General features: G+C 42.9%; 3 protein-coding genes across 3 annotated transcripts; 1 reads left to right on the top strand and 2 right to left on the bottom strand.

The window, feature by feature from the left end:
* Positions 1–8,024: 8,024 nt before the first annotated feature.
* REXO2 (RNA exonuclease 2) lies at positions 8,025–19,458 on the bottom strand. The gene is given in 8 exon segments (XM_049778691.1): positions 8,025–8,468; positions 10,567–10,620; positions 11,958–12,066; positions 13,452–13,563; positions 14,377–14,454; positions 18,127–18,210; positions 19,296–19,361; positions 19,363–19,458. Coding segments are annotated over 8 exon segments (714 nt in total). The 5' UTR covers positions 19,444–19,458; the 3' UTR covers positions 8,025–8,338.
* Positions 19,459–38,707: 19,249 nt separating this feature from the next.
* Positions 38,708–47,368, bottom strand: RBM7 (RNA binding motif protein 7). The gene is made up of 5 exons (XM_049778689.1): positions 47,159–47,368; positions 45,188–45,350; positions 44,605–44,692; positions 41,863–41,953; positions 38,708–39,734 (listed from the first exon to the last, which is right to left on the bottom strand). The coding sequence occupies exons 1-5, from the start codon at positions 47,252–47,254 to the stop codon at positions 39,351–39,353; spliced, it is 822 nt and encodes a 273-aa protein (XP_049634646.1). The 5' UTR covers positions 47,255–47,368; the 3' UTR covers positions 38,708–39,350.
* A 242-nt stretch (positions 47,369–47,610) lies between these two features.
* On the top strand, positions 47,611–48,095 carry C8H11orf71 (chromosome 8 C11orf71 homolog). Its single transcript, XM_049778693.1, has 2 exons — positions 47,611–47,916; positions 47,959–48,095. The coding sequence occupies exons 1-2, from the start codon at positions 47,704–47,706 to the stop codon at positions 48,076–48,078; spliced, it is 333 nt and encodes a 110-aa protein (XP_049634650.1). The 5' UTR covers positions 47,611–47,703; the 3' UTR covers positions 48,079–48,095.
* The last annotated feature ends 23,994 nt before the right edge of the window (positions 48,096–72,089 follow it).

Below are 72,089 nucleotides of genomic sequence, written 5' to 3' on the forward strand. Positions count from 1 at the left end.
AGAGCCGTTTTTCAGACTCTGCAAGACCACGTCGCAAGCTGAAGCAGTGCTCTGGATTATTCCCTCCCCCTAGTCTATTTCAAAAGACTTAAAGGAGATCTACATACATTTCCTTTGTATATATATTTTGTTTGTTTGTTTGTTTGTTTTGCTTTGGGGTCACACCCGGCAGTGCTCAGGGGTTACTCCTGGCTCTACGCTCAGAAATTGCTCCTGGCAGGCTAGGAGGACCATATGGGATGCCAGGATTTGAATCACCATTCTTCTGCATTCAAGACAAACGCCAACTCCATGCTATCTCTCCAGCCCGTGTATATTTCTTTAGATGTATTTCCTTAATAGATATAATTCTTATCGTCTATTTCCTTATGTAGAGGTAGTTTACCCCATTCCTTTTTTGGATCTGTTTAGTAGGAGATTCTAGTAGATAAATTTCTCTTGGGTTTTCAGTTCATGTTAGAACCAGGTTATAGGGATTATTTAACTTGTTATTTGTACCCCCATATACACCAGTAGTTTCATGTAGCATTGTTCCTTTTGCATAGGCACATTAAAATGGGGAAATCTTTTAGGGCCGGAGCGGTGGCACAGCAGTTGGGCATTTAAACACGACTGACCTAGAATGGACTGTGGGTCTATCCTCCAGTATCCCATATGGTCCCCCAAGCCAGGAGCGATTTTTGGGTGCATAGCCAGGAGTAACCCTTGAGCGTTATCGGATATGACCCAAAAAACAAAAAAAAAACAAAAAAACAAAAAACGGGGAGGGATCTTTTGTATGGAAACAAGTTATTTAATACCAATAGGAACTTTTTATATTGCAGTGGGACTTTTCATACTGAACATTTTTGTCATTTGTAGCTAGGAGTGGGACCTCTGAAGGCACTACACAACAACCAAGTGTTTGAGCACTAATCAACAAATGTGAGCATCACAGGAGCGTGCATCAATAACCTAGTCGTTATGACTGTTCTCTCCCCCCAACCCCCCCCCCCAAAAAACAAGAAAGGAAGTGTTTTTTTTCTGAAGGTTTAAAATAAGTTGAAAACCCATACCTGACCCCATGCCCCATCACTTCTCAAAAGCTAACCTCTGAAAATCAAAATTGTCACAGGTGGGCTGGAGCAATTGCACAGCAGGGAGTGTATGTTCCTTGCATGCAACTGACCTGGGTTCGATCCTCAGAATCCAATATGGTTCCTGAGCACAACCAGGGATGAGCCCTGAATGCAGAACCAGGACCCTAAGCACTGTTGGATGTGGCCCAAAAATAAACAAAAATTTGTTACAGTGGGACTTTTCATACTGAACATTTTTGTCATTTGTAGCTAGGAGTGGGACCTCTGAAGGCACTACACAACAACCAAGTGTTTGAGCACTAATCAACAAATGTGAGCATCACAGGAGCGTGCATCAATAACCTAGTCGTTATGACTGTTCTCTCCCCCCAACCCCCCCCCCAAAAAACAAGAAAGGAAGTGTTTTTTTTCTGAAGGTTTAAAATAAGTTGAAAACCCATACCTGACCCCATGCCCCATCACTTCTCAAAAGCTAACCTCTGAAAATCAAAATTGTCACAGGTGGGCTGGAGCAATTGCACAGCAGGGAGTGTATGTTCCTTGCATGCAACTGACCTGGGTTCGATCCTCAGAATCCAATATGGTTCCTGAGCACAACCAGGGATGAGCCCTGAATGCAGAACCAGGACCCTAAGCACTGTTGGATGTGGCCCAAAAATAAACAAAAATTTGTTACAGTGGGACTTTTCATACTGAACATTTTTGTCATTTGTAGCTAGGAGTGGGACCTCTGAAGGCACTACACAACAACCAAGTGTTTGAGCACTAATCAACAAATGTGAGCATCACAGGAGCGTGCATCAATAACCTAGTCGTTATGACTGTTCTCTCCCCCAACCCCCCCCCCAAAAAACAAGAAAGGAAGTTTTTTTTCTGAAGGTTTAAAATAAGTTGAAAACCCATACCTGACCCCATGCCCCATCACTTCTCAAAAGCTAACCTCTGAAAATCAAAATTGTCACAGGTGGGCTGGAGCAATTGCACAGCAGGGAGTGTATGTTCCTTGCATGCAACTGACCTGGGTTCGATCCTCAGAATCCAATATGGTTCCTGAGCACAACCAGGGATGAGCCCTGAATGCAGAACCAGGACCCTAAGCACTGTTGGATGTGGCCCAAAAATAAACAAAAATTTGTTACAGCTAAAGGTTATCGTCACACAGATCAACTTCAGGATGTCAAAACTAGAAGAAAGACCTGACAAGGAACTTTTGGGTAAACAGATATCATGCCCAGCCTCACTGAACTCAGGGCAGTGTCCCAAACTCAGCTGGACTCAGAGACCACCATCAGGTCCACAGTGATGTGACAGGCAGAATAGTGTCCCAGAGTCACTTAGGTCAGAGACCATCACAGGGTCAACAGTGAATGCCAGGCAGGACACTGTCCCGGTCTCACCTGGACTCAGAAACAACCACAGGGTCCACAGAAATGGGATAGAAAGCAATGTGTCCCAGATTCACCTGCACTCAGGAGCCCACTGTAGGGTCCACAGTGAGTGACAGACAGGACATGGCACCCTCCTGTGATGCTCAGGGCATGCCACACAGCTTCAAGCAGCTACAGTATGGCTGGCCACACAGCCTTAGTCACCACATCTCCCTGGAAATACCTCTAAATCAGAATCTCTAACCACTCCTTTAGTTCCTGTGGCTAAACAGAGAAAAACACTCTCTGGCTAAGCAGAGCGCTGGCCCTAAACTCCCCACTTCCTGCTCATCCCTATTGGGAAATTTTTTAAAAGTTCCTTTTTTCCCAAGAGTGTAAATAAAGTTCCCAGAGTTCAGCAACTCCAAGCTGGCTCCCACGAAATATTAGCTGTAAGACAAAACGTCTCCCTAAATAGGCCCTGGCAAATTCGGCATCTTTTATTTGTGGTAAAATATAACAAAATGTATCACATTTGGCAGTTTTAAGCAGTACGACTCAACAGCATTAAGGACATTCAGGTTACTAAGATTCAGCAAGATGGTTGCAGTTTCTTTCCCTTGGTTTTTGGGCTACACCGAGTGACACTCAGGGGCTATCCTGGCTTTGCGCTTAGAAATGGCTCCTGGCTTGGGGGACCATATGGGGCATCAGGAATCAAATCGAGGTCCGTCCTAGGTTAGCACGGGCAAGGCAGATGCCTCATTGCTTGCGCCACCGCTCCGGTCCCTGCAGTACATTTTCATCTGCATGAGGACATATTTATTTATTTATTGGTTTGGATTTTGGACCATACCTGGCAATGCTCAGAACTCACTTCTGGCTTTGCACTCGGGAATTACTCCTGGCCATAATCAGGGACCATATAGGATGCCAGAGATCAAATTCATGTATGCTGCATGCAGGCAAGCACCCTACTGTGTGGTACTGTTGCTCCAGCCCCATAAGGACTTATTTCTGTCCCACATTCTCAACCTTCTCATTTTCTAGAGTTGACTCCTCATGAAAAATTCTTACCTTAGACCCAAGAATACCATTGGCACTTTGGCCAACGTGCCAAAGGAAACTCATGCTAAAGAAAACTATCGTAAAGAACAAATCCTAAAAAAAAAAAGAAAAAGAAAAGAAAAGAAAAAAGAAAAAAAAGGAAAAAAAGGGCCCGGAGAGATAGCACAGTGGTGTTTGCCTTGCAAGCAGCCATTCCAGGACCAAAGGTGGTTGGTTCGAATCCCGGTGTCCCATGCCTGCCAGGAGCTATTTCTGAGCAGACAGCCAGGAGTAACCCCTGAGCACTGCCGGGTGTGGCCCAAAAACAAAAAAAAAAAAAAAAAAAAAAAAAGAACAAATCCTGGGGCCGGAGAGATATCATGGAGGTAAGGCATTTGCCTTTCATGCAGAAGGTCATTGGTTCGAATCCCGGCGTCCCATATGGTCCCCCATGCCTGCCAGGAGCAATTTCTGAGCATGGAGTAACCCCTGAGCACGCCAGGTGTGACCCCCCCTCCAAAAAAAAAGAACAAATCCTATGCATTCTACTGAAAGAGCCAATATGGGAAGCAACCAGAACATTAAATTACATTCTACTGGAATGAACGCTTACAATTCTGTACTTTGTGTTTATATTCACCTATAAACATATATAGGCACACAAACTTTTAGGATTCTTTAATATATAAAAGTAGGCATTTAAAAAAAAAAGTAGGCATTTAAAGGGCTGGAGCGGTGGCACAAGCAGTACAGCGTCTGCCTTGCACGTGCTAACCTAGGAGAGACCGTGGTTTGATCCCTCGGCGTCCCATATGGTCCCCCAAGCCAGGAGCGATTTCTGAGTCCATAGCCAGGAGTAACCCCTGAGCGTCACCGGGTGTGGTTCAAAACCCAAAAATAAATAAATAGGCATTTAATATATCATTTTCATATGATTTGAAACATCACCATTATCAAGTCAAATAAATATAGCTCAACCGTGTGTGTGTGTGTGTGTGTGTGTGTGTGTGTGTGTGTGTGTGTGTGTGTGTGTGTGAGTAAGAAAAAGAAAAAGAGAGCTAAAGAAACAAAGTGCCTTCATACTGAAATTAACTTCATAAGGCAGTTTGGAGAGTGCACAGCAGGTTAAGGCACTTGCCTTGCACTGGGTCAATTCCAATTTAATCCCTGTCACTTTATATGGAACCCCTCAGAGTACAGAGTCAGAAGTAAGCACTGAGCACTGCTGAATATAGTCCAAAAACTAAGAGGGAGAAATAAAGTATCATCTTAGAACATTTATTTTTCTACTCAACAGAAAGTACTCCTTAGGGAAGACGTTTTTATATTACTGCCATGGCTATAGTTTTTGTTTTTTAGGGTTGTTTGTTTGTTTGTTTGTTTGAATAGACCAATTCAGATATTCATTCTGTGCTATAAGAAATGTACAAAAATAATTTTTGTTTTTGTTTTGTTTTGTGCCATACCCAGTCATGATCAGGGCCTATTCCTGGCTCTGCACAATTCAGGGATCACTTCTCGGGGCACTTGTAAAACCATCTGGAATGCTGGGGCTCAAACCCAGGTCAGATGTGTGCAAGGCAAGCACCCTTCCTATTGTATTAACTCTCCAGCCTCAGTAATGGTTATTGTTTTATCAGGAACTACATAAAACCAAAGACCGTGCTCAAATAACTAGAACTCAATTAAGTTTGACAATAGATCCACAGCATAGATTGATAGATACAAAGCATAATAGCTTTAGTCTCATTGGTAGTTATAGAACGTAAAAGCTTTGCCCTCATCAATCTGCTACATATAGCTTATCTAAGCAAGAGCAACAACTCATTTTGCACTGTCCCTGCTGTTTATTAATTTTGCAATATGTTAGGGCACTTAGTTATTCCTACAACTTTCACAACATGATCAATATGTCAGAATTTCTTTAATGATAAAATAGCAGTTGAATATTATGGCTGGCTGTTTTTTTTTATTCTTTTTAAGGCTCACACAAACAAGAACAACAGATCTACCAAAGAAAACCATTTCCCAATCAATGAATCTATAAACTCATTTATTAATAAAGTGGTATATTTTATTCAAGAAAAAACCTGAGTCTCTCAATTCTTATCTCTATGGCTAGGTTGTTTTTGAAGGGGGTGGAGGGATGGTACAGTAGGGAGTGTTTATCTTGCATGCTGCTGATTTGGGTTTGATCTGATACCCCATATGGTTACCTAAGCACTGCCAAGAGTTAACTTCTGAGTGCAGAGCCAGGAGTAAATCCTGAGCACTGCTGAATATCCCCCCTCCCCAAAAAAAACCAGAAAATAAAATAAAATTGGGGCCAGAGTGATAGTACAGCAGGCAGGGCATTTGCCTTGCATGCATCTAACCCAGGTTCAATTCCTGGCATTCTATATGGTGCCCAGAGCACCAGCAGGAGCGATTGCTGAGTACAAAGCCAGGAGTAACTTCTGAGCATAGCCAAAAATAAATAAATTAATTAATTAATTAAACATAATCAATGGGGTGGAGAAGTATCTTTCTTGTCCACACTCTAAAAACATCTACTAGACTATCAAGAATCTTCTGGGATACTCCAATCACAGTGCTGAGTATTGCCCCGCACTTAGCTCAGGCGATATGAACCTTATGATACCAAGAACAGAGGTGGCAGGATTACAGCACAGAAGCAGCCCCAAATAAAAGACCCAAAAACACTAAATGGCAAGCTCCACTAAACAAATAAATTGATGACTTCTAAGGCAGCAGCCTACTGAAACCAAACAGCACTTTCCCAGAAACATTTTTAGTCTTCAGGAAGGCACTGTGGAATTTTTGGCAAGCAGTAGATTCAAACTTCCTTTAAAGCAGGCTTCAGAATCCACGATGAACAGGTCCCTGGGCCATTTGTCCTCCTGTCAGCCTTCAGTTTGCTTATCTAGCAAGCTGCAGTTATCTTAGTTTTTGTTTTTGTGTTTTGTTTTGTTTGTTTGTTTGTTTTGAAGTCACACCTGACCATACTCAGAGCTTATTCTTGGTTCCACACTCAGGGATCATTCCTGGAAGGATCAGGGGACTCTATGGGATGCTGGAGATCAAACCCAGGTCAATCATCTGCAAGGCAAACACCCTATCCACTGTGTTATCACTCTGACCTTGGAGTTGGAATTCTTTTGTTATTGTTGTTTTAGAGTTGGAATTCTTAAGAAAACACAAGGTAGAGTTCAGATGACCTGGCACCCTGGACCAGATGCTGGGATGAAATCCTACTGTTCTCATTTCAGTATCTGCTGCCCAGGGGTTGTCTTCCTTGAGCCCAGGGTTTCCCTGAATGCTGCCACATAGAGGAGAGAGCCAAGGAAGGACCAGGACTGGCTGCCAGCGGCAGCTCCAAAGCACTGAGCCAAGTCAGGGCATCACTGCTCGGGAAGTTTGCAAGTCACTCCATGTGAGAGACAGCCACATGGATTTCACGGGCACTGAAAACCCCTTTAGTGGTCCTTAAGTAACATCAGCTACACCTGGAAAATGGAGCCTGCATTTAGTTGTTTGGAAAAAAGATAAAAACACTGGGATCTCTCTCCACTGATAAGGCTGCACAGGAACAATTTAGGAAACACAATGACAGGATGATTTGCAGCCCAGAATGCTTGGAGAGCCAGAGGAGGGCAGGTGTTGCTCCACACAGAGGCCAGATGGAGGAGGGGTGAGGGCAGAGTTGCCAAGTGGGTCCCTGGCACAGGTTGCTGACAATGGGCCTTTCTTTAATAACATGGTCCTGAGCTCTCAGTTCTGCTTTGTCTTTTGGGGGACAGGCAGCCACACACACATAGGAAGAAGAATGTTCCTCGGATACAGGCTAGGGCTGGAGTTATCTTAACTCTTGGGGCTGCACGACAGAAACTGAACAGTGGAGATAGACACACACTTATGGAGTCACAAACACTTAGGGAGTAGCAGAGTTAAGGCTACCAGCCCTGTACATCCAAGCACCCTAGCACTGCAACTGCCCTGCGCACAACCGACCTACTAACCATCTATTTAATCTCCCTTACCCAAGTTGCGACTTTACTGATGAACACTCACCTAAACTTCTCAAACATGCTTCACTCCAGAGACTCTGTTAGAACTAGACAGACTTCCCCCTGCTATCCCGAAGTACAATGTTCTAATTTCATATGTCTCAATAAGTGATTTTTCAGATCTGAGAATAAGCAACATTTTTCCATAAGAATCACTGATATTCATGCTACCTCAAAAAAAAAAAAAAAAAACCCATACAAAATCATGCCAACTATGACCTTTCCAATGGCAAGGCTGGGGGAAACCAGAAATAATGAGTCCAAATTTGCTTCACTGGCCCTTTCTTTCTCCAGTTATTCTATTTTTGATTCATAAAGCAAAACAAAGCCAATTTCTATGTAATATAAGTAACTCAATCTGTCTGTAATAGTTCAAGAATTTAAACATTAGCCACACTATGGAAAAAAAAACATAAAACATTTCCCAATGATTGAATCACTAAAGAACAGATAGTACAAAAAAATAAGTTTGCATTTCAATAGAACTAGATTTTATTCATATTTATTTTTAAAACGAAAAGAAAGTCTAAAAGCAAAGGTAGGTATGTACCAAGGAGTGAATGCGCCCTGGTACTTACAAAGGAGCGCTGTGTCAGAAACAGAAACAGCATGTTAGGAAGAAAAATATGATTTCGGGTGTTGTCTGCTCGAGTAACCTGGAGAGGTGAGTTAACTGAGAGGAGCTCGGACAAGCAATCAGCATGAACAAAGAGGGAGAACCAATACCACTAGAGGTTTGCTTCCAGAGAACTCTGTGGCAGCAGTATGAGGCCTAGCCTCAACTCACAGTCTTCTCATTTTCCCCATTTTCTATGATTTTCCTCTTCTTTTCATCTGTTTTTTTCTTGAAGATGTTATTTCGGTAAAATTGAAGTTCTTTGATGCTTTCACTAATGTCATCCAGTGCCCTGCGAGCAAACACACTGGACTGAGTCAAAGGTCCAAAGAAGGGAGGGCGGGGGCCGAGCCTGTACCGAAGGGAGAACTTGGTCTGACCTGCTGAGGAACAGTAGATACAACTGCAAACCACAAGCTGGTCTAGCCAAGGAGACGGTTTCCATCAAGCAAAGGGAAGGTTATTTTTCTTTTAAAAAAATTTTTTATTAAAAAAAAAAAAATGAGGGCCAGAGCGATAGTACAGCCTGTAGGTTGCTTGCCTGGTGTGCGCTTGACCTGGGTTCAATCAGCAGCATCCCACAGGGCCATCCAGCATGCCAGTGTGTTTTTGGAGCAAAGCTAAGAGATAACCCTGAATATTGCCAGGTGTGACTAAAAATTAAAAAAAAGACAGGGGCTGGAGAGATGGCACAGAGGTAGGGCATTTGCCTTGCATGCAGAAGGATGGTGGTTTGAATCCTGGCATCCTACATGGCCCCCCGAGCCTTCCAGGACTGATTTCTGAGCACAGAACCAGGAGTAACCCCTGAGTGCTGCCAGGTGTGACCCAAAAACCAAAAACCAAAAAAAAAAAAGACAGAAAGTCTAAAGCATGACAGTCAAACTCTTAAAACCATTCCCCCTAAGGTTATCCACCGTGAAAAAAAAAAAAAAAAGCCAACAACAACTACTCAAGTCTCTTCTCCCAAGTGCTCTGCATTGAAGTGTGGTGTGAATTCCCAGAAGGGAACCTTGTAGGCCCCTAAGCCTTCCATGACCACAGTGCTGGATTCTTCTGGATCCTTCTGACCAGCTCATGAAACAGGGTCTGCCTGAAAGAACTTGAACCTGTGTCAGCCACAGGATGTGTCAGTCACAGCAAAGAGACGCTGTGCTCACTTCCAGCAGACCCAGCGGAGCCTCCTCTGGCCACAGGCTGCTTCCCTCAGCTGGGGTCTGGGTGAGCACTGTACAGAGAGAAGGGGGAGCACAGAGCTCCAAGCAGCAAGGGCCAGGGAGGCCTCTTATGGAGAAAAAGCTGGACACACTTTGCAGCAGCATTTCACCACAATTATTTCTGGGCTGAAGACGAAAGAAATGGAGCTATTTTCGGCCCCACACCTGGGTTGGGGTGGGGTGTGCTGTTGAAATCAAGAACACAGCCTCCAGACAGACAGTGAGGCATACATCCTCTCCTGGATGCTGAGATTCTACAGATCCGAGGGGCCAGAACACTTTTAGAATAAGGTGTGTGGCAAAACATGACCACAAGAGGCTGGGCAGTGCCAACCATGCCACGGTGGGTGCATAAGGCATCAATGTGTATGGGCAGGGGGCTTCTTCAGCTGTTATCTGGGCTGTGACACAATGAACAACACTAACAGGCCAGTACAGCCTTTCTGAAACAGGAAAAGCATATCTAAACACTTCTGACTCCTACTGCTTGGGTCAGGCATTTGAGACTGATGTAACATCCCAGAGCTCTAGGAAAGCCACCAAGAGTGCAAGCTCAGTTGCTGTGGCTTGACTCCGACTGGTTCTGGTATGGCTCCACAGTGGAGGGAACAGGACTGCAGAGAAGCTGCTAGCACTGCTGCCAAGTGTCCCGTGCCTCTTGCCGACTACAAAGGAAAGGACTGGAGACATGTGGTGGGGGGCGTGTCTTTAGATCCCACACACTCACACACATCAGTGCCAAAGAATGTCAAACAATCTGAAAAAGAATCAGAGTATCACAATGTTGACTGCACCTCTATGGCTGCAAGCAAAGTGTTTTCATTCGAAATGGTTCCAAGGGCTTCCTGACTGGGAGGGTGTGGGGGGAGTTACTACTGTTCATTCATTCTAGAACCTTTTCAACATTGGTACAAAGCAAGTTACCTCGATGTTAAAACTGCACTGAAGATCCAGACCCAGACCTATGACCATTCCATCTCCATATAGAACAGCAAAGTCCATGTAGGATCCTCCATAAACTAAGCAACACCAAGTCAGCCTTAGAACAGGGGCCTTCATTAGCCTGCCCACTGCCCCCAAGGAAACCAAGAGTGAGTCCTTATTTCAAGCAACCTAGAACTAAGGGTGGGTCTTGTGTCGCTTTATCAAGCTCTTGGTAGGTCCCAAACTTACCTGTGAGAAGCAGCCTTCTTTGGTGCAAATTCATATTCTTCTGGATACCAGCGTCTACACACAGCAAAAATGGAACTCTCAAAGGAAACTGTCTCAAATACATGGAATAATCACCTCCTTCCAGTCAGTACAGTGAAAAGGGCACCTGAGTTGTGACTGTCGACCTGCCTCCTGTTTCTGGGGCACCTACCTGTCTGCTCCCCTCGCCTCTGTACCCTCCCCTCCACATTTGCCCTGTTCAAACTCATCATCATTTAAGAATTCCGAATGGCTCCACCCACCCAGCTGTCACCTGAGCTTCTGTCCTAGCTAGCCAACCCTTTGCTGGACAGCCCACCTACAACTCAGTCAGACACTTCAAACTCCACACCTCTAAAAGCATATCGACCATCCTTTATGGCCCTTTCTGAGCCACCAAACTGTGTCTTCTAGCTGGGTCTTTATCTTTGAACAGTGCTGTCACCCACTTAAGCTGAGAAAGTCCAAACACCAGAGTCACTTTCAAGCTTCCTTTTCCTTCTTCCACCCAGTCACCCCAACACTTGTCAGTTTGTCCAACTGACTTTTTCAAATCATCTCCACCACCTACCCACCTTCCCCTGCCATTCTTCTTCTTTCTCCCCTTCTATCTCCCTATCTTCCCTTCTCTTGCTGCTCTTATCACACTCTCCTCACGCTACTCATTCCCCTTTGTTTAAAAGAAATTCCAAGTATTTCTTGAGGAATTCTGGCCCTTACAGCCTAAGCTTTGTAATTTGGCCTCAGTGCCTGCCTCTTCTTAACCTCCTGCTTCTCTAAATACCAATACGATGTGTGATTCCAAGCACACATTTTCCAGCTCTCTCCTATCTGCCATCCACTCCCCATTCTCGGAAACACATAAACAATGGAAGCGCTTCCACGCTTTTTAAATTGCAGCATGAAAGCTGCTTCTGATCAGAAACTTTCTCAGATGTGGCCCTCCACTCCTGGCCCTGCCTTACTCTCTGCACACAGCAATCACCACGCTCACACAGGCTCGGCTAGAGTGTGCTTTTTATACCTCAGTCAACCCAGTCACTGGTTGTTCAGCTACCAAAGGAAGGGCTTTTCCCCACCCTCCAAAGTACCAGCACTGCTACGCAAGTCCACAGCAGGCACCGCCTGGGCAGACCCTCGAGTTTCAGGATTCAGCAAAACTACTGAGATTTCCGACACTGTTCTCCCAGCCCCCACCCCATTCTCACCAGTCCGGATTGAATTAATTCTTGCCCAAGCGAGAATGGGATGAGGAAGTCACACACCTCCTTGGCACTCTCAAGGGCAAGAGCGCAGCTCTTGTAACTTTCCACAAATTCTCCACTCAAACATGCTATATGAGGCAATTTAATGGATCCTAATAGAGCCCTTACCTGCACAGTTCTTTAACAGTGCTCACATCAATTATTCTATAGTGAAGATGTTTCATGAACTGGGGCATGTATTTGTCAAGAAACTTCTTATCTGCATGAACTGAATTTCCTAGAAAGACACGAAGCATACCGCATCTGTGTATTTCTAGACATATAGATATATATAACAGGAAATAAAAGCTTAATCATTGTATTCGAGATAAATATTAATGAGTATTAATGTCTTTCCCAATTCAAACAATTCCTAAAAGTACCTGTTTCTAAAATAGGCTTGAGTCTATAGATTGGGTTGCAAGTGAGGATTTATGGCTATTTAGGCAATTCACTCATCATGGATCTGCAAATGCCCTCTAGGGAACAAAAGGATAAATCTAATATTCCAAATACTTAAGATAACACAGATTTGTTACTCTAAAAAATTAAGAGCCACACATGATGTGAAGGTTATTCTCCCAGTATCTCAAAATGCACACCACTAACACTGAAAATGTAAACTGGATCACGTAAGTAGATAAAGCTTTATTTACATTCCAGTTTTAACAAACCACAGCCACATTCATGTGTCCATACAGTAATTATATTCAAAACACTACATTTTAAAGGAAAACTTTAAGATAGACACGGGCCAGCCACACTGGCAGCGGAGGGTGGGCAGGGAGAGATGGGGTGATGGGAATGGAGAATGATACAATATATGCCCTGGAACTTAACATTAAAACTTATTTTATGAGTACTTAAGGAAAATGTTAGTTACTACATCAGTTTCCATATACAATTACAAATATATACCCATAGAACATTAATTTCCCTCTTATAATGATAGGTCTTTCCAAATATAGAAGAAATGACCTCATCTCTTTAAAAAATAAAATAAAAACCCAGTGTCACAGGAAAAACCAGCCAAGTGAACATTTTTCAATGGAGATTAAAGATATACAGTAGCAAATAAAATGCAGTGAGTTTTGATTAAATTTTGGTTTAAAAATGACTGAACATGGACTAGACATTATCAGCTTGATATTACTGTATTATTTTCAATTATCTTAATTTAAATAGGATCACAATATTATGGCTCCATTAGAAAATATCCTCAGTCTTAGGACACTTTTGATGAAGAGTTTCAAGAAATAAGTATCTGTCGCAAGTCTTGCACATTACTTTCAAAAGTCCAACCGAAAAATAGGCAAAGTACACAGGGCACAAGGCGACAATCATTGAATCCAACTGTTTAGTACATTTCAGAATTGTCCCTAATAAAAATACAGGGAAACATCGGTTTGAGGTCGTCTGTGTATCCCAGGTCTTGGGTCAAGTTTCAGGGGACTTCCCCAATAGTCATCTTAAAAAAAACATGAACACAAAAGGTAAGGTGTGGAATCCAAATCAGAGCAAGTGGTAGACAAGACGATCTTTGCTGATCTTTCGGGAACTGTAGTCTCTTGAAAACTATAAGGGAAGACTATTCTAACAAGGGGTTCAGGGATTGGATTTTACCTGCAAGTGGACAGAGCCCCGGAGGAGTCTGCTGTCGTACAAAGGACAGAAATTCATACTCTGCCTGCTGCAATGTCATTGTACTCTCCTTCACTGCCTTGGTTAGACCGGACTGCAAGAGAGAATGCCAGCCCCCCCCCACCAGAAATACATCAAGTCAGTTTTTCATAGGCATCCAGAAATGAAACTTTACTTACAAAACGGACAAATATTAACCTTTGATGGATCACTTATAGCGTTCAAATTGAAATTGAAATTGCCATCTTTGCAACTATTTTTCTTGCTTAAAAGAATCCAAATTAAATTAAGCTATTTTTAATAGCATTTCCATAGGGCCAAAAAAAATTTGAAAGTAAAAAAATAAGATAGTGGGGCCAGAGAGATAGCATGAAGGTAAGGTGTTCACTTTTCATGCAGAAGGTCATCGGTTTGAATCCCGGCGTCCCATATGGTCCCCCGTGCCTGCCAGGAGCAATTTCTGAGCATGGAGCCAGAAATAACCCCTGAGCACTGCCAGGTGTGACCCAAAAACCACACAAAAAATAATAATAATAAGATAGTGATCAAAGACCAAGGATAGAACCTCTGGGAAGAAACAACTATAACCAGGCAAGTAGCATTTCCCCTTCTCTAACAGTGGATGTCTAACCTTATCCAAGATTGACTTGAGTAATAATTGACAATCCACAATGCGTTTGCAATAGAATGCACGTAGGAGAGGAAAAAAGAGGACATTCAGGAGGAATTGATCTCAGAGGTCCCAGAGATGAAAAATAAACAAGCAAGCCGTTTCCCAGGCTTTGCAGCCATCTGCCTGACCCTTCCTTAAATACCACCCAACCACGGCCTAGAATTCAGATATGGGAGCGAGACAAGCCAGTTTATTGCTCCCCAAAACAGCGATCCTGTCATTTGGTAATGTTACCTTCCCATGATGTTCTTTACACCAATCTGACATGCTGTCCAGTAACTCGTCTGGCTGCTTAATAATCAGGTTAGGACCCTGTGACGGGAAAAGGCCATTAGACATCCAGAATCAACAGGGATAACCTGGGTTTCTGAGGTACAGCTTAAGCAGCTTTAAAGGATTAAATATACTACCAGAGAAAGTAAGAAATGAGGGCACTTTGTTAACTGTAAAAGCATTCCTCAGTTCATCCCAGCTCTGTTTATGATGGCAAAAAGACTAACTCACTCTCTCTCTTCTCTCTCTCTCCCCCCCCTCTCTCTCTCACACACACACACACACTCACACAACACACACACACACACACACCCACACACACACCCTACTAATAAAGGAACACATCAAAGACAACAAAAATTCCAGCTCCAACCTGTGACTTTTAAAATTATTTTTTCCATCAAACAGGAATTATTTTTACAGTATACTTGTAAAAAAAAAAAAGTTATTTTAAAAAACTAAAAACATGGGGCCAGAGAGATAGGCATGGAGGTAAGGCGTTGCCTTTCATGCAGAAGGTCATCGGTTCGAATCCCGGCATCCCATATGGTCCCCGCGCCTTGCAGGAGTGATTTCTGAGCATAGAGCCAGGAGTAACCCCCTGAGCGCTGCCGGGTGTGACCCAAAAACCGAAAACAAAAATAAATAAATAAATTAATAAAAACATGACAAGGTAAAGAGATAACTCTAAGCCTAAAATATTGAATATTTGGGTCATTTTAGTAAAAGCTGGGCAACTCCTAATTATTTCGAAAAGTATAATGCAAGAGAAAAAAAGCAAATTGCAGAATAGTAAATACCTGCACAGACTTCCATTTATACAGGTTAAAAAAAAACATGTTTACATATGCATACAAAATGCCAACCCCAAATATAAACTCTGGAGAGGTGGAGGACGGGGGGTGTGGTGGGGGGGCGAGGGGATAAAAAGCATAGTGTTCATCTATTCTAGCTAAAGTTCTAAAACCTCTTTCATTTTTCTTTTTCTTTTTTGGAAGGTGGGGAGGTAACACCCAGAAGCGCTCAGGGGTTTACTATTGCTCTGCACCCAGAAATTACTTCTGGTTGGCTCAGGGATTATATGGGATGCTAGGATAGAACTCGTGGTCGAACCACGTGCAAGGCAAAATGCCCTACCCGCTGTGCTATCTCTTCAGCCCCAACTTCTTTCATTTTAACAGTATATATATACAACATCCTAGATCCATGTAATCCTAAACATTTAATGGATAGTTTTTCCAAAGGAGCCCAGCAGAAACTAGATGTGGCCCTTCAGATCCATTCCCCCAGAGCTTAAGTTTTCTGGTGCTATAGGATGAGATCTAGCCCGTCCTCTTCCCTCACAGGAAAGATAACAAAATCAAAGGAACGACTGACACTGAGTTCTATGGGCTCCCTGGAAGACAAGTAGCCTATAAACCCAAGGTATCATCTCTACCAAGGGCGGTTCAAAATTTGCAAACCACTTGGGGCCAGCATGAAAGCACAGCGGTAAGGCATTTGCCTTGTACATGGCTTGACCCCAGGATGGACCCAGATTCATTCCTGGCATCCCATATGGTCCCCCCACGCCTGGCAGGAGCGATTTCTGAGTATTCAGAGTCAGGAGTAATCCTGAGCACCGCGCCGGTAATGGCTCAAAAACCAAAAATAAAAAATAAATAAATAAATAATAAATAAATAAATAAATAAATAAATAAATAAATAAAAAGTATAACAATCCCTTGAGTTGGTTTGCTGCAGAACCAAGATGGACACCAGCAACTGAAAAATATGAAGCTCATTTCAAAAGGCTGATGGTCACACCTGCCCCACAATCTCTGAATGAATGGTAAAGATTTAACTCCACTGCCTGACATCACACAACAATAAGGATGTTTAGTCAAACGGGAAAACTGGCCATGGCAATCTCCTTGAAGATGCAGAAATTGTGCTCAGCAAACATAACATTTGTAAAATAGTAAATAACTCTTTGGGGACAGTGATAGCAAGCACAGCGGTTAGGGCACTTGCCTTGCATGCAGCCAACCCAGGACAGACTGAGTTCAACTCCCAGCTTCCCATATGGTCCGTCCAAACCAATTCCCTCCCCCACATCCTCGCCCCCACCAACTGTCAAGAGCGATTTTTGAGTGCCAGAACCAGGAGTAACCCAAGCACTGCCAGGTGTGGCCCAAAAACCAAAAGAAAAAAAAAAAAGTAAATAACTCTCATCATAAAAAAAAATCTGCTTAAAACATACACACAAAACACAACAAAAATCCTATTCATCTAGGAATAAGCTAAACAACATTCTAGACCCAAGTTTGGCATACTGCTCTACCTACAGAAAAAAATTCTAAGTAGGTTATTTGCTGTTTTGCCAGCATAAAACATTGGCCCACAGTCCTGTATACAAAAATAAAAACAAGATTTTTCCATGAAATTGACACTAAAGCCCTAAACAATATTTTTAGACTATCCTTATTCTCATCTGACTGAGTCTATTTACAAATGCCACACTCATCTGTAACGGTGGTAGAAACAGACCAGATTTCCACCAGGATCCAGATCAGTTAACGGGTCCATTAAACTGTCAGTACTTCACATTATATCAACAGTCCCAAAGGAAATACTCTTCTGAGGCCAAGCGCAAACTGGCTGGTCAAATAAAGACACTACTTTTGACCATTAACACTAACAAATTCCAAACAACCGAGCTGAAAACTTGGATATTTCTATAAAGCTGTTTTCAGTCTAGGGTTTTGTTTTGTTTTGAAAGGTGCTAGTTGCTATAAGGAAAAACATAAAAGTCCTATGAATCTTCTTTAGGTGATATGTTGGGAGGGGGCTCTGTAACTGCTGTACTCCACAAAACAGCACTTCCTCCCGAAATGCCTTTTCCCCTCTTGTTCAAGTCCCAGCATAGAAAGTAAAGTCTTAATTGTAGATTTAACAAAATGACTAATGCTGGGAGCACACAATTCCTGCTCTCCGGTAGTTCATTCTAAAGTCTCTTTCCCACAAACATCCCTACAGTGTCCCTCTTCCAAATTATCCTGCTGTTGAGATACTGTTGGCAATAAGAAACAAAGTCACACAAGGCAAGGGGCTGAAGCTCTGTGAGCACAACATTGTCACATACTTGGGAAATTGTTGCAGGTCCAAAGAGGCCCAGAATGGTCAAAAGGCAACCAGGTGGTTTTTGTCCTAGAGTTTTGCTAATTGAAAAAGACAGAACTTGGATCCATGGAGCCAAGTGAAAGCCAAGGTTATCATGGGAAGATGTCAACTTTGGCCCGAGTGACTAATACTGGCAGGACAACTCTGGCCCTATTGATGAGGCAGCCTCAGTTAAACTGGTTCCCCCAAATAACCCTGGGCAAATATTGTGTGCCAAAATATCCTCTTCCATAAGATAAACTGACAAGACCTGCCTATTGCTGCTGCTGTGAGACTTATGAGTAAATAAGCGTCAATAAAGCATTTGCAACTGTGACGGACACACTGTAAGTTGTCGGTAAATGACACATCACAGCTCTCCCAACTTTGCCACAACTTCCTGTAAAAACAAAATAACCAGGCTTCTAGATGGATTCTTTGGTTCTAGTGCCAAGGCTCCCGGACTTATAAAATCTGTGGACCCCCGTGAGTTTACTTCTTACATAGATGGGAGGAGGAGATGATTTGGACATTTCCAACGAGTTCTCAATTTCGCAGGACCTCACCTACCTCAGCCAATATGTTGAGATCCGAATCTGTTATCAAACAGGCCATCTCAATAATCTGGTCCTTCTCAATGTCCAATCCTGTCATCTGCAACAAGAACAAACACAAAACCGTTTCTGGCCCGTCTGACCCAAGCTTGCTTGCTCGACAGGAGGCCCCCTCAAACCTATTCTGCTTAGGTCCCAGAGCCAACATCTAAGAGACAGACAACTAATCCTCTTTGGGCATGCCTTGGGCACTAAACCCGAATCAATTATTCAGTATTTTATCAGCCTTGCTCCCTGCCAGGCACCTGGATCAGCTCTGGGACAGATGCAGAGCGGACCCAAAGGGGGTTTGGGAGTGTTTGACAGCAATGATTTTGAGAGAGGCCTGATTCCATCATTGGACCCCTAGAGGGGTTATGAAGTGTCCCTACCAATAACAGCACTATTACTTGGCCTTGCTTCTTGCCAGGCACCTGGGTCAGCTCTGGAACAAATACAGAGCGACCCATGGGGGAGATGGGGGTGTTTGACAGCAATGATTTTGAGAGAGGCCTGATTCCATCATTGGACCCCTACCGAGGTTATGAAGTATCCCTACCAATAATAGCACTATCACTTGGCCCAATTTGGTGTCATGCACTTCCAAGTCCTAGAGAGGAAAAAAGTGTGGTACGTGGGGGGGGGAGGGGGGGGAGGGGGAAGAGAACCTTAGGGAAAGCCTAAAGGGGACTGGAACCGGAGTGAGTTCTAGTCCAGCTCTGGTCCTGGCCTAAGTGAAATAGCTCGACCTTGAAGGGGGAGTAAGAGTTCTCTCTGGGCCTCGGTTTTCTGGAATGAGGGGGAAGGCTGAGTCATGTCCGGAGGAGATGCCCCGTCTCGCTCGAACTCCCCGAATTCTTCCAGGCTGGGAAAGTGCCAGGTGAGGTCCCGATCCCCCCAAAAGTCTGTACCCTAAAAAGCTTGGAGTGGAGCAGGGGGTGTCACAGTGGGAGAGGAGGGGTCCTGTCTGGGGCAGAGTTGGGAAGAGAGGCGGTGGGCCATATGGAAGACTCCTTTCCTCCCAGGGAGGGGAAGAAACCCCGAGTCCCGCAGCGCCCCGCAAGGTGCCCATCTGCCACTGACACCCCAAAACCAGGTGCCCTCTCCCATCCTGCGCGCCATCCAGCCCCGCAGACCCCCACTCACCTCCAGGTCCACCCAGACCATCCGCTGAGCCATGCTCTCCCCTGCTGCCATGGCTGCGCCCCCCCGCGCGGATCCCGCGCGCCCCGAACTGCCCGCGGCCCACACTCACACCCCGCAACAGCCCGGAGCCGAGGGAGCCGCCTAGCATCACCGGCGCGAGAGCCGCCACGGCCCCGAGCGAGCTTTGCTGCCTGCCACGGCGCAGGCGCGACCGGTCGCTAAACGTCGCAAACCCGCAGGGAGGCGCAAGAGCCAAAATACTACAAGTCCCAGCGTGCCCCGCGCCGGCTCGCCCTCCCGTTTGCGCGGCTTAGCTGCCGCGGGGCACGACGGGACTTGGAGTCTCGCTTTCCAGGCGGCTCCCCGCTTTCCCCACCCCACCCACCCCCGCCACGTGTTTTTTTTTTTTTTCGGGTGTTACTGGACAAGGATGTTTTTACTTTTTTTTTTTTTTTCCGAACTAAGTGGATTCATTTTTCAAGACAGTTATTTCCTGAGTTTGGATTTAGTCGACAATCGCCTAGTTGAGTAAGAACCTCCATGACTTTTGGTGGAAAAGTAGATATATAGATATATAGATATATCTATATATATGCATACACTTTACCCTCACCTGCTTTTTCACTCAAAGCATTTGTTTGCTCTTTGGGTTTTTTTCCCCCCCTGAGTTGTGTGTGCTTTCCTCTCCCATTCCCCTTGAAGAAGCCTAGTGCCCCTATCACACTATCATTAAAACCTTTGGAAATTATTCAATTATATCTTGTCCCACATTTCACTTGGCAGGACTCAGAGGCTCACTAAAGTTCCCTTCCTGACCTGACACAGGATTATTCCTTCTCATACATTACGGAGGGACTTGGCCTATGTTCTGGGTCAGCTGCTATGTGTCAATGGTAATGACGACTACACCCACACCAAAGCTGGAGCCAGCCTACACAGGAAACTAAATTACAGTAACTGAAATCACCTCTATCCTCGATCTCTCCCTATTTCATTTTTAATGAAATTTTCCTTCATCTCTCCCAACAAATTAAAATTTTCTACCACTGTGCCAGAGAGATAGTACAGCAGGTAAGGGCACTTGCCTTGCTTGCATGCCTACCCATGTTATATCCCAGGCAAGTGTGTGTTTGTGTGTGTGTGTGTGTGTGTGTGTGTGTGTGTGTGTGTGTGTGTGTGTGTGTGATCACCTCACCTTGAGCACAGAGCCAGGAGTAAGCCAGATGTAGCCCAAAACGCAAATAAATAAAATAAATCACCGCCATATGCAGGCATAGTGATCCCACCAACAGAGGTTTGGGTACTAACTGTCAAAGTGCAGGTATCTAGAGGCCATTATGTAGCCAAGGAGCCAACAAGCAACTTTGTCTCAGCCTCTCATTTTTCTGAAAGCCATATTGGTGCCATTATAGAACACAAGTTCTGTTTCTTAATACTTAGCTAAACAAATTTCTTACTTAGTTTAGAGAGAAAAACCTGTGCAGTATAGTTATCAGGACTGTGGTGCACTGAATCTCACCTTTTACTCTTTTTATTTGGTTTTGTTTTGTTTTGTTTTGGGGCCACACCCGGCTTTGCTCAGGGTTACTCGTGGCTGTCCGCTCAGAAATAGCTCCTGGCGGGCACGGGGGAACCATAGGGGACACCGGGATTCGAACCAACCACCTTTGGTCCTGGATCGGCTGCTTGCAAGGCAAACGCCGTTGTGCTATCTCTCCGGGCCCCCCCCTTTTTTTTGGGGGGGGCCACACCCGGCAGTGCTCAGGGGTTACTCCTGGCTGTCTGCTCAAAAATAGCTCCTGGCAGGCACGGGGGACCATATGGGACACCGGGATTCGAACCAACCACCTTTGGTCCTGGATCGGCTGCTTGCAAGGCAAACACCGAAGTGCTATCTCTCAGGGCCCACCTTTTACTCTTAACTCCTACTCCCAACCCACCACCAGCCAGGACCTCAGATAAACTTTCTTTACACTGTCATCATATCATATACAGTAAGTCTCTATTGCATGTGCTATGATGACATATCTTATATAAAAGAGCTACTGTTCACTGGGTGTATATTCTGTAAAGTCTAATGAGTCACAGTATTATTGGAGCTTTGAATTCATTTGTCCTGCTCAGTCCTACCTAAATTTCAGCAATTCTGAAACAAGAGTGTTTGAAAGAAGTTGTGGGTAACATTGATTGATACTAACACTATCATAAGCCTATATAAGAAATAAGCCTTGGGCCCGGAGAGATAGCACAGTGGCGTTTGCCTTGCAAGCAGCCGATCCAGGACCAAAGGGTGGTTGGTTCGAATCCCGGTGTCCCCATATGGTCCCCCGTGCCTGCCAGGAGCTATTTCTGAGCAGGACAGCCAAGAGTAACCCCTGAGTACCGCCGGTGTGGCCCAAAAACCAAAAAAAAAAAAAAAAAAAAGAAAGAAAGAAATAAGCCTAAATAGAAAAATATTAATAAAAACAAGAGCATTATACCCTAAGAAAAATAAAGACTTGGGGTCAGAGTAATAGCATAGCAGGTAAGGCATAATAAACCTTACAGCTGACCCGGGTTCAATTCCCAGCATCCCATATGGTCCCCCAAGCCTGCCAGGAGCGATTTATGAGCACAGGACCAGGAGTAACCCCTGAGTGCTACCAATTCTATCCCCCACCTCAAAAAAAAAGTTCGTTGGGGACTGGAGCGATAGCACAGTGGGTAGGGTGTTTGCTTTTGCACATGGCTAACCCGGGCTCAATCCCCAGCATCCCATAAGGTCCCCAGAGCCTGCCATGATTGAAGACAAATAACAAACACCAAACAAACAAACAAAACAAAAAAACAAGTGTTTCCCTAATAAATGTATAAATGTTCTATGTTTCCTTCAGCATTTTTTCAAACATTAATATACAAAAATCCTATTTAAATAAGGTCAGAAAGAGGTCTCAAAAGAGTGCTTACTCGTGTGAATCAGCAAAGAACAGGTGTCAACATGCTTTGCATCTTCCAAAAGAAAATTCTAGTTCCTGTACTTTGACCTGTAGAGAGCTCATGAGTTTTCCTTGAGGATTTGATTGGTCCTGGATTAGGGAACTGTGAGAAGGTTTCTCTGTAAAACATTCTCCAATCTGTCCTTTTACTGTTGGTTTGTTTCCAAATTAATCCTATTTGTGGTTAGAAATGAGTGATTTTGTTGGGCTCAACATTTGTTCTTTCATTTGACTTGTTCTTGCAATATTAAGGATGGAAGCAGTACTTCACACACACACACAGGGCCATTGCTTTGCCATATTCCCAGTTTAATATTTCTTAGTTTCTTTCTGTTTTGTTTTAGAACCACACTTGGCAATGCTCAGAGTTTACTCCTGGCTTTGTTCTCGTGGATCATTCCTGGCAATGCTGGAAGACCATATGCAGGGATAAAAACAGGTCAGAAGGTCGGGGAAAGACCTAAGTTGCTCCAAGCAACTTACATGCTGCACTATCTCTGCAGTTCCCAAGTTTTGTTGTTGTTGCTTTTATGAATTTTTACTTAAAGGGGGGGGGGGTACTCACCAGCTGTACTCAGGAATTATGCCTGGTGGGCTCAGGGTATCTTGTAGGACATCAAGGATCGAACCCTGGTTAGCAGCATGAAAGAGTAACACCCCAACCCATTGTATTATCTCTCTATCTCCAGCAACATTCAACATTTCTCCAAGTTGGGTCATAAAGTCAAAATACGGAAACGTTTGTCAATTGGGTTTTTCTTTTATTAAAAGATTGATCCGTCCTTCTAAAGAATCAATTCTTAAACTTTTTTTTAAACTTTTGGTTTTTGGGGCACACCCGGTGACACTCAGGGTTACTCCTGGCTATGCACTCAAAATCCCTCCTGGCTTGGGAACCATATTACCTGGATCAGCTTCGTGCAAGGTAAATGCCCTTCTGCTGCACTACCACTCCAGTCCCATTAAACATTTTCAAAATGGCTTTGTTTCCAATAGTAACCTCTGGATTATTAATCAGTTTTGTTACAAAATACATGTTTTGCTTACCTTTGAAAACTTATCTGCTAAATATATATCATCATAATTTTAAAATATTGAAATTAAAATTGTATGGTTATATGTGAAACTTTACTTAATATGAATATGAAATGTACAAATATAAATTTGAAAGACATAGTAACAATAGAAATTTTGTTTTGTTTTGGTTTGGTTATTTTGGGGGGGGTCACATCCAGGAAATGCTCAGGGTTTTTTTCTGGCTTTACGCTCAGAAATGGCTCCTGGCAGGCTTGTGGGACCATATGGATGCCAGGATTCGAACCATCATCCTTCTGCATGCAAGGTAAACGCATTACCTCCATGCTATCTCTCTGGACCAACAATAGAAAAATTTAAGTATGTGGCATAACGTAAGATTACAGTTATATTGGGTGTGTGCAATATAAATGAATAATCTTAAAGATTATAAAGCCAGAAATATCTACAGTGAATAAGGTGTTGTTTTACATGCAGCTGACCCTGGATTGTTCCCTGGCATCACATTTGGTCCCCTAATCAAGACCAGAAGTGATCCCCAAAGAATAAGCCCTAAATACCAATAGGAGTGGCTCTAAACCAAAACAAAAAGATTAATATCCCAGCTCTAAATGATGTACCAAATTTACAAACACAAGGGCCAGAGCGATACTACAGTGGATAAGGTGCTTGCCTTGCACACAGCAGGCCCAGGTTCAATCCCAAGCACCACATATGGTCCTCAGAGCTCTCCAGGAGTGATTCCTGAGTGCAGAGCCAGGAATAAAGCACCATCAGGTTTGGTCCCAAGCACAAACAAATTAAAATTTATAAAACTTTTTTTTTAGTTTTGTTTTTTTTTTTACAAGCCTAAACCTTAATGTAAGAGGAAACCTGATGAAATAACAGGGGCCTTGGATTCTGAGAGCAGTCTCTTCTCTGCAAGGGCACAATCATTTCTATCCCCTTTTCTTTCCAACAATTTATTGCAAAGTCACACTACACTACTTGGAAATTTCTCTTTGTTTGTTTTTCAGAATGAACCAATAAAAAGTTTTGTTCATGAACATTAAAGCCCAAAGGGCCAAAGTTCTGGACAGTGAACCAAGGAGTGTGGCTCAGTAGCAAGGCATATATATGTCTTACAGCACAAGGCCTGGGTCCTATCTCTGACTCTACCACCAACTGCTAATAAATTAATAAATATAACAAATTAATCTATTAAATTTTAATAATTTTTGTTTTGTTTTGTTTTTTTGTGCCACACTCGGTGACGCTCAGGGGTAACTCCTGGCTATGTGCTCAGAAATTGCTCCTGCTTGGGTACAATATGGTAGGCTGGGATGAGACCCACCTTCCATCTGGAAAGGCTGCATGCAAGGCATAAATGCCCTACAGATGTGCTATTGTTCCAGCCCCAATTTATTAATAATACATTAATAAATAATAAACTAATAGGGGCGGGAGCAATGGTGCAGCAGTAGGGCATTTGCCTTGCATGCAGTTGACCCAGGACAGACCACAGTTCAATACCCCGGCGTCCCATATGATCTCCCAAGCCAGGGGCAATTTCTGAGCTCATAACCAGGAGTAACCCCTGAGCATCAGCGGGTCTGATCCAAAAACTTAATAGTAATAATAATAATAATAATAATAATAAATCAATAATAAAACAAAGATAAGCCTTGTATCTGGTTATTTCCAAGGGAACAGAGCACATGTTCTTTTTCTTTAAAGAGGGCTGCTCTCAGAGCAGTGCTGGGGTGACTCAGGGAACCAGTGGTTTTAAGGATGGAAGCCAGACTCTGAGCACAAAGATTGTGATCAGCCCACTGAGCTCTCTTCCTGGCCCTGGAATGTATCTTCTTTAAGATTCTGAACCATTGGGTCACTCTGACAGAAAGAAGTTGCCTCAATTTTTAACCCAGGAGGCAGAGATACAGATAAAGGGCATTCACATTAAAACAAAAAAAATTCCACATTTATCTTAACTTTGTCATGTCTAAGGACACAGGGCCCTGAGTCAGCTTCCCAACACTGCTGGGAATCTCAGGGACAAGCTTAGAAAAGATCTATGGCCAGATATCTGATAGCACACAGACCCAGCTCACAAAGCCTCCCCTGAAAGGACACTCTCTTATTTTCTGTTTGTTTTATTTTGTTTCTGAGTTACACCCAGCACTGCTCAGGGATCATTCCTGGCTTACTTGCTCAGAGGATTCTATGCAGTGCTAGGAATGGAACCCAAGAGGATTGTGTTGAAAACCAGATTTAAGGAAAGTACTTTAAATCTCTCTAGCACTTTACATGATTTAAACACACACACACACACACACACACACACACACACACACACACACACCCCACTTTTATTTCCTAATTAAAACAAGAAAAAGCCCACTGAAGCCAGTAGAGTTTAGTGTCATCAATGCAATTATCTTATTGTGACCTACAAGCCATCGCCAACATCATTTTTATCTTCCCAAACTGGAAAGTCCCTTTTAGACACTTACTGCCCCTATATGACCCCTTTCCAGCCCTGAAAATCCCCTTTCTGTGTTCTGTCTTTGTGAACTTGACATGGTTAAGGCTTCATACAAGCAGAAGCATGCAATGTTTGTTATTTTGTGTCTGGCTCACTGCACTTTAAAAATGATCTTGGGTCAGGGAGACAGTTCAAAGAGTAAAGTATATGCTTTATGCATATAGCTGGATGGCCGGAACCACACGATCCCATAAGCACTGCCAGGAGTGACGCCCAATCACTGTGCACAGTATCCCCAATGCGTGGCCCCAATTCCCACTCACTCCCCAAAAAAGACTTCTCAAGTGTATTTACAAACTTAGCAAACAGCAAGTTTTTCTGTTTATTGTTGGGGGTACAGTGCTTTGGGGAACCATATGTGGTGCTGGGATTGAACTAGTCTGCTGCATGCAAGGCAAGAGCTTTGGTCCCTGTAATATCTCCCTGGCCTTGTTCTTTTGTTTTGTTTTTGTTTTTGTTTTTTGTTTTTGGGCCACACCCGGCGGTGCTCAAGGGTTACTCCTGGCTATCTGCTCAGAAATTGCTCCTGGCAGGCACAGGGGGACCATATGGGACGCAGGGATTTGAACCAACCACCTTGGGTCCTGGATAGGCCGCTTGCAAGGCAAACACCGCTGTGCTATCTCTCCGGCCCCTGGCCCTGTTCTTTTTTAAAACTGAATACTATTTATGTGAATATTATAATTCCCGTGATATATCTTCTCTCTTCATCACTAGACGGCACTTGGGTTTCCTTTCTCTTATGCATACCGTAAACACTCATGTGGCTTTTCTTTCTTTCACAGTGCCGAGGATGGAACTCAAAATTTCAGACCTGCAAGCCAGTGTTCTGCCTCTAAGCTACGTCCCCCAAAACACCTTTTCCCAGCTGAGTTTTTTTGGAGGGATGGGGGAGCTTGGGCCATACCAGGAGGCACTTAGGGGATGCTGGGGATCTAACCTGGTGGACCATGTACAAGGCAAACAACCTACCCACTACACTATAGCTAGTTCTAGCCCCCCCCCCAACTAACGTGTTTTTGTTTTTGTTTTTTGCATAATTTCGGTCGGGTACTGCAGTTAGCCCTATGAGGTGCTCAAGTCAGGGCTGATATCTCTGATCTCTTTTTCTAGGAGGATTGTATCAGATAACTGACATTTTAAACAAAGTTCCTGACCCCAGCAGTGGCAATGGCAGGGCCACTCCTGGAGAAACCCTGCCTATGTGCATATCCCACCAAGACCATACCCAGCAAAGCTCAGGGGACAAGCACAGTTGGGGTTCAAACCCAAGATCTCAGACATTCTAGACCTACTCTCTATCACTTGATTTTCCTCCCCAGTTTCCCACTTACACTGCAGTACACCAGGACCCAGACCAAACATGATCTACATCATTTAAATGTTAAGTAATCTTGTTTTCTTTCTTTAGAAGTGTGAAATTTAAAAATGAATGTATTCAAAATGTATTTTTTAAGTATAGCAAGTTTATTGGAAATACAGGGAGGTACATAGGAAAATAGGATGTAAGCAGAAAAATAGGAAAGCGCATGTCTTAAGAGGGAAATTGTAAGCAATACATGTGCTCAGGCACCGCATGCAGCTCACTATTTTCTTAACCATAGTGTCATAACCTACAAAGTATATTAAGAAAAGTCCAAGAAATGAATAGAGGGGCTGGGCGGTGGCGCTAAAGGTAAGGTGCCTGCCTTGCCTGCGCTAACCTTGGACGGACCGCGGTTCGATCCCCCGGTGTCCCATATGGTCCCCCAAGCCAGGAGCAACTTCTGAGCACATAGCCAGGAGTAACCCCTGAGCGTTACTGGGTGTGGCCCAAAAACCAAAAAAAAAAAAAAAAAAAAAAAGAAATGAATAGAAATGCTGTCTCAGAAAAAGAGATAACAGAGAGCACACTAACAGCAATCTGAAACTAAATCCTAAATCACTGTGACAAAGCATTGGTCAGAAGCTAGACAGGAGCTTCAAGAGAGCAACCAAGGAGAATGAAAGATGGATGCCACAGGTACTTTCCAGGAGGGGAGTAGGAATTCAGGTGACTCCATTAGCAGCTGATCTTACCTGAGGTGTAACTGTGGTTCAGGACTCCCTTCCTGTTTCCGTCCCCATTCAGACTTGAGTTTCTAGAATAAGGAATTTGACAACTCTTTGTTCTTGGAATTTTCTAACCTATATAAGTGTCTATTATTCATGGTGAGCAACCTAGACTGTTTTTTTTTTGTTTGTTTGTTTTGTTTTTTGGTGGGGGGAGATTGGAGGGGAGTTAGCATCTAGCAATACAATCACCAGACTGTGAGGTGGAACTTGGGACCACATGGTATCAGTGATTCCCAGGAGGAAAGGAAAGAAGTGGTGTATGAGCTTATGCAGAGCTAAGAATTCAACCAACCATGCTGCTGGGAAAAAAAATGCCAAATCTGGCCCCAGGACTCCGTCATACATGACTGTATGGACTGGAAGGAGACTCATCCTGACTTCAAGGGGAGAAAACCCAGGCAGGCACTGGGCAGCTGAAATTCTCCTGGACTTTGCCCTGTGCAGCTTTTCTCTTGTGTGGCTTGAATGTGCCTCCTTCTGTTCTACAACAGAAGTAATGATAGAGCGCTACTTCCTGGCTTCAGTGACTCCTTCTCTCATGAATATCAGCCAGAGGAGGCCAACTGCTGTTGGCCTGACCGTGCACCCAGCTGATCCAAAGTGCAATGGCCTGAGATGAAACTGGTATCTGAGATGAAGATGGTCTCCCAGAGGACAAAGCCCTTACCCTGTGAGGCCTGGCAGAACGCCAGGTAGTTATGTGTCAGAACCATAATGCGGTGACCACAGAAAATACACTCAGAAAAGCAGCGCTGAGGTGAGGTAGGGATGGGAGGGCAGTCATCTCATCTTGGTGGCATGGGGGACAGCGCCCGGTCAGAAGTTCCTCCAGCATCTGCCACATTTCCTCTCACTTTGTCTGCAAGCGGGGTCAACAGCAGTTCTGCAGAGAAGTGCCAACTCCTCCTGCCAGCCTCAAGTCATCTGCACAGTCTATGGTGGAATAAGGAGACAGAAAAACAAGCTCAGTGTGGTTTGGTTTTTCTAGCAGTTTCCTTCCATTTTGTCCCTGCTTTTGTTCTCCCTCACTCAGCTTTCCATCCCAACTGCTAGTCCAAGCAACTGAGAGTGCTATATCAGATACAGCTGCTGGCCCTCTGGTCCCACCAGAAATAAAAATGGAATCCCTCTGTTATCAGTCATACTTTCTCACCCTAAGCTTTGCCACTCTGATCGGACTCCGATGGATCAAACTATTCCATCAGTCCATTGCTAGAGCCCTAGAAATGGAAGTGTAATTGCTGAGCATGGAAGGAAAAGCAATACAGGAACAGAAACAGCGTGTTAATATACCCACAGATTAGAATCTGAAAAATAAGCAAACAACTGGTACCGCCACACTCCTCCAGAGATTCTGGGCTAAAGTTTGAGCAATGTGCAAAGTTCCCAGGTTATGCAATATAACACAAAAGGAAAAGATAACCAAAGAGGATAATAAGTCATATATTCCATACAAAGAAGCATGAAAGGCATAAACCAAAGCACATCAATATGAGGCACACCAAAAAAAAAAAAAATCGAAATTAACCGGGCTGGGGGTATAATTAGGTGACAGAGTACATGCCTTGAGATCAATGGCCGGCACCCAAAACATAAATTATATTAACCAGTATACAAATCTAACAAAAAATAAAGATGTGAAAATAGTAATATTTTTGTTTCCCCCTGAAAATAGTAATTTTAAAAACATCAGGGATTGGTGCAATAGCACAGCTGGTGGGGTGATAACCTTGCACACAAAAGACCCAGGTTCAATCCTCAGCATATGTGACCCCTAAGCAATGTCAGGGGTATCCCAAGACCCAAAAGAAATAAAAACAGATAGAATTCAAGGTTAATATTATAAAATAGATCAAGTATATAAATATACTTGAGCACCGCCAGGTATGATTTGGGGACCAATATGTTTTTATATATATTAATAAAAGGCTGGAGGGGGCCAGAGAGATAGCACAGCAGTAGGGCATTTGCCTTAGACGCAGAAAGATGGTGGTTTAAATCCTGGCATCCCAGTCCCCCAAGCCTGCCAGGAGCGATTTCTGAGCATAAAGCCAGGAGTAACCCCTGAGCGCTGCTAGTGTGACCCAAAAACCAAAAAAAAAAAGTAAGGCTGGAGTGAAAGCACAGCAGTTAAGGCATTTCCCTGGCCTATGGACTACCTAGGTTTGATCCCTGGCATCCCATGTTCCCTGAGCACTGCCAGGAATGGCCCAGTGTAGAACCAGGAGTAACTCCTAAACACTGCCATGTGAGGCCACAAAACCAAAAATAAACAAAAACTCAATAGAAATTTTAAACATGGCAAAATACATCTTTCTCCTACATCTAGAATAGGATATAGAAAGCAAAACCATATATATCCAAAATTAACACATTGCAGGTTAGAAATTAGACTACACGCTGGTTCCAGAGCTTCTGGCAGCCTCTGAAGAAAGTATATTTGGAATACAGGTTCAACTCTGTTCCCATGCAGGAAGGCAATTAGAAAAATCCTATAAATACAGCTGATGCTGTATTTTGTCTGTCTGCAAGGTTTTATCTCAATAGCCCATATTCTCTGTGCCCAACTCATAAAATTAGAAGTGGCATTAGAAGAACAAAGAAGGGGCCCGGAGAGATAGCACAGCGGCGTTTGCCTTGCAAGCAGCCGATCCAGGACCAAAGGTGCTTGGTTCGAATCCCAGTGTCCCATATGCCCCCCACCCACCCATGCCTGCCAGGAGCTATTTCTGAGCAAACAGCCAGGAGTAACCCCTGAGCACCGCCGGGTGTGGCCCAAAAACCAAAAAAAAAAAAAAAAAAATTCTCTGTTAAAAAAAAAAAAAAAAAGAACAAAGAAGTTACTTGGAAAGAAAATAAATAATCTAGAGAAGTTGAAGAGAAAAGTAGGACCTGAAATACTGATCATTTAAAATGAAGAAATCTACAGTAATTCTACAGTAATTAACTGGGTCTCAAATATTACTAAATATTAAAGACATCCTCCTGCTGGAATCAGACTGATACTCAGATACACAAAACCTAATCATGGACATGAGGGACAAAGAAACTGGTCCCTGGGAAATGGGAAACCATAAATTGAAGCCTCTGATCATCTCCACTTGGCACCTTAAGGGAAGTTTCAGGATATAACATGTTTGTCTGGGATGCACAGGGCAAGACATGCAGAGCCCGGCAAATTTCATCTCAAGCTAAAACACCCAATACATAGACCCAAAGAAGATTAAGTTACACAGAGAAAATAAAATCCCCCCAAATTCATGAATCCAGATCAGCATAAACGTTTTTTTTTTGAGACTAAAAGTGGGGAGCATTACCTCCAGACTTAAAAAGAATACTATCCAGCTCTCATATGGGAACAGGAAAAAGAGGTGTTAAATATATGTGACACAGAAGACCTAGAGGAATCTTGTCTGAAAAAAAAGGGTGAATTACCTGATTCAATATTACTTGAATCCTGACTAGCAGGTCTAAAATGCCAATCCTGAGGGAACTGATACTGTTTACAAGTGATGATTTCCCAGAACAAAGCTACAGAAAAAAGAAATTAGCAAATATGGGCCCTGAGAGATAGCACAGCGGCGTTTGCTTTGCAAGCAGCCGATCCAGGACCAAAGGTGGTTGGTTCGAATCCTGGTGTCCCATATGGTCCCCCGTGCCTGCCAGGAGCTTTTTCTGAGCAGACAGCCAGGAATAACCCCTGAGCGCTGCTGGGTGTGGTCCAAAAACCAAAAAAAAAAAAAAAAAAGAAATTAGCAAATATTCAATAAAGTAAAAAGAAAGAGAAAAGAAACATACCAACTATCTAATAAAGTAAGTCACAATGACTTGTATTCAATTAATTTTACAAAGAAACAAGAAAAAAAATCTCCAATTATGAGAAAAACAGATGAAACCAACCCAGAGTTGACAAAAGATATTAGATTTCAGACATGCATAGTAAACATTATTAATACTTCATTCCATGTTCAAAAGTTTAAATAGAGGGAGTAAATATCTTATCTAAATCATATATTAGCTAACTAATAGATAGAAACCTTTCCACACTGTATCACATATACCTAATCATCTTAGAAATACTACAATTCAGTCAATTCAATCAACATTTATTATAATTAGAAAAAATCCAAATCAAATTCCTAGAGAAAAAAAATTCTATTTAATCTCATCTCAAATAAGCATTAAATTGAAACTAACATACTTGCAAAAAATTAGCAGACTTGAAAATTAAGCTATGGAAAGTATTCAAAATGAAAGTGGAGGAAAAGAAAGTAATTTTAAAAAAGAAAACACATGGCTGAGCATCATGCATTTTCATTTCAATATAATTGGAGTTTCCAAATATGAGGAAAACTATAAACCCATAGATGTATGTAGTTCAATGAAGCAAGAGGAATATTAAAAAAAATGAAAGCATAATATAATATTGTTCAAAATCAGCCACGAGAAAAATGAGACATCGTAGAGCTAGCTGCAGAGTTCTTATAGGAAGCGATGCAAGCGAGAGAGCCAGGTTTTTAGGAAACTGAAAGAAAAGAACTGTCAAGTTAGAATTTATGACCCAGCAAAATATATATTTTGAAAAAACAAGGGGAAGGCTTTTTCAGAAACACCAAGGTTTAAAAAAAAAAAAAAAAAGAATTCACCAGTAGCAAGTCAGCACTCAAAAAATTGAAAAAAGCTGTTCTTTGATAATATTGAATGGATTGATGAAATCAACACAAAGGAATAAACTCTAGAAATAATAACAATTTGGAAAAACATAATAGGGTAGATTTTTTTTTTTTATCAGAGACTTCAACTCATTGTTTCCCATTTCCCAGGGATCAGTGTCTTTGTCCCTCAGGTTCATGGTTAGATTTTGTTTGAGTATTGTCTGATTACAGCAGGAAGATGTCTTTGCTGCATGCAAGGCAAATGCTCTACCTGTTGTGCTATCGTTCTGGCGCCAGGATGAAACCTTCTTATCAGAGACTGCTTTGGGAGACTGGAGCAATAGCACAGCGCTAGGGTGTTTGCCTTGCACACAGCTGACCTGGGTCGAACTCTGGCTTGATTCCCAGAATCCCATATGGTCCCCTGAGCCTGCCAGTAGCGATTTCTGAGCGCAGAACCAGGAGTAACTCCTGAGCACTGCCAGATGTGGCCCCATACACACACACACACACACACACACACACACACACACACAAGAGAATGTTTTAGAGGGCTGGAGATAGAGGATAAGATGCTTAGCGTGCATGTGGTATGCCCCAGTTCCATACTGGCAAATGCCCCCAGCACCAGCAGGCGTGACCCTAAGCAGAGCCAGGATTAAGTCCTGAGGTACAGCACGGTACAGTTCACCACAACTCAACATAGTTTTAACAGAATTAATGCAGTGTAGGTTACATAAGTGTAAATAAAATGTGTGCCAATAGCAGATGCTCTAGCAAGTCTGATCAAGGAGAGGGAGAAGATAAAATGTTATCAAGAACAAAAAGCTCATGGGAAACTAAAGCTAGTTTGCTTAGGGTAAGGGAGAAGGGTTCCCTAGAGGCAATGGGGAATCCAGGAGTTTCCTGGTGATATTCAGGTCACTGAGATGGGTTCAATGGTCAGGTTCAGCAATAAGGATTATAGTCAGCAATGCTGAAGGTGGGGATGACATGTGTTCCAGGAATTAGTCAGGGCCTCACAGGCAAGGCCTATACTCCAGCACATCTCTTAGGAAAATTCTCAAAAATACAATTCACATGGGGCCAGAGCCACAGCACAGTGGGTAGGGCATTTACCTTGCACGCATCCAACCAGGGTTCGATCCCCAGAATCCTCAGTGATCTGAGCAAGCAGAGCCAGAATGAACTGAACGCCACCGGACGTGGCCCCAAAACAAAAACAAACAATAGAAATAGAATCTACAACTCTTTTCGATTCAATGGTCAAGATAGAAAAAAATGGGTCATTTTAAAGAAAGGTCTAGATGGTGCCAACTGACTCCGGAGAAAGAAAAACTTAACAGATCAGTTGAGAAGGAAATTAAGAACAAAATTAAAACAAAACAAAACAAAAAAACTAGTTTTAGAATGACTCTAATTCATTGTCATTATATGCTCGAAACACAACTATGAAGGCCTTGTAATTCACAATGGTCTCAATAAAAAAGTTAAAAAAAAGAAAAAGAAAAAGATTTTTTAGACCAGATAGTTTCGAGTGCAATAAGACATTTTTTTCCTTTTGATCTTTTTTGTTTTAGGGCCACACCTAGCAGGTTTAGAAGATAGTCCTAAATCAGTGCTCAGAGGTTGCATATACAATGTGCTCAAGGAACCATATGGTATAAGGGATCAAACCTTACATATAAAAAGATGGGCTCTAGCCCGCTGAGTTCTCTCCTCAGCTCAACAAGTCTTAAAAATAACCCCTGGAGAGGGCCAGAGTGACAGTGCTGGTAGTGCATTTGCTTTGCACACAGCCAACCTGGGTTTAGTCCCCTACATCCCTTATGGTTCCCCCCTTCAAACTTGCCAGGATTAATTTCTGAGTGCCGAGCCAAAAGTAATATCCTAAGCACCACCCGGTATGGCGCCCCCCCCAAAAATAACCCCAATAATATTAAAATTCCCCCCCCATACAGGGCATAGTGTTTATTAATTTATTTGAAAAAATAAGAACCATAATTCTAAAACCCAGTTCATTTTAAGAAAGCATCTGAAATACAGATACCAAACTTAAAACATTCGAAGAACAGGGCCAGAAGAGAGTACGGGGGCGAGGCGCTTGTTTTTCCCTAAGTGTGTAGAGCTGCAGGAGCGGAAGAGATTGAGAGCAGTTTCTCCTTGAAACAATCCTCACATAAGGCAGGCTGCCAAACAAGGATTTGAGAAGGAAAGCAAAGAATGACTCTTGAAAGCACTGCCAGGAGTGACCCAAGCACAGCTGGTGTGAACAAAACACCAAGAAAAAAATTTTAAAATATATATTTTTTGGGGGGGAGGGCCACACCCAGTAACGCTCAGGGGTTACTCCTGGCTATGTGCTCAGAAATCACTCTGGGCTTGGGGGACCATATGGGATGCCAGGGATCGAATAAAGGTCTGTCCTGGATCAGCCGTGTGCAAGGCAAACGCCCTACTGCTGTGCTATCACTCTGGCCTAAAAAATTAGTTTTTGAGAAACTACTTGAAGCATGTATTAGAGTCACTCTTCAACATAACAGCTAATCAACCAGACTATCAATGTAGAAATGGTTCAGGACTAGGAAATCTCCTTTAAAGAAAATTTATGAAACTAGAGGAGATAGCACAGTGGGTAAGGAAGCTTTCCTGGCACACAACCAACCTTGAGTACTGCCAGGAGTAATCCCTGCGAATCTCCGGGTGTGGCCAAAAACAAAAACAAGAATATTTTACAGTACCAGGCATATAGCTCAGAGTACATGCTTTGCTTTATGCCTCCAAGTTTTAGCATTGCATCTCCCACCATCCAGCACCACTGGTTGGCCATGGAGTCTCCAAAATCATTAAGTCCCAAGCAAATATTCTCCCAACATATTTCTGTTGAAGCTAAATATTTTTCTAGCCATCAAAAATGACTAAGTAGGACCCAGAGAGGTAGCACAGCAGTAGGACATTTGTGTTGCATGCGGCTGACCTGGGATGAACCCAGGTTTGATCCCCCCACCCCACCCCCGGCATCCCATATGGGCCCCCTGAGCCTGTCAGGCGCGATTTTTTGAGTGCAGAGCCAGGAATAACCCGAGTGCCACTGGGTGTGGCCCAAAACCAACCAAAAAAGAAAAAAAGACTAAGTATTTGATATGTGCCAAATGTTGGATATTGGTAATGCCATAGCAAATAAAATACATAGTTGAAAGCATACTTGCTTTGGTCTGGATTCAATGCCTGACAACACATATGCTCCCCTGTATATGAGCACTATATGAAATCCCAGAGAAAAGATGGGAACTTCCAGAGAAAAATGAAGGATCAAGAATGCAACCAGTGGAATATGTGCCTGGTATGTATGAAGACCTGGATTCAATTCCCAGCAGCACAAAACCAAAAACCACTTAATAAAAACAGGGTAGGAGGATATTGGTACAGTGGTGGAGGGAAGTAAATGCTGTAGGTATCTAAACAGTGTATCCAAGAAACCCTATCATGAATAGTATGGAGTCATGGTGCTTAAAATTTAATTTTTTTTTCCAAAAAACACTGCAGAGAACATGTAGCAGGTAAACGGGGAGGGGCAGACAGGTAGGGTGCTTGCAATGTATGAAGCCAACTCATGTCCGATCCCTAATACTACATATGGTTGGTATTATGGTATATGGTCACTGCCAACAATGACCCAAGCACCTCTCTGTGGTAAAAAACAAAACATAGAACTAAAACGAAAATTGTAATTATAGTGTAAAAGCTATGCAAGAAATACAAGGCACCAGAATTCTTCAGTTGTCAGACTTTTTGCACTTTTCAGAGATGCTGCTAAGGCTGTTAAGATGAATGTTTCTTGCTTCGAGTGGGGAAGGCAGGTCTACACACAGTGACATAAAAACTTGGCCTCAGGGCTGCTGGTGTGTCAGCCCAGACACATAACTTTGAGAAGTACAGGTGAGCTGGTATAGCAGATAAAGTATTCCTGTTGCACACAGTCAATGTGGGCTCCACCCCAGCATCCCATAAGATGTCCCAAGCTCCATATCCCTGAGCACAGAACCAGGAGAAAGCTCTGAGCACTGCCAGGTGTGAGCTCCCCAAATTTTTGACGAAGGGGCTGGGGAAATGGCTCACAAACTGCCACATAAGCATGCAGGAACCAGCCTCCCTCCCTAGCACATGTCCCCCAAGTAGGACTAGAGCACTGAGCCATGAGAAGCCCATGAACACATCAGGGTGTGTCACTCCACAACCAAACTTTAATGACAGGGCTGGGACACATGCCTTGCATGTGGGAGCCCAGTTCAATTCTTCACACAACAAGCTCCCCTAGCACCACCAACAATAATCACTCAACACTGAGTTAGTAGTACTTTAAGCACTGCCAGATAGACCTAAAAACCAAACTGAAGGGAATGGGTAGTCAAATATTGTTGGCCCTAATATGATAAGTAGAAAAGAAAGATCGATCAAAAAGGTTCAACCACGAGATTAAACAGCTTCTTTACTAGTCAGCCCTAAGGTGGGGCTCTGGATCACCCACCACTAACTGTGGCATCCCCTAACTTGGCAGGCAGTATAAACTACTCCCCGAGTCCTTTCTTCCTACTGCTGCTCTCCCACTCCTTCCTTCTGTCACTCTGCAAGCAGAAAAAACTGCCCCCACCAACTCTTTCCTTCCTACTTCAAAGGAGTAGACAAACTCAGTAATTAGAGTCAATTCCTCGAAGTTTTTATTTTATTTTTTTTGTTTTTGGGCCACACCCGGTAATGCTCAGGGGTACTCCTGGCTATGCGCTCCGAAGTGGCTCCTGGCTTGGGGGACCATATGGGACGCCAGGGGACCAAACCGCTGTCCATCCTAGGCTAGTGCTGGCAAGGAAGACATCAAAGTTGTCTTGTTCTCTCCCTTTACACCAAACATTAAGTTTGGTTACTTCCAACCAGGAGAGATTTGAAGTGAGAGTCTCTGGAAGGAACTTCAAAAATGATACCCCCAAAGCCATTAACGTATAAAATCTTCCAAATCAGGCTCTTCTGTGAACAAAGAACCATATTAACTTTTGTTAATCTAAATACTTTCATATAGGTAAGATGCCTGGAAATTAGCTGGAAACAAACCTTTCTATTAAATTGCCTATGCATATGAAATTAAGATCTTAATTCAGCTGACTAATTGATAAACTGCATTTAATCTGACCAAAGCTCCTAGAAACCAGGGAGGGTAACTACAGTTAGCTTAGTGATTCAAACTACAGTCCATTTGTCTATGAAAATCAAATATTCTAATAATCAATATCTGTATGTTTTGAGTTTTAGGATGGTCTTGAGTTAATTACATAACTGACCTTCAAACACAGGGCAATCACTGCCTCAAAGTTGTTACCTTTTTATGTCCAACAACTCTGGAGTAGTGTTAACCCAAAAAGACACATTGTTCTTTTCTATGTTTCCAATATATTAAAAAGCAACTCATTATGGTATAAATTCTGAGGATCCAAATCTTTCAAGCAATATTTTTATAAGCAAATCATATTATGAAAGGGAAACAGCCATTTTGGTACAAAGAAGAGCAGTTAAGCAAGATTTTTTTAAAACTTTAAATCGGAAAATTTTAAGACGATTCTTTCCATGGTACCAACAAAAATTAACCAATACAATCTCCATAGTAAATTATATCCTTGTGCACGTGTCCTGGACTCTCTGAAAATGTTAAAAAGCTTCAAGTTGATGTGAAAGAGATGGCAGATAGTTCAAGGTTTCACTAAAACTTTTTTCCTCATAAAAAGGACTTTCAGTCAAACATTTTATCATTTTGTCTAATAATGCACCTTTATCCAGCAAGGAGAAATCACCTAACACTAAATTTTTATGTTTAAATCTTCTGTTTAGAGAGATCCAGCTTCCTGAATGATTTCAATCATACATCAAACATGATTTAATGAATAAATTTTAAATTTGGGGGGCCTGAGTGATAGCACAGCTGTAGGGCGTTTGCGTTGCACGATATCAACCCGAGATGGAGCTGGGTTTGATCCCCGACATCCTATGTGGTCCCCCAAGCCTGACAGGGGTGAATTTCTGAGAGCAGAACCAGGAGTAACCCCTGAGTGCTGCCAAGTGTGGCCCAAACACCAAAATAATAATAATAATCTTAATTTTGGAAACAGCATAATACAAATAGTTTGTACTTGTATTTTCAATTAGGGTTTAGCTCAAAGGAGCATGCCACAGAACTTAAATTCTCTTAAGTTATATATTACTTCTACTCAAAACGTTACCAATAACCTTTCTCCTACAAAATGTAAAATGATTCACTGAAACACCATTTTCTCACTTAACAAAATACAAAGTTATTTCAGACTATAAACTTGAGTTTTCTTTCAGATACCTGAAAATATGAATCACTAACAAGAAACTTCTTGCAATACAAAAAGTTAATTAAAATATCTGCTTTACAATACAATAAACCTATACATTATATCCTTTCCTCGATTTTTTAAAATGATTAGGAACTGTGGCACTTTTTTTGATTTTCCCTTTCCTTGCCATAAAACCCTGAGGTGAAAGGTTATTTATTAAAGTCAGTAAAAGTGGAACCACAATTCTTCGAATTTCTGTATTCGACTGTAGTTGTAGGCTATTCGAATTTTATCAGGGAATGTGGCAACTTGTAAAGTTGCTCTGTAGATTTTTTACAAAATACTTCCAGATCAATGCTGCGCAAAGGATCTACAATGACCCTATATATATATATATATATATATAAAATGTCCTTCAGACACTATTAGTGTCTAGATGAGCGCCATTTCCCATCTCTACTACTGTCTCTTCTACTGTCATAGTCATGGCTCCAGCCATCGTGACTCCTATCTTCATGGAAGAAATCATCTCTGCTTCCTCTGTAATGATGGTCGGAGCCGTGATCACTGTAACGCTGCTCACAATCAGGGTACCGCTGCTCACGACTATAATGTCTATCTGCTATGTAGGGATGAGAACTCTGTCTGACTTTACGCTGGGATGCTGGTGTATCTTGGCGCCACTGAGAGCTTGAGGACTGGTTATAGGAATGACTGTGGGACTGAACTGATGGGGAAAATCCTGACTGATCCGGATGTGGAGAACCAAATTTCCCACCATATGACATCTGTCTCAAAATATTGTTCATCTGAGGAAAAAAAAAAGGGGGGGAATATTTGATATTTCTGGACAGCAAAGTCAACAGATATTTTGTCAGTTAACCAGATAAGAAAATCAAAACCATTCTTGCCTTAAGAAGTTAAAGACTTAAATAAAAGTAGTACAATTCAAAAAAAAAAAAAAAAGATATTGGCACATTTCAATATCTACCCAAGATATTTGCAAACCATTATTCCTGTTGCCAAAAATATAGCCCAGACTGTTAATCGATTGTAATGCAAGTCACTGGAAACATATATGAAGTCAAGAGCTTAGTACACACATCATGAGCAGATCTTGCGTGGAAGCAAAGTATAAATCAGAGAATTAAGAATATTATGCACCTGAAATTTAAAAGAATGGATAGTGGGATTGGAAAAGAGTACAAGGGTTAAGGGAGCTTGCCAAACACAAGGCTGACTCCAGTTTGGTCCCTGCCACCTCATAGGGTCTCCAGAGCCCTTCTATAATTCCTGAGCAGAGCCAGGAGTATGCCCTCAAAATCGCCAGGTGTAGCCCCCAAAATACAAACAAAAAATAAAATAAAATAAAAAAATAAAAGAGGAGGTAAAACTTTGTATTCATTTATTTTAGTTAATGGGCCATACCCAGCAGTACTCGGGTTATTCCTAGCTCTGAGTTCAGGAATCATGCCAAGAGGGGCACAGGGTACCATACGAGATGCTACAGAATCAAACTCAGGTTGGCCCGTGCAAGACAAGCGCTCTACCTGTTATTCTATCACTCCAGCCCTGGGAGAGGTAGAATGTTTTGCGAAAAAGGTATACCAAGGAAAGAAAACTGCACAATCCAAATAGGAAAAGAGAATGGCTTTATGAAACCCTGAAGGAAAAAAATTATAGAGCTCATAAGCAGTTAATCAATAAAGTCAATACAGCTAGAAAAGTTTACTAGAATCAGCTAACAGGAATCCCTATTAACTAGACTAGAAAATCCTGGCTTTAGCTTCCAAACAATGGAAAGCTGGGAAGTTAAACAAGGTTATAATAACCTCGATTTTAAAATGGTATGAGAGTAATGAAGAAAAAATAGAGGCAAGTGGCAGTTTGGGACCAAGGGCTCCCAAATTCTGCCTTCGGACTGGTAAGGATTAATGTTTTTAAAGTATATATGACAAGATGGGGGAGAAGGGAAGCAATATGATAATGTAAGAAGACATCCCTCTAAATCAGTCTCTCAACTTTAAATTTATTCACATTTTTAACTTTACAGGCCCTTGAAATACGAAGGCCTGTATGTCTAAAACCAATTGTGAGTTGAGCAAAGAAAAGGAAAAGGAAAAAGAAAAAAAAAAAAACAAAGTGACTGGAAACAAAGATGAAACAGCAAGACACCTCAGACTTTATGGCTGCTTCATGGTCGTATTAGAAAAAAAAGCAAGCTCAAGAGGAAGTTGGCCCAGAAGACTACAGTAAATTAAACTTTTATTAATAAAGTTTGTGTCATTCAGTATAAATTGCAAGATCATTAAAAACTAAACTTCCAGTATTTAAAACACTTCTTTTCCAAGAAATATTGAAGAAAAAAATTTGTAATTTTTAAAAACTTAAGCTTGATGAAAATGAAAATAAATGATCATGCCAATCTAACTAAAATTTAAGAACTTAACTATGGGCACAGCAGGTAAGGTTTGCCTTACATGAGGTCAACCCAGACAGACCTGGGTTCAATCCTCAGCATCCCAAATGGTCCACCAAGTCTCCCAGGAGTGATTTCTGAGCGCAGAGCCAGGAATAACCCCTGAGCACTGCCAGATGTGGCCCAAAATTTAAAAAAAAAAAAAAAAAAAAAAGAAGAAGAAGAAGAAGAACTTAATTATATGGATATTTTTAAGTAGGTTTTTTTTTTTTTTTGGTTTTTGGGCCACACCCGGTGACGCTCAGGGGTTACTCCTGGCTATGCGCTCAGAAGTCGCTCCTGGCTTGGGGGACCATATGGGACGCCGGGGGATTGAACCGCGGTCCGTCTCCTAGGCTAGCGCAGGTAAGGCAGGCACCTTACCTCGAGCGCCACCGCCCGGCCCCCTTAAGTAGGTTTTAAACCTTTTTTTTTTCTTTTAAAGTAACTTAAATTGGAAATAAAATATATCAACCTACCACTGCTTGTCTCTGAAAATTTTCTGGAGTTGAGTAAGATCTCTGAACTATCTGTGTTGAAGGGGACATGTTATCCATAGTCCTTTCATACCTGTGAAGAAAAGGCAAACCAATATTCACTCAACCAATATTTACTGTGTAGCTGTCATGAGAAATACACCAAAGGTAGGAATGAACCAGAGAGAAAGAAGTTAGCTGCTAGAGTACAATTTCACATTGCTGTAAGCAAATAAAGGAGTGAAGAGTAAGTAGCAAAGAAAAAGAAGGGGGCATTCTTCTGCCTGATGTTCCTACAAGTACAGTATGACCTATCTGAAAAGGAGGCAATTAATGCAACAGCTGAATAAGAGGATTACCAGGAGGCAAAACATTCACCCAAGAGAATGACTTAACTGGTGTAGGTATCTGCAAACCAGAGCCTGGAGAGTCAGAGATCAAGATTTATGGGAACACAGCCAGACTTTTCTCCCCACTGTTCAGAAAATATTGCTTCCATTAATGTAAAGCCTTAACTTTAGGACCAACATAAAAATGATTGGATACATGATGAATCAAAGAGACTATCCTTCTAACAAAAGAAAATACATGGTACATGAGCGACTGGGTAGATATTTACTGAAAGAGGAAAAAGTTATGGGCGGTAAAAAATTAAAGAGTCGTATAACATATACACAGGATATCCCTTTGAAGGACTTAAAGCTCATTCTTCATTTCCTATGTGCTAGAGAACAGCTCACTTAGAAAGGATGCTAAGTGCACCCTAATTGCTTGCTTACAAGTTCACTTTATCTGTTCATCTGTCTATTTCCATCCAGCTCTTGACACTCCTAATCTAAACTATCCTACCCCAACTATTCTCTTGCTACCAATAGCTTCCTGGTCAATCTATTGTCACTCTTTCCTGCTCTAATCCAATACCATGTTCCAACTGACAGTGTGATTAAAATCTCATCTTATCACCATCCAACTGAAAACATATCAGCAGCCTCCTTCTGCTCTGCATGTAAGGTTCTGAAATACTAATTGTGGTGCCAATGATAGACCCTATGCCATCCAGTATTTTCTTCCCCAACACCACTGGTTACTCTCCATTTCTCATTTGTTCCAATCCAGGATACCGGCCTCTTTTGGTTCACTCATTTCTATTCCCTTTTCTTTAAAAAGCTCTCTCTAAAAATACTTTATTTTTGAGGGGAAACATATTCAGCTGTGTTCAGGAGTTAGTTACTCATGGTTCTGCACTCAAGAATTACTCCTGGCATGCTCAAGGGATCAGATGGGATGCCAGAGATTAAACCCAGATCAGCCATGTGCAAAGCAAACACCATACTTATCTCTCTGACCCCTCTAAAAACTTCTTCAGAAGTGTCTTCCTCTAGACTGTAAACTGCACCGGGTAGAATATTGCTAGGTTTCAGCACATTGCACTGATTTGAATCACAGCTCCATAGTTTATGAACAATTCGATTGTACCAAATTCTCTTCCAACTCTCATTTTCTTTATATGAAAGGTAAACATAGTAACTTCTAACTCAAACAACTGCTATAAGTAAGTCCTTTGCTATGACCGCAAAGGACTTGAAGTGGCTGAAACAAGACAGTTTACTTGTTTACCTCAAGTGAAGTCTATTGCCCTACCAGGCAAAAACTGCCTTCAGAAGTCAATTACCTTCCCCATAGCAGAAAGAAGTATAAATGCACCCTTTTCTTTCCTTTCTTTCTTTTTCTTATGGAGGAGGCAGCACATCCGGCACTGCTCAAAGCTTATTCCTGGCTCTATACTCAGGGATCACCCCCAGTCCTTGGCAGACTACGTGTGGTGACAGAAATAAAGCCAGGTAGGTTGCATGCAAAGCAAGCTTCCTATGCACTGTACTATTTCTCCAGCCCTTAATGCACTTTTTCTCTCTCAGTAGTTTGATGAGATTTTACTAATTATTCAGTGCAACTTCTTTTCATTTCAAACAAAAGGATAAAACCAAAGAAACTAATTTAAATTAGGAATCAGAGTCAGTACAGGGGGAAAGGAACTAGCCTAGCAGGCAGCCAACCCAGGTTCTAATCTCACCAGGAGTGATCCCTGAGAGCAGATTAAGAAGTAAACTCAGAGCACCTGAGCACTGCTGGATGTGACACAACATAAAACAAAAATCACGGGGCTGGAGAGATAGCATGGAGGTAGGGCATTTGCCTTGCATGCAGAAGGATGGTGGTTCTAATCCTGGCTTCCTATATGGTCCCCTGAGCCTGCCAGGAGTGATTTCTGCGCATAGAGCCAGGAGTAACCCCAAGCACTGCTTGGTGTGACCCAAAAACAAACAAACAAACAAACAAAAAATCACAGTGGACAGAAGCAAACTGAGATCCAACTCTACAGATTTAGAGGACACTCAACTTGATCAAAAATTTTATAGTGCAAGTAACAACAATTAGTGGCCATAAAAACAAGTATGAATTTTTACAGAGAAAAGAAGTTCACTGCAAGTAGTAAGGATAAGTCATATGTTAAATTTTGTATAGTTCTAGTCTTAATATGTAGGTGTTCTTGCAAATATAAATTATGTTTCAATTTTAAGACGACTACTTATAAAGTTGTTTTTAGTTTCATTAGAATACAAAACAGAACTAGAATCCTGCATAGCAAATACAATATGATTATGACATGAAAGTAATGACCATTTTGAGGTCACTATTTAAAAATATTGCCAACAAATGATTGTAAGAATAGGTAAGAAATATTACCTGCTAGGAGATGTGGAAGTAGGGCTTGAATTTCCAACAAGATGTTGGGGATATGACAAAGTGACATCCTGTGATGCGTGGCTACTTCCTAAAATAATTTGAGAAATGGATAGAAATTTTAAATTCAAAGTCGTGTCCCCCACCCCAAATGGCTCGAGGCCAAGCCAAAAAGAAAACCTCACTTTTCACTTTACAATCTCAGAGCGAACATTGTACATGCATAATACTAGAATGTCTGAAACAAGGAATTCGAAATACAACATCCAATTTACAAATTATAAATATGCTGTCCAATAATCAATTTAAACACTGTAAACAATTTATATACACCCTATAAATATCATTCAATTTATTAATACTCTGACCAATCTGACCAGAGAATTCAGATTCCCCACAGTCAAATATAAGAGACATTTTCAAGAAAACAAATGTCACCCCTTTCAGGACAGGACATAAACCAGGTCTTCCCAACAATCAAGTTTGTTTTCCCCCTAGCACAGTTAGCTGAAGTGGTCCAGTCTAGGGCCCAGCTTACAGCAGCAAACTTTTCCCCTCTACCCAAACAACACGATTTCATAGTTACCCGATCTAAACTGAATTTTGATCGGCCTTCCAAAGAGTTTTATTCCATTGAGTAGATTCATTGCATAAGGAACGGACACTTCGTGTTTAAAATTCACAAAGGCAAACGGCTTGGATTTACCATCCTTATCTTTTGGAATTTTCACTTTTATTACCGGCCCGGCCTACAAACGAGAAAATGTTTAGAATTTCAACGAGACAATTCCAGGACAATGCTCACATTTTTACAATACTCACAATAGCAGAAATGTCATCAGGACTTCAAAACCACAACGGATGCTCTGGGATTGCCATCTTAACTGAACACCCTCCAATTACTCTGGAAAATGCTTAGACTCACTTTGGAGGTCTGAGATTGGGAAAAAGTGGGGGGGCCGGGGTGGCAAGCGACAACTAAAAAGGAAACTGAAAAACACCATCACTGGTTTTGAACATTTTTGGCACCTGGGTTGGCTGCTTCAAAACCAGGGAACCAGCCTACCTGGGACTAACAAGCATTGAGCAAGAAGCAAGAGGAAAAGTGGGTCTGAAACTCAAAAGTTCTCAGCGTGGGCCCGGAGAGATAGCACAGCGGCATTTGCCTTGCAAGCAGCCGATCCAGGACCAAAGGTGGTTGGTTCGAATCCCGGTGTCCCATATGGTCCCCCCATGCCTGCCAGGAGCTATTTCAGAGCAGACAGCCAGGAGTAACCCCTGAGCACTGCCGGGTGTGGCCCAAAAACCAAAAAAAAAGTTCTCAGCGTGGGTCGATTAATCAAACACCATCAGTGTTTAGGGGTAAGTACAGGGTAAGTTAGGGTGGGGGCTGATTCTTGGGATTTTACACTATTTTATTTTATTTTTTGCAGAAACAGCGGAAAATTTTTGCATTTCAACAGGGCGATTTCGGACTCTTTCCATTATTTTAAGCGCTGAGACAAGCCTGAGCTTGGAAAAAGCTAGGATGACAAAAGAATCGGAATACAGCTGATGGGTCTGAGATGAACCCAAACTAGGGAAGAGGCACAGGAGAGAGCTCGGGCCCACCAAGAGCCCAGGCGATGGATCTACAGGGGAAGGACCCAACCACCCCCTTCACCGCTACTCGGCAGAGGGCTAGATAGTGGGGGGGAGCTCCCGGGGCGCCTCTCGGGCCAAGTACAACCTTCAGCTCCAAGCGGCCCAGCTCTCGGGGTCCGACCCGACTAGAACTAGACCCGACACGACTAGACTAGACCCGACCCGACTAGACTAGATCCAACTCGACTTAAGACTAGATCCAACCCAACTTAGACGAGATCCGACCCTACTAGAACTAGATCCAAGTCGACCAAGACTAGATCCGACCCGACTAGACTAGATCCAACCCGACTAGACTAGATCCGACTCGACTTAAGACTAGATCCGATTCGACTTAAGACTAGATCCGACCCGACTAGACTAGATCCAACCCGACTAGACTAGATCCGACTCGACTTAAGACTAGATCCGATTCGACTTAAGACTAGATCCGACCCGACTAGACTAGATCCAACCAAACTAGACTAGATTTAACTGGACTAGACTAGATCTAACCCTGCTAGAACTAGACCCGACCCAACTTAGACTAGATCCGACCCAACTAGACTACGTAGATCCGACTCGACTCAAGACTAGATCCGACCCTACTAGAACTAGATCCGACCCAACTTAGACTAGATCCAACCCGACTAGACTAGATCGGATCCACCTAAGACTAGATCCAACCCGACTAGACTAGATCGGATCCACCTAAGACTAGATCCAACCCGACTAGACTAGATCGGACTCAACTAAGACTAGATCCAACCCGACTAGGCTAGATCGGGCCCAACTAAGACTAGATCCAACCGGACTAGCGTAGATCTAACCCTACTAGAACTAGATCCGACCCGTCCCGTCCAGCCAACGCCGGGCTCCCTCCGTGAGCCCGGAAACGGAAACCAAACCAAGCCCGGGTGAGCCCCGCGCTCACTTGATGGAAAAGCTCGAACAGAAGCTCCTCAGTGACTTTCGTCTCCAGATTCCCCACAAAGAGAGTGCGATCCGCTTCGGCCTCCGCCGCCCCCATCGTTCTAGTAGTAGAGTCGTAGCGTCACCCCTAGAGTTCCCTCCGGAAAGGCCGGAGAGGGTTCCGCCCAGCGAACCTCCCGACGCCCTCACGTCGCCGGCGTCTCGGAGGCACGTCAACGTCTGGCGTGCTCGCTCCCTCGCTCGCGGTTGGTGAGTGTGTGCGCGCGCGCAGCTCCGCGCATGCGCTTAAGGCCGCTCCAAAGCTCGCGCATGCGCTTGGAAAACGCTCCAAAACTCGCGCATGCGCTTGAGAACTCTCCGAAACTCGCGCATGCGCTTAACAACTGTCAAAAGCTTGCGAGATCGGAAGCGTCTCCTCTACTACCCGAGGAGACTACTACCAACGGGATCGGCCGTGCCAGTGAGGAATGGCTTCCGGTGACGACGTTATCCGCGCCTGAGGCGACCCACGATCCCCGAGGGACGAACCCCAAGACCCGTGTGACGATGGCCCTGAGCGCTTTCACCTTCTCCGCCGGCGACCAGCAGCGTCCCGGGGTGGCCACCCGCGCGCCCAGCCACCCCCTCAGCCCGCCCGCCCTGGCGCTGGCCATGGTGTCCGGAGACGGCCTCCTCGTCGCCCATCGTCGCGTCCCCAGCGAGTCGCCCAGGTTGCGGCGACCGAATCTCCCCGAGCCCGAGGCCCGGAGGACGGCCCGCCTCTTCCCCGACATGGAGCCCCCGGGGCGGGGCCGCGGCCGCCACTCCCGCTACTCGCCCTACGCGGCCCCCAGACCCAAGCTGGACCTGCTGAGGAGCGTGTTGGAGCGGCGCCTGGTCGCCATCGGGGGAGCCCTCGCCGCCCGCCTGGCGTCGGCCTAGCCTCCTTCGCCCCTCTACCTCGGCCTCCTCGGTTCAAGCGCCTGGGAAGCAACAAGGCCTCTGTCCCCCACCCCCCAAAAATCCGTCTTGATGTCAGCGCCTGTGACCCAACAAGGCCTCTCTCCCCCAAAAAACTTCATCTTGGTGTCAGCGCCTGTGAACCAACAAGGCCTCTGTCCCCCTCCCAAAAATCCTTCTTGGTGTCAGTGCCTGTGACCCGACAAGGCTTCTGTCCCAAAAACTCCATCTTGGTGTCAGCGCCTTTGACCCTTGAACAAGGCCTTTGTCCCCAAAACTCCCCATCTTGGTGTCAGCACCTGTGACCCAACAAGGCCTCTGTCCCCCAAAAAAAATCTGTCTTGGTGTCAGCGCCTGTGAACCAACAAGGACTCTCCAAAAAAACACTCCGTCTCTGGGTGCCACCTCAGTCGTCATTTTGGGAGGACCCCTCTTTTTGCGTTTCTGAAGAGATCTAGCAGTGCTCACTGAGAGTTGCGAATGGGGGTGTCTCCTGAGGGGAGGATGGATGTGCTCCCACTTTCCCAGATGCCTGTCAGGCGTTCAAAAGAGATTGGATTGGTTTTTGATGTTTCTTGAGTCACAGAGTTGAGCTAAGGAGTTAGGGTTAGGGTTTAAAGACCTAACTGGAGAGATAGCACAGCAGTAGGGTTTTTTTGGTTTTTGGTTTTTTTTTTTTTTTTTGATTCCTGACATCCCCTATGGTTGCCCCCGCCCCTGCCCCCCCCCCCCAGCCAGCCAGAGGTGATTTCTTAGTGCAGAGCCAGGAGTAACTACCTGAGCATCCCTGGGTGTGGCCCAAAAACCAATCAATAAGTAAAGTTTATAAACACACACACACAGTTGAGCTGAGGACACACACTCCTCATCCATAAAGCAGAGATCCATTTGTACCCCACCTTTTATGAGGTCCATAAAACTTTAGGCTCAAGCTGTCCTTGCTTGGCACCCATCTGCTTGCTCCACTGATGCTCCTACTTTGACACTTGGTATTCGGGCTCCCTTCTCTGCATTCTCTCCATGCTGTTCTTTCTTCCTTTGCTTGAAAAAAAGAAGGCTCTTTTTCACTTCCCAAGTTGCTCTTCTTCCATCCTTGTAACATCACCGACTATCTTATATAGCCCAACACTTGACCCTCTTCCATCGCCTTCACTTTTCCTCCCTCCGGAAGAGCTATAAATTCCAATCTCAGACCCCACCAAACAACAACTAAAGCAAAACTAAAGTAAAATTTACTGCTCTTTCATTAATGATGGAGTCAGCTGAAATTCTTTGCTAAAGATCCAAGTGAATTTACCCTTTTATTTGTCTTTGTTTTTAGGGGATGGTTTTTGAGCCACACCCACTCAAGTCACTTCTGGCAGTGCTTAGGGTACCATATGGGAAGACGGGGAATGCCCAACCTGATGTGCTATCCCTCAGGCCCCTTTTGACCTATTAGTGTAATGATTCCCTGGCTTTCTCCTGTCTCCACATCTTCAAGGATACAAAGATAGAAATCTTAGTTTCATGATCCAAGGAAGATATCTAGCCATTCTGGCATCTTTGGCTTTCTGGTTTGTCTTTTTCTTATTTCAAATTGTCCACAGCTTCATACTGTGAAGGCACTTGACTCAGTAATGCCATCAAGGAGAACAGGAAATATAGATAAAGTGATTAGGTCTATGGTAATGACTACCCCAGATTATCTGATTAATAGGTTCTTTTACCTGGCTGTTCCTTTCCTGATCTTTCTGATTTCTGATCCACATATTCCTTGATAGGTTAAGAGCTATCAGGGGGAAAAGTCAGTGGGTTTTATGAGTGCGTATTTTCCCCCAGAGGAGGCTTGTTTGTAGGTCAGAGACCACAAAGAGCTGAACCATTAACACCACACCACAACCAGAACTGAGAGATCTGGAGAACAGATTACAAGGAAATAGTTTGAAGAATACCTATTGTTGAGTGACAGGGTCAGGCAATGTGTGAAGGAGTTTTATTCATTATTTATTAAGCTATTTTTACTGAGGGCTGACTGCCTGCCTCTGCCTGTCCCAGACACTTAGAATGACAAGAACAAGGTAGATAAGGTCTCTGCTCTTTAGGAACTCCCCTACCTCCCTCCCCCCTCCCCCGCAGAGCATTTCTCACAATAATCCATGTAAGAGATGTGCTTTTCATTTCATTGCTGAGAAACTGAAGCCCAAAGGCAGGTGGACAGTACAGGGGTTAGAGCATTTGCTATGCTTGTGGCTGACCTAGGTTCGCATCCCAGAACCACATGATCCCTTCAGCACCTCAGATGCAAACACTCTCACGCACACATGTATGCACACACACAAACATGCACAGATGAAGTAAACTCATCAAGGTCATAGAGTAAATGACAGAGCCCTGCACTACTCAACCGAAGTTCTTCATTTAGCAAAGGATTTGAGGGGCCGGAACAGTGGCGTGGAGCGGTAAGGCATCTGCCTTGCCAGTGCTAGCCTAGGACAGACCTTGGTTCAATCCCCTGGTGTCCCATATGGTCCCCCAAGCCAGGGGCGATTTCTGAGTCACCAGGTGTGGCTAAAAAAAAAAAAAAAAAAAAAAAAAAAAGGGTTTGAGTGACTGTTCTCCATTGTCTCAAGAACAGTAACAATACTATTCTTGATAGCTAGATATTGATAATATAGATACCTCACTTAGGTTGGATATAAGAATAAGGGTTCAAAAATAAGGATTTTGGTAAAAATCTAGAGGCCAAATTCCTTCTGATATAGGACTAGATGGCTTCTTAGCTTCTCTCCTAGTTAACCTATGACAATCTACTTAAAGAGTAGTCAGAGAGGCTGGAATGATATAGTGGATAAGGCACTTGTATTGCATGTGCCTGACCTGGGTTTGACTTCCAGCATCCCTTAAGTTCCCTTGAGCACTCTTAGGAGTAATTCTTGAGTGCAGAGCGAGGAGAAATCCCTGGGCCTTGCAGGATTATGACCTAAAAAAAAAAAAACAAAAAAAACAAAATGAAGACTAGAAGAGATGGAACATGGGGCAGAGAGCAGAGGTTTTTTTCTTTGCATAATAGAGCCCCAAGCACTTTCCCCCATGGTCCTCAGCACTGCCAGAGCAACCCCTAAGCACCAAACTGGGAGTGGTCTTCACCCCCACTCCCTGAGAAAAATAAAGCACCCAGTGGCCAGGAAGGTAACTGAAGCAACAAAAGCACAGGCCTATCATGCATGAGGTTGGCACCTCTAGTCACCATTGCCTGATATATTCTTGATGGCCATTGAACTAGAGGTGTGGAGTGAGAGGAAGGCAATGACTAAAAAAAATAAAGGGGCCTGAGCAATAGCACAGTAGATTGCTCAGGCCCCTTTATTTTTTTTAGAGTCATTGCCTTCCTCTCACTCCACACCTCTAGTTCAATGGCCATCCTATATAGCCCTGAGCTTGCCTGGTGATTTCTGAGCACAGAGCCAGGAATAACTCCTGAGTGCCACCAGATATGGTCCAAAAACCAAAAAATAAGGCAAAACTTCATTACACTTGGAAGTGGAAAATGAGTGAAAAGGCTGAAAATGATGTTTTCTATACATGATGAACACATCCACTATACAAAGTTCCAGAATAAGGGTGCTATCAGTTATGCTGAGATAAGTTTATAAAGGCACTTTTCTTGAGAACTTGACTGGACCCTGACACCAGGCACAGTGGGATCTGAAACACATCTTCAAGGAGGAGTCAGTCACTAACATCTGTGAGACAGAAGGCTAGTGTAAAAGTGCCAACTGCAGCCCAACCACCTGCTGGCATACCCACACTGCCCACAAGGTCCACTGCAGACTATGCAAGGTCACCTGTCTCAGACCTTGGTGTCCTTCCCAGGTGGCCATCTTGATGACAAGGATTGGTCAGAAAAGTTTATATCACCATCCTGAGATAAATAGGATTTTCAAGACTGGCCAGGGCTGCCAATCAAAGATGGCAAGCTGGCAATCATGGCCACTTCCAATGGTAGAGGAGAAGATGCCTTCTGGAACCACCTCAGAAGGGGAAGAACTACAAGGAGGAGAGCTACAAGCTCTTGAGAGCCAAGAGAGACACCAATGCCAGTGGTCCTACAATAAGCCTTATTTTCCAATGGGGGTGGGATGACGGAGGAAAAAGTATACTAGACAGGGGTCCTCAAACTTTTTAAACAGGGGGCCAGTTCACTGTCCTTCAGACTGTTGGAGGGCCAGATTATAGTAAAAACAAAAATTATGAACAAATTTCTATGCACACTGCATATATTTAGAAGTAAAGAAACGGGGGCCGGGCGGTGGCGCTAAAGGTAAGGTGCCTGCCTTGCCTGCGCTAGCCTTGGACGGTTCGATCCCCCAGTGTCCCATATGGTCCCCCAAGCCAGGAGCAACTTCTGAGCACATAGCCAGGAGTAACCCCTGAGCGTTACTGGGTGTGGCCCAAAAAAAAAAAAAAACAAAAAAAAAAAAGAAGTAAAGAAACAAAATGGGAATAAATACAATATGTGGTCCGTGGGCCGTAGTTTGAAGACCCCTGCTAGAGGATGTTGCTTTACTGAAAGTCACTTATCTTTTTTGTTCTGGTAAATCATCAGAGCTCTTGGAAATTATGTAGGATGTTTTATTTGACAAAAGAACTTTTTCCACATAAGTGGACCTTCATTTTAAATCCAGTTTAAGTAGATGTCTAAATTCTCATTCTTGGGACCAGAACAGCAGGTCAGACACTTTCTTTGCTCATGGCTGACTTGGGTTCAACCCATAGCACCCCATTGGTCCTTTGAACACCACCAGAAGTGGTCTCTGAGCACTGAATCAGAAATAAGCCCTAAGTACCACCCAATGTGGCCCAAAATTAAAACAATTTTAATTCTCCTTGTTCATAACATCTGCACTGGGGCTCAAGGTATGATGTGTTTCTAGTGTCACAAACACTGTATAAACAAGAACTAGCAAGAACCTTTCAGCGAAAACCAAGCAGAACAAGTCTGTTGGTGTAAGAATAGTCCGTGTCATTAAAAATCAGTAGTGTAGGGGCTGGAGTGGTGGCATAAGTGGTAGGACCTAGGATGGACCATGGTACGATCCCCAGCTCCCATATGGATCCCCAAGCCAGGAGAGATTTCTGAGTGCATAGCCAGGAGTAACCCCTGAGCATCACCGAGTGTGGCCCAAAAAAACAAACAGAAATAATTAAATAAAAAAGAAAATCATTAGTGTAAAAAAAACCCTTATTTCATATAAGTAACTGAAGTATAGCATGCTATTATTCTGAAATAGGTCATTTTTAGAAGAATAATATAAAAATATTTCCAGAAAAAGCATATTTTTTTCTTTATGTTTTGGGGCCACACCTTTTAGGTTACATCTTATTTTATCCAAAACAAGATCATCCCTGGTTTCTTTGTATATGTTTGTTTACAACTTGGTTTCACCCAAAACAAAGATAGTCTTATATGTAAACCTGGGTGGGACAGGCTCCGGATAATCTGAGCTATCTGCCCTTACTATGTCTTTACAGCCCCACCCAGGGCTGTACTCAATAAAAACAGTTCTGGCAGGCAGTTTGCTTGAGATATGAGGTAGAAGACTGCCAGACTACATGTGTTTTACTCTCAGCCTAGTTTGAATTATTTAATGCTAGACTCCGAACCAGACTTGTTCACCTAGGATTGGAGATGCAGCTCGTGCAGTGATTTTACACATACCCAGTGGTGTTCAGGGCTTATTCCTGGCTCTGCACTCAGGAATCACTCCTGGAGGTGCTCTGGATGTGATGTCAGGGATCAAACCCATACAACGCAAGTGCCCTAGTCACTGAACTGTCTCTTCAGTACAGAAAAGGAAAAATTGTATAAGTCTTTTAAAAGCCATGTGTTTGGGCAAAGGCCATAGCTTAGTGGTAAATCACACTCCTCGAGTGAAGTTCTGGGTTTGATTTGGTATCTCTAAAATAAAAAGTCGTGTAATTTCCTGTTTGGTTTGAGTGGCCTTAATTTCTTATATAATAGCAAAGCAATTAAGTAGTATTGGTTGAAATGAAGTCCTATTACAATATTTACTTCCTCTACTCATAAAATTATTTAAAAGGTGTGCCTGTTTGGTTTTATTGGAGTTTTATTGGGAATGGGGCCAAACATAGTTGTGGTTGGTGTTTATTTTTAGTTCTGAGCACAGGGATCACTCCTGATGGTTCTTGGGGGACCATATGTGGTAGCTGAATTAGAATTGGTAGTATATAAACCTTACCCCTGTTTGTTTGTTTGTTTTTGGTCTTTTGGGCCATACCTAACAATGCTCAGGGGTTACTTCCTGGTTCTGTGCTTAGGAATCACTCCTGGTGGGCTCAGGGCACCATACGGATGCCAGGATTGAATCTGGGTCAGACACGTGTAAGGCAAATGCCCTATCCACTGTGATATCACTCTGGCCCAATTACACTTGTCCTATCAGGCTAAATCAATGACTGCTGATCACCTCCTGCTGCCAGTTTGGATGCTAAGCCTTAATTCTATGAGGGACCATGCTAAAGGAAGAAGAAAGGGAAGTCTTCAGGAGGGACTCTATGAAAAAACCTTTTGTTGTGGTGCCGGGATCAAACCTAGGGCCTTACACATACCTGGGCAAATTACCTGAACTTTTGATCATCAGAGGGTCAAACATCTTGTCAAACTTGTGAGCCTTTCTTTTATTCTTTAGTGCACTCATCCAGCCCCCATTCAAGTACAGCTTTTTGCCTTTCCAATTTCCATAGAAAAATAATTCTCTGGTTTTCCTCTGATCCAAAAGTGTATACATGTCAGGATTTATCCCTATCTCCTACCAATACTGCCTAAAGTCATGCATTTTCAAGTGAGTCCTGCACATTTAGTCTTCTCAAAGTAATTACACGACATCTCTTAATCACATCTGTCCCCTGGACAGTATTTGCATGTTTCTTTGCCTATTCCATCTGAAATGCATCATTTCATCTCCCTACAGCCTAAAGCATATCTCTTGTTCACATAGCTACTTCGTTACTGTTTCCAATAGCATTTGCTCCTAATAGTTCCGTTTCCCAGAATCTCCAAAAAAAAAAAAAAAAATGGAAAGGAAAAAGATCCAGATGTTGGTGCATGTTTTAGCACCTTCTTAGGTGTCATAGCATGTAATGACAGATTAAAATGTCAGGCAATTTTTGAGAAAACAAAAAGAAATTTAACGCTTTTGTAACCAGGTGACTTACAAAATTTTTCCACAAAATATTCTGTATAATCCTTTGTGACTCCACCCTGGATTTAGGTGTATCTACCTGAGACCTGCCCATTCCTGGAAAGGGTCTTGGGAACCGGATATTACATGTAACCTTACCTGCAAGACCCCTCCCATTCTTGGGAGGGGTCTTGGGAAGGTTATAAAAGGCCTTTGACCCAGGGGATTAAGGTCTTTTGGTCTTTTGCCAGGATGGAGGTTGGAGGAAACATGGATGAAAGAAGTAAGATACAGGGCTAGCTAAGAATAGGTTAGCAGCCACATCTGTTGGCCAGGGCAATAAAGATATTATCTCTCTGGAAGCCTGCCTGTGAGTCAGTTTAATACCCATCGCTTTCCTGGTTTCCTGGATACAGACCCTGGTTAATGGGTCATGGAGCCATGTGGCCGGGGCCTAAGAACAAAGGCCCCCATCCACCATCAAGGCCATCCTAAGGGCTGGTTTTCAACAATGCTTATCTTCCTAAGAAACCCCAGAGCACTGATAAAAGATTTAGAGAGCGTGCCTTCTTTAAAAGCTCCAGTGCTGCCTCTCTGGATTCAACCCTTCAGGTTTTAGAAATGAATTTTTATGTTGTGTGGCAGAATTTAGTAAGTTTTCAGAATGCTATTAGAAAAACTGGTTCGTTTCCTTACATGGCTTTTCAAGTTTCAACCGTATTCCACAGCCTGGTGCTCATCAGTTTAGGGCCAGTAAGGAGGAGAAGGAAGGTAAGCAAACAGGAAGAACCACTAAGGATCCAGCCTGGCAGTTACGATCAAAGGCCTTTGGAAACCCCCTGAATACAGGTGCTATTATTTAAACATGCTAACAATGTAATGTGAAAGTAGTCATGTTTTATTCAGTTGTTACTTTAGGAGGCAATCTAAAGGCAGCTTCACTTCAAAACGTACTTCTCAATCACATGAGAAAAGCATTGCCTTCCGCTCTCCAAAAACCCGAGAATAACTGAAGCAACACAAGTCTGAAAATCATAATCTTCACAAACACACTTGTCAGTCTTCCAATAATCTGTCCGGCATCACTGCCTTTATACAATTCATGATTCCAACTGCTCTTTACTGCCTCTGTATTTAAGCCTTACATGGCCGCTGAAATGTTGTCCTCTGTGGGCCAGAGCAATGGTAAAGTGGATAGGGTGCTTGCCTTGCACATGGATGACCCATGTTAGATCCCCAACATCCTCTACCAGGGGTCTCAAACTCAATTTACCTGGGGGGTCGCAGGAGGCAAAGTTGGGGTGATCCTTGAGTGCAAAGTCAGTAGTAAGCCTTGAATATTGGAGGGTGTGACCCAAACAACTAAAACAAAACAAAACAAAAAAAGATGCCTCTAGGGCAGGGCCACAAAATGTTGTATGGAGGGCCGTTTGCAGCCCGCAGATGGCGAGTTTGAGAGCCCTGCACCCACCAGATATGATTCTTTTCCTTTTTTTTTGTTTTACCTTTTCTCAAAGAAATTTATTTTTATGTAAATAAACATTCTTTTGTAATGTTGGTGGAGGGGGGATTCCAGATTTTTATTTACAGATGACAGATGTGATTTTTTTTTTCTTTTTTTTAGTTTTAAGTCACACTTGGCGGCACTCAGGAGTTACTCCTAGCTCTTCACTCAGATATTATTCCTGGCAGGCACGGGGGCAGGGGTGGTGGGAGGAAACCATATGGGACGCCAGTATTTGAACCACTGTCCATCCTGAATTGGCTGCATACAAGGCAAACACCCTACCGCTGTGCTATCTCTCTGGCCCTACAGATGTGATTCTTGAATGCAGAGCCAGAAGTTACCCCTGAGCACTTCAGGTATGGTCCAAAAACAAGAAACAAACATACAACCAAAAATAGTAAATATAAACAAAAGTAAGTTTTGTTTAAAGATTTACTTCAATTAAAATCAATCTGCCTCTAGAAATGGAACCTAAAGAGAGATCCAAGAGGGGAAGGAGACAAATTTGTAAGAACATAAATACTTAATGCATTTGAAATTTTCTCTATAATTAAAAAATGAAGCATGTATATGCCCTAAAAGATGGACACTAATAATAATAATAGTAATAAGAGTTGGGTTACTAATTCTACCCTAATCAATAATTGTACTCCACCCTAGGGTGTGATCTGGTGATAGGATAGTATATTGGATTATTCCTTACTTGGTATTCTTCTCCCACCCTAGGGTGGGACCTGATTCTTGTCAATAAAAGCTGGAGGTCTGAGCTGCACTCTATCTTAGGAGCAGAAAGCTTTTGTGGTTTGAATTCCTTGCTTGAACTAGATTTCCTGAGCCCATTCTTGTACCTCTTCACTGTGTGAATTATTTTCTATGGATCTCTACAACTAGAACTGTTCCCCCGGGCCTAATCCGACAGGGGAATGAGAACTGCCTTTCTTGTCTGGGAGCTTGGTGGGAATCAAACCTCAACCAATCTCCTAGAGAATGTGGCTCTCCAAATAAGCACTTACTCTATTCCAGGCTGCTACTAATCAGTTTGGGAATGATTTTCTTAGCACAATATTTTTTTGACACGAGTTAGCACACTTTTCCTATAAAAAGGCAGAAAGTAAAGGTTTAGAGAAAACCATTTATTTTGACCTTGCACCCAAGGCCAAGTATGTAGGTATGTGTCTAACAGAAAGAAAAGAACCACAAAATTTGCATTGGTGAATTTGAAAATACAAAAACTGGTACAATCTTTTTGGCAATACTATTATTTTTGTTTGTTTTTAACTTTATTTATTTATTTATTTGCTTTTGGGCCACACCCAGTGGTGCTCAGGAGTTACTCTTGACTGCACTCAGAAATTGCCTCGGCAGTCTAGGGTTCTATATAGAATGCCAGGAATCTAACTGGGTCCCTCCCAGGTCAGGCACATATAAGGCAAATGCCCTACCACTGTGCTATCTTTCCAGCCCCTGGCAATACTATTATTAAGGAGAAGACAGTTATTTATGAGGGAGGAGGTAGAGAATATTCTTTATGGGGAGAGGTGGGAGAGGACATCATCTTGACCTGGCATTCAAAGTGAGTGCTTCTTGTCAACTAATGCTCTTCTTAAAACCATTTCTCTCCTTCCTTTCCTTTTGTTACTGTTTGTGCTGTGATGTCTGAGGGTTGCATACTTACTTGTGGAATACCAGAGTTCCAAGGACAATGCCACCAGAGGCCACACATGGAAATTGGGTTGTCCTTTTGCCTGCAAGCATTGAGCTATCCAGGATCATGCTGGTACTTCTTGAGATTTATTTTCATTATTGTTTTTGTTTTTGGGCCACTCCCTGTGGTGCTCAGGGGTTATTATTGGCTCTTCACTCAGGAATCACTCCTGATGGGCTCAGGGAAACATGTGGGATACTAGGGATCTAATTCCAAGTCAGTTGAATGCAAGATCAGTGCTTTACCTGCTGTCCTGTCATTCCGGCCCCTTTCCTAAGAGTTTTATATACAGTACTTTAATCTTGGAATTTTGTTTTCATATATATTGTAAAAACAGTGATCTTAATCCATTAGTGTATGGTTTTAATTGGTGAAATTATCCTACAGCAGGGGTGGCGAACAAGTTCGACTCAAAGAGCCAAAATTTTAAACTGTGAGAGTCAGAGAGTCACACCACTCACTCAGTGACCTGCCAAAACAGACAAACACACAAAAGCATATAATTTTAACAATAATATAATAAACACATATTGCATTTTGCCATTTTGAGTGAGGGTCAAAATCCTGCAGTGATGGTGAGAGTGTGCTGCGTATTCCACACTGAGAACTAACAGCCAGATGTGACCCAACATACGACACCCTTGCTGGCCTGTGCAGTTGTTTCCGAGGGATGGCAGATGGGATGGCCCAGCCTGGGGGCTGGACTCCGCGCTCGGAGATCTCTCCTCAGAAGCAGCAGAACAAAATCCAAACTTGGCAAAGAGGCACAGTATACAAAATCATGATAAGAGGCAAAGAGCCGCATGCATTTTGGCCGAGAGCCGCGTGTTCGCTACCCCTGGCTTAGAGGGAAATTTCTTGTTACACCAGTTCATTGTGTTTTTAAATCTGGACATTTTCTTTGCATTTACACACAAATCCAAAAGTTCAAACGAAAATTGGAACTCAAAAAAAAAAAAAAATTCCTCCAGTGCAAGTTTCTGTACTTGGACTTCTTGAGCTATCTCCCAGGATCTCCTTAACCACCAAATAGTACAGGACATAAGTAAAACTGCCTGAGAGTGCTTGTGGTTAAAAAAAAATAATGCTGACAAAGCCAGAGAGATAGCAGATACGTAGGACGTTTGCTTTAGATGCAGCTGACCCAGCTTCAATCTCCGGCATCCCATATGGTCCCCCAGCCCACCAAGAGTGATTTCTGAGCAAAGTAAGGTGTAATTCCTGACAACTGTCAGGTGTAGCCCAAAAACCAAAACCAACTCAAACAGGGCCCGGAGAGATAGCACAGCGGTGTTTGCCTTGCAAGCAGCTGATGCAGGACCAAAGGTGGTTGGTTCGAATCCCGGTGTCCCATATGGTCTCCCGTGCCTGCCAGGAGCTATTTTTGAGCAGACAACCAGGAGTAACCCCTGAGCACTGCCGGGTGTGGCCCAAAAACCAAAAAACAAAACAAAACAAAAAAAAAAAAAACCCAACTCAAACAAAACAAAGTATTACTGAAAGAACCTTATCACATTATGTTTGTTTTTTAAGCCCTATATATTATAATTAATTTAATTAATCATATAAATTATATAATATGAATATATAAATTGATATATAATAAATTACACCGCCAGCAAAAATTTAAAAATTCATTTGTAGCTTAATAATGGTGATTGATTCAATTCTTCCACCACTTTTTTTTAAATGCACATTTGGGTCCAGAGAGATAGTTCAGTGGATACACACCTGACCTGGGTTTGTTCCCTGGTACTACATTGTAATGAGACGTTCTTTGGAAGTTGGGTTGAAGTTTGGTTTACCCACAGTTCCCAAAAGGAACCCCCAGACTTTAGGGCTGTCAAGTTCACTTCGGTACACCAGCAATGGGAAGATGCACCATCCAATATTAATTTTTACTTTCTAACCATCCAATATTTAATCTGTACAAAGCAGTGTAAATAAAATGCAACTACTTAAATGAAATATTGCTTTTAAAAATTGCTCACTTTATCTCATTCTGATTTCTCTCCCCTATCTGGTAGAATTACTGCCCTAAATTTGGTGTTTTATATTTCTTATTTTATTTTAAAAACTATCATTACCGGGGCCGGGCGGTGGCGCTGGAGGTAAGGTAAGCCTTACCTGCGCTAGCCTAGGAGACGGACCGCGGTTCGATCCCCCGGCGTCCCATATGGTCCCCCAAGCCAGGAGCGACTTCTGAGCGCATAGCCAGGAGTAACCCCTGAGCGTCACCGGGTGTGGCCCAAAAACCAAAAAAAAAAAAAAAAAAAAAAAAAAAAAAAAAAAAAAAAAAACTATCATTACCACATATAGCCCTAAGGTATTTCTAAGTGTCATTTGGAGTGGCTGAACTGCTCTGAACCCGTAAGTGATTTTATGCCACAGATTCTTTTTTAGTTCACTATATTTTTCACTAGACTTTTCCAACACATGTTTAAAACTAAAATTAAAGTTGACTGCTTTTTGATAACATGTATAGTTAATCCCCTACATCTTAGTCCCATCATTTTCACATATTTTATTTTCTATTTGGCTCCCAAAGTTATTTGAGCTTGAAGTTTCTTATTTTTTGCGCTTTTTTTGTAGGGATTATTTTTGGAGGGATTATTTTCTTGGAGGTTTAGTTCACACCCCGCTTTGTTCAGGGTACTACCTGACTCTTGGTGGTGCTGGTAGACTAGATGCAGTATTGGGGATCGAACAGAGGCAGCATTGTGACAAGGATCTTATCCCCTATATACTATCATTCTGTATGTCTCCCCGCCACACACACACACACACACACACACACACACACACACACACACACACACACACACTCATGTGGTACTTCTTAAACAGTAATACTGTAGGTAGGAATTTGCTTTCTACTTTTAGGACAAGTGTGCCCTGCTGTGAAAATACCAACATCTGGGGCCGGGAAGGTGGCGCTAGAGGTAAGGTGTCTGCCTTACAAGCACTAGCGTAGGATGGACCGAGATCCCCCGGCGTCCCATATGGTCTCCCCAAGCCAGGGGCGATTTCTGAGCGCATAGCCAGGAGTAACCCCTGAGCGTCAAACGGGTGTGGCCCAAAAACCAAAAAAAAAAAAAAAAAAAAGAAAATACCAACATCTATTCTGAAAAGAGGAATATGTGTTCAGATAAAACCGACAAAGTGAGATCTTATCAGTTTTTCTCATCCTGGCTTCTAACTGACCCAATTTAACTTTCTCCCTAGCAGGATGGAAGGAAAACAGTTACTATCCTGTCCACCCCTGACCCAGGATCTTTCTACTTTAGCTCTCAAACTCTGGTGTGTCTGGTTAACATGAGACAGACAGGAAGAATCTGGTTGCATCTGAAGGCCCTTTCCAGAGTTCCCTGACATAAGCAGTCTGCATATCATCCAGGGAACATGGGAGTCACATCGCTGGGCTTCTGTTCTCAAACAAACGTCTGATCTAAGCACTGGTCTGGGGAGCTGCTCTGACTTAACTCACCTTCCTTTCACATCTCTGGTTTTACGGAGAAGTGCAGTGAGCATTCCTCCATTTCGTTTCCATCGTTCAAGTTACTGACAAGCCTGCGCCGCTGAAGTGAACACTTGGCAATCGTAGCTGCCAATTGGAGGATTTTCCAATAAAACGCGTCCTTTTTCTCTCTATTAACTTGGCAAATGAACACAATGAGGTATTTTCTTTGCCTGGCTTACTGGCTCTATCTGGCCTCTGACAGTATGTTCACAAGCAAGTTATTATTCATAACCTACTTCATTGCAGGCAAAGCAGAGCTATTGCCACCCCACCAAGAGCTTCAAGGCCACTGTGGGAGAATTCTGCAGAACTTGCCAAATTAGGACATGCCAGACGTTTCAGAAGGAAACCCAATATGTTGGTGTGGGAAGACGGTGCCGTTATGTTCTTTAATGACCCCTTTGGGCTAAATTGGAATTTTGGAGTGTGTGTGTGGAGGACTGCTGCTGCCATCAGATCTGATGGTCATTGCACTCGGCTCCTTCCTTGGCCCGAGTTCAACGCGACATGACGGCTCTGTGATGTGGACACAAGTTCCACACTAAAGCCATCCATTTTCATAAAGTAAAGGTCCGGCCCACTGAGCCTGTTGAATACAGCTGTTGCATTGATCTTTTCTGATGCTACAGCCGTTGAGTTCATTTCCTTAATCACATTTTCCATACGGGTAAAGGCATGAAGCTGCTTGGTATCTTCCAGAGAGCATGCATTCTAATTTCAGAATTTAATCAAACGGAACTGGCTTCCTGACAGAGTAAACAGAGCAAAATACTGTATCCAGACCAGCTGCCAAACTAGCAGCCCAAATTTATTTTGCCTTGCTTTGCTACATGGATCTTGAATTTTGGAAAATATGGTCCAGGTTCAGGAAATTTTGCATTTTTGAATCACGGGCAGTCACCTCCAATATTTCCCCATAAATACATCCATTAAATTTCAGAAGTCAGGTAGCTGAGATAATTCTTTCCCAGATGTCTTTAGCAGGAGAAGAAAACAGATGCCTCTTTTCTGCTGAACACGGGTGCTGTAGGTACAAACCCTTGGCATATTGGCTAATCCAATAGAAAGGCACCTAGAAATACCTTTTTTTATAATTTACTCTCTCTGAACTTAGATGATTATAATCTGATGAATACCTGAAATTTGTGTATGCTATTTTTAATTTATTATATATATATATATATGTATGTATGTAAGCGGATTAAAGTGTGGTCTCCTCCTTTGAAGCTGGACCCTAACAATTATTTCTGACTCTGTACTCAGGAATTGCTCCTGGTGGTGCTCAGAGGACCTTATGAGATGCCAGGGATCAAACCCAAGGCAGTCACATGCAAGGCAAGGCAAGTAACTGTGGTACTATCACTCTGGCCCCTCCAATTTAGTTATCTTTTAAGATCATATAAGTGATGGCCTTTATAGGGAATATACATACATATGAAGAATGAGAACTTTATCATCCACTCTGCAGATGATTAAAAAATACATATCTTCAAATCAAATGATAACTGCTCACCCAAGTCATTCAAGCACATGTTAAATAAACCATTTTCCTTTGCTCATCCTATTCTCATCCTGGCTTGTTTTCCAGGCTACCTCCTCACTACAGACCAACATTTAGCTCAGCTCTCACTTTCTTCCAGAAACCTTTCTTTCTCTTTTTCATTTCTTTGTCTTCATATATTTTTTCTTGGTTTCCATTATCAGCCATCTGCTAAGGACTCCCAAACTAAATCTCCAGTGTAGCTGAGCTTCAGACATTTCTGTCCAACTATTTACTCTGCTTCTCCATTCCCATGGCCTCTTAACTTAAACATGCCCAAACTAAACTCATGGCCCCATCTACAAAAATCCCAATGAATGCAGTATCTAGTCCTGTAAAATGCATAACTACAAAACCTAGAAGCTTAAAAATGGGAGAAAACAAGCAAGCACTGCCTTGCTTTTTCCTATAGGCCAGGCCTTTGAGGTTATCTTGTTCAGGTTATCCTGGCTTCAAGTCTCCCGGAAGTTTGTAGTCAAGACATTAATAGGGCTGTAAGTCATCTGAAGGAACCCATGGGAAGGAAATAACCTGCCAAGGTGGCACATTTGGTGTGGTCTCTTGGTGGAAGATCTCATTTCTTCCCTGCTAGGCTCCCCAGGACTCAGAGCTGGTCCTCATTGTAGAAGCCTGTCTCTGTCCTCCAGAGCAGTTGAGCTATAAAAGAATAAGCAGGAAGTTAGTCTCTTTCATGACTCAGCTCCACAAGCAAACACCGTTATTTTTTTTTTTTTTTTGGTTTTTGGGTCGCACCCGGCGGTGCTCAAGGGTTATTCCTGGCTGTCTGCTCAGAAATAGCTCCTGGCAGGCACGGGGGACCATATGGGACACCGGGATTCGAACCAACCACCTTTGGTTCTGGATCGGCTGCTTGCAAGGCAAACACCGCTGTGCTATCTCTCCGGGCCCAAACACCGTTATTTTTTATACCGTCATTTTTTTAATATTCAACTGGTCCTAAAGGTTAGCTGTGATTCTTAGGGGCGTTAACCATATGCAGTGTGACTGCTAGGTGACCAGGCTCATTGCTGTGCAGGAGCTGGGTAGGAGCATCACTGTCTCCCCAGTGACACAGATCAGGGGTTATCTACCCCCTAATAACACCATCTCCCACCAACCTCTGGTCAACACCACTTGGCATCAATATCATCATACTCTTAGTAGCTGTTACTCTCTTACTGTCACTGGACGCCACCCACCAAGACCATCACCTCTCCAGGGATGAGGAAGGCACTCATTATTTCTTCTGCAGTGACCCTTAATCTCCTGTCATGGAAACCATCTTGGGCCTTAGCGTGATAAACTATAGTGGTTTGTCCTGACAGTACTACCTCTGCCAGAGTCATTGTCTATAGGAAGCCAGAAAATTAAAAAAGTCAATTAGAAATCTATTTTAATTAGACAAGTATTTGCAAAAGAATGAAATCCAACCAAATAAATGAAAAATTAATGTAAACAATGAAAGACTTGAACATAAGATTGGAAATTATACAGAGAAGTAAATAGATTTTCTCAGTCACTTTCTTCAAGATGTTGGCCTCAGAGTGTGTTTGGGAGTTCCACTCCCATAATCTTCCAAACCTACCAGGAGTAACTTCGGAGTGCAGAGCTAGGAGTAACCCCTGAGGAATACTGTTGGGTGTGGCTCCAAAACAAAAAAAAAAAACAAAAAAACAAAACAAAGTAAAATAAAATAAATTGAAATGAAGAAAACTAGAGCTCAAATGAAAAGACACGGAAGAAGCAGAACTCCTAGAACCACAAAGAAAGACTTCATCATAAGCTCCATTCCTTGAGCTGCACAGTCACCAAGATCTCTAGATACAGAGGTCTGATTTTACCATCCAAGACAAAGCAGACATCTTCCATACACCACAAAAGCACCGAGGGGAGAGTAAATGATCATGCAAGGAGTCTACATGACCGTATACTTCAGGGGTGGAGAAACCCTGTAACTCCTAGGCCAAGGAAATTCCCTCTATAATATCCCCAATACTTAATGTGCCTATGCAGGAGGAAAAAGAAAAAAAAAACACAAAATAATCATCTTTCCACACATTTATTTATTGATTGATCGATTTTTGACGTCTTTATTTTGGTGTAGATATTGAAGTTAATATCTCCAATTTTATTTTATTTTATCTTATCTTTCTCTTCCTTTTTGCACTCCAGCATGATTTGATTTCAGAACCGAGACTATTGTGTGGTACTTGTCTTTATTGCTGTTAGTGCTCACTGGATATTTAATTTGATATTTCTTTCTGTATTGTTGTGGTGTTTCAATTACCTTTTTCATGTCCTCTCTCAAACTGAGGTTGAAAGCCTCTAGAAGGTCTCTGCCCATTTTCAAAGTATTTGACTTCTTTTTTTATTTTTTTAATTTTTTTTTCTTATTTTGTACCCTATTCTATTGCTTTTCTTTCATTCAAACAAAACCACATAACTCGATTTATCTAGCTATGCCTCTTAAATAGAGTCAGAAACAAGGGAGGGTACCAGGACCAAACAGATATATGACCACTAATATTAAGCTAGACAAAAAGGGGTCCACCTAGTCTAGCAGCCTGGGGGGTGATGGTGGGGTATATGGGTTGCAGAAAGGGAACTGGGATGGGGGGGAGGACAGATTTGGTGATGGGTATTCCCCTGATTCAATGTTAATATGAACCTAAAATACTACTGTGAAAGATATGTAAACCATTATGATCACAATAAAAATATATAAAAAAAAAAAAAAAAGAAAAGACACAAGACCTGAGAGGCAGCTCAAGCAAGTGGCAGGGTTATGCACTTTGCATAGGCCAGGAGTCAGGTTCGAGCCCCAACATATGAGCAGCCCTGATATTTCTCAGATGCACCGCTCTGCTCCTACCTTGTACTTCCTTGATTTAATCTGGGATCATGCCTAAGGTGCTCAGGAACTATCCCCCTCCAGGTCCTTGGATATGGGGCTCCTGATGGTGTTTAAGTAGATTGAATCCAGGGAGTATGCCAGGTCTCCTGATGCAAAGCACATGCTCCAGTCCATTGAGCTCCCTCCCCAGTCCTTGGGCCCTAGCACTGAACTCTCTGTCCTACCAGCAAAATATTGGTGAAAATGGCCCTGAGTGAGGTTTGGTACAAACAAAACTAAGAAAAGCCAGGGTACCATGAAGAAAAATGCTCAAAGGAATGGGCACATGCCTTGCAAGCTTGAGGTCCCAAGTCCATGCTTCATAACACATGGTCACCTTTCCAGCACCACTGGCTGTAATCCTGAGGCCTCTGAGCATCAGATGATGGCCTGTTGTGTATGTAAATATTTTGGGGGATTACTATGTTACTCACCCTAACCTGATTGGTGATTGTGCCCTACCCTAGGGTGTGACCTGGCCTTCTGCCCCCACCCTAGGGTAGTACCTGATTCTGCTTCCACCATTGGGTGGTATCTGATCCCACCATTGGGTGGTACCTGATTTTGGGGGATAAAAACAAGGATCTGTGGAAGGTTCGGGTTTTTTTTTGCTGGAACTGAGGCTGAGTCTTTGGACTTCAGTCTTGTCCACCGAATAAAGCTAATATTTCCACAAGCCCGACTGTCTGCGAGCTGTTTCACCTCAGAACCGTCGGCTAGACAGGGTGGCAGACGCATGCTCCGAGCTGGAAAAGAAAGGCCTCATCCTCCATCCCTCCATCAGTCAACCTCTTCAGGGACTGACTTGCAACAATGGCCTTGGAGGCCCCAACACAGCAGGGCCTGAGCACGGACTCCCCAGGCCATCATAGTCCAACCACATGCAACTGGGACTAATGCCTCCATCCTGGCATCACTGTATATATAGATATAGATATATGTATGTATATATAATATATTGCATATATTATATAATGTGTATATAATATATATTAATTCTAATATGTTTCATTTTAGTATCATGTTTTATAACATTCATAAACATTTACATATTCTCTATAAGCTAGAGAGACACCACTCAATAAGCTGATTGGAAGCATGCTGGAAACCTGGTGCTACATGGTCCCACAAAGCACTACTCGAGTGACCTTAAAGCACAGAATAGGTATGGTCTTTGAACACCATGGAATGTGATATATTTTGTTTGTATAAATAAAAAATAAAATATTGCCATTTCACAAGAAAAAAAATCCTGCAAAAATGTGGATGAAACTGGATGGGTACAGCTAAGAGAAATAAAACTGGAGAAAGACCAATACTGGATGGTTCCACTCATATGTGAAATAATAAAGTAACATAGGAACAAACTGGTTTAGAGAGAAATCCTGGAGCTCTAAATAGAACTAAGGTCACTAGAAGATTGGAGCAGAAGAGTCTGTTGGACCATGGTAGGAAACTGGTATGCTCTCTGGTGGTGGCTGATGTGTGGTAATAATCTTTGCCTGAATCCCTAAAAGATGTGATGCAGTCACCAGGGTACCCCAGTAGAGGGAAAAAGTAAAAGTGAATGAAGTCACGGATTGAAAAGCAATATATTTGAGTACAGGCATATCTCGTGTGCAATTCCTTTTCATGATCACACAAAACCATGTTGGGTGCTGAATCTAGGCACATAGGCTCATTTCATTTCTCTGCCTTCCCAGAATGAATTATTCAGGACACCAGCCTAGACAAAGCACTGGCCAGGGTGGTCCCGTGAAAAAGCACATCCTGTCTTGAGAAAGAAGAAAGATAAGGTTGGAGTTAGAAAAGAAGAACATGAGGAGTAGAGAAAAGGACCCCTAGAACAGTTGGGCGGCCTGTGGATGACACAGGGAAAGTACCTGGTTGTCTGCTTCATCTTTGGAAGAAACACATGATGCTTAGACATCCTGTTGTTGGTGAGGGGATGAGATGCTCAGAGTGAGATGGGGGTATGACTACTCTATTTTCATATCTCTATAGTCAAGCACAGATCTGTCCATTCACAGGAAGGGCTCCTTGAAAGTATGAGGCATCTGCAGGGACCATGTGTAACTCCAGGATTGAGCTAGGGTTGGCTGTGTGCACAGCAAATACCTTCTCCTCAGTCTTCTCTCTCCAGCCCCAGTACTTGAACAGCACTGATAAGGCGGCGGCTTCTTGTGTCTACAGAGGGACACTTGGCTGTCCTGTCCCTGGCCTCACAATGGACCATCATTGTGGTTGCACTGTGTGCAGTTGCGCAGAAGTGGTTGTACCCCATCGAGTCAGTCCTCACCTGGTATTCTTTCTTGTCTTCTGGTCACTACCTGACTTCCCACCCTGATATTCATCATAAGATTATCTGCAGAGTGTCTTTGGCAAGACAGCATCAGTATATCATTTTTTATTGATACCGATCTCAGACCAGGCTTCCCTCTGGCAGTCTTCTTAATTGGCGATTTGGCAACGATGGTTTTTGTTCCTTCCAACCTGCCAGTTTCCTTCATTGAAAGCAAATTCGCTCAAATGAATAAGTGCCCGTAGTACAATTACCCAGCACAAAAATGAAAGCGCAAATAGGCATTAGCTTTCCAGGGTAGTGCCAGTATATTAAAAAGAAAGAGACAAAATATGAGATTGACAAGAGAATGGAGCATTTCATTTTTTCATTCTGTTTTATGGCCGCAATATCCCGTTTGATGGCCTCCAGCTTCCATGGCAGCCGCTGCCTGCGATGACACTAATGAAGAAATGCTGGTCTGTGTTCATTCCTTAACCAACTGTGTTGCTCTTTAATGGGACCGTGGCACTCTCCCTCCTCTTCACGCAGAGTTATGAACACTTGTGTCTCTAGGGCACCTCTGATGTGCAAGGCACGCTTCTCCCTTTGGAATTTCTCTCACTCCCTGGTAAGTATGCTTCTTGTCAATAAATACCATGTTCTCCATATTTCAAGTCACAGGCAGGAAAGAGGATGATTTTTTTCCAGCTGGAAGAAAATTAAAAATCCCAAGAGGGAAGAGGGATCACTTTATTTTCCCTTCCCTCATTGCCTTGCTTGTTGAAATACACTCTTTTCCCTTTTCATTATTTCCCAATCATCACGCTCGGTCTGCTCCTGCCAATGGCACCCACATTAGGAGCCACTCTGGTTCAGTATTTGCATGTGACTACCCGCTTAATCGCCTCACTGATTGATTTATGTGTGTCACTATTAATTATGGGGGTTCTTGCAAGTGGTACCTGGGAATCTGGTGGAGGGGTTGTGGTCACAACAATTCTCAGTCAGCGGGCCAGTGGCTCAGCGTGAGGATTTGAGGATGTGGTGCTGCTCGACCTTTTGGTGTCCAGGAGGATGCAGCTAGGCTGGCAGAGGCCTCCTGGGCCATACTAATGATGCCCCGGGGATCACTTGCAGTGCTGAGGATCAAATCCCAGAGCAGCTCCTGCAAGGTATGAGTCCTAACCTTTGTTAGGTTAACCCTCCAGCCCTTAAGCAGACAGTTTCCTTGCCTACTCTGATTTGCTTTCCCATAGGTTCATTTCATTTTCATTGCTTTTCCTCTTTGAGGTCTTTCTGTTTGCCCAAAAGTATCCAAGTTTGTTTTTTTTTTTTCTGTTGGTTCTTACATATTCCAGGCAAATGAAGACTGGGTGAGGGCAGAGGTACAGGTATTGTTTTCAAAACCATTTATAGGCTGACAGGAGAGATAATTGAGTCTAGATTAGGTTCAAATTATTGAGACAAAGTTTGCTCTAACCCCAAACAAAGCAAACTTAAAAATCCAGAAGCATCTCAGTTTAATGTAGTCCCATTTGTTTATCTCTGCTTCACTTGTTTGGATGTGGTGTTCCCTCCTGGAAGATGCCTTTAGTCTCAATGTCAGTGTTTTACCTACATTTTCTTCTATATACCTTATGGATCCAGATCTGATATCAAAGTCTTTAATTCATTTGGATTTAACCTTTGTGCATGGTGTTAGATGGAGGTCTGAGTTCACTTTTTTGCATGTGGCTGAACAGCTGTCCCAATTCTACCAATACCACTTGTTGAAGAGGCTTTCTTTGCTTCTGCACCTCAAAGAAAATAGTGATTAGGAAACAAAGGCCACCCACAGAATGGGAGAAACTATTCACACAACACCTATCAGATATAAAAGGTACTGACAAAATTTAACAAGGAAAAAAAATCTAACCCCATCAAAAAATGGAGAGAAGAAATGAACAGACACTTCCTCAAGGAAGAAATACAAATGACCAAAAAGCACATGAAAAAATGCTTCACATCACCAACCATCAGGGAGATGCAAATCAAAACAACAACCTCTCATGCCACAGAGACTGGTACATATCACAAAGAACAAGAACAATCAGTGCTGATGAGGATGTGGGAGAAAAGGGACTCTTATTCACTGCTATGGGAATTCTGCTTAGTTCAGCCTTCATGGAAAACAATATGGAGATTCCTCCAAAAACTGGGAATTGAGCTCCCATCTGATCCTAGGGATATACTCTAGGAACACAAAAACACAATACAAAAATGCCCTCTGCACGCCTATATTCATTGAAGTGCTATTTACAATAGCCAGAACCTGAAAACAACCCAGATGCCTGCCAACAGATGAGTGGCTAAAGAAATTGGTTACACCTACATAATAAAATACTATGTAGCCATCGGGAAAAATGAAGTCATGAAATTTCCATATACATGGATGGACATGAAGACTATTATGCTAAATGAAATAAGTCAGAGGGAGATAGACACTGAATAGTCTCACTCATCTGTGGGATTTAAGGAAAATAAAAGACAGTATTGTAATAAAACCCAGAGACAACAGAGATGAGGCTGAAAGGACTGACTCACTATATTAAGCTTACCATAAAGAGTGTTGAATGCAGTTAGAGAAATAACTACATCAACAACTATAATAATAATGGTAGTGACTGAGAGCAATAGAATGCCTGTCTCAAAGACAGACAGGGGGTGAGAGAAGAGAGATATGGGGGGCATTGGTGATAGGAAGATTGCACTGGTGAAGGGGGGTATACATACTTTTTATGACTGAAACCCAACTACAAACATGTATGTAATCACAATGCTTAAATAAAATATATATTTTTAACTTTATATATTGATTAATTGGTTTTGGGGCCACACCCAGAGGTGCTCAGCTGTCACAGTCACTCCTGGCTCTACACTCAAAAATCACTCCTAAAAAAAAATCACCCCTGGTAGGCTGGGGTTGCCATATGGGATGCCAGGAATTGTATTGGGTTCCTTCCCGGGATTGGCTGCATACAAGGCAAATGCCCTACCGGTGTGCTATCTCTCTGCCCCCTAAAGATATATATTTTTAAAAGACACTTTTTTTTCCTGGCTAGACAATTCCAAGAAAGAAAAAGAAAGAAAGAAAGAAAGAAAGAAAAGAAAGAAAGAAAGAGAAAGAAAGAAAGAAGAAAGGAAGAAAGAAAGAAAGAAAGAAAGAAAGAAAGAAAGAAGAAAGAAAGGAAGGAAGGAAGGAAGGAAGGAAGGAAGGAAGGAAGGAAGGAAGGAAGGAAGGAAGGAAGGAAGGAAGGAGGAAGGAAGGAAGGAAGGAAGGAAGGAAGGAAGGAAGGAGAAGGAAGGAAGGAAGGAGGGAGG

Source organism: Suncus etruscus, chromosome 8 (assembly GCF_024139225.1).
Source record: "Suncus etruscus isolate mSunEtr1 chromosome 8, mSunEtr1.pri.cur, whole genome shotgun sequence".
Lineage (NCBI taxonomy): Eukaryota > Metazoa > Chordata > Mammalia > Eulipotyphla > Soricidae > Suncus > Suncus etruscus.

What these genes read in the sequence shown, in the direction of transcription:
- RBM7 (XM_049778689.1), bottom strand. Translation starts at nt 47,254, where the DNA reads ATGGGGGCGGCGGAGGCCGAAGCGGATCGCACTCTCTTTGTGGGGAAT. An exon ending in ACTTCCACATCTCCTAGCAG is followed by an intron (nt 41,954 to 44,604) that starts GTAATATTTCTT and finishes TTTTCTTCACAG; the next exon opens with GTATGAAAGGACTATGGATA. An exon ending in ATTTTCAGAGACAAGCAGTG is followed by an intron (nt 39,735 to 41,862) that starts GTAGGTTGATAT and finishes TTTTTTCCTCAG; the next exon opens with ATGAACAATATTTTGAGACA.
- C8H11orf71 (XM_049778693.1), top strand. Translation starts at nt 47,704, where the DNA reads ATGGCCCTGAGCGCTTTCACCTTCTCCGCCGGCGACCAGCAGCGTCCC. An exon ending in AGGCCCGGAGGACGGCCCGC is followed by an intron (nt 47,917 to 47,958) that starts CTCTTCCCCGAC and finishes GGCCGCGGCCGC; the next exon opens with CACTCCCGCTACTCGCCCTA.